Raw genomic sequence first — 70,226 nt, 5'->3', positions numbered from 1 at the left:
GAGGGAAATTTATAACATTGAATACGTGCGTTAGAAAAGAAATACCTAAAATCAAGAATTTTAGCTTTCACATTAGAAAACTAGAAAAAGAAGAGCAAATTAACATAGGAGAAAACCCAGATGACCTTGTGTATGGCTATGACTTTTTAGATATAATACCAAAGGCACCATCCATGAAGTAATAATTGATAAACTTGACTTCAGTAAAATTAAAAACTTCTGCTCGATGGAAGGCAATGTCAAGAGAATGAGCAGAAAATATTTGAAAAAGACACATTTGATAAAGGACTGTTATCTGAAATATACAAAGAACTCTTAACACTCAACAATAAGGAAACAAACAGCCTAATTTAAAAATTGGCAAAAGATCTGAACAGACTTCACCAAAGCAGATATACAGATGACAAAAAATGTATGAAACTATGCTCCACATCATATGTCATCACAGAAATGCAAATTAAAACAATGAGATACCACTACATGCCTATTGAAATGGCCAAAATCCAAAGCACTGACAATGTACACAAAAGAACTTGCATACAGATGTTTATAGCAGCTTTATTCATGATTGCCAAAACTTGGAAACAACCAAGATATCCTTCAGCAGGTAAATGAATAAATAATATTCCAGACAATGGAATATTTTCGGTGTGAAAAAGAACTATTTGTCTCTGTGTTCACTGATGAATCCCAAGTGCCTAGAACTATGCCTGGCACACACTTCCTGCTTGATAAATATTTTTTGATTCAATGAAATACACTTCACTCTTTAGCCCTGCCAGCCAAGGAGATCATGTCATACTAGGATTGCCCAGCAGATGGCGGCCAATGAACGCTAGAGACAGCTGGGAGCCTACACTCTGAACTCAAGGTTCCTCCCAATTAAGTTCAAGATAATGACCCAGCAGACAAAATCAAGTCCAACTTACTCCTAACACAGACTTGTATTCGTGAGAAAGATGTTGTATGTAGGAGGTGAGCTGCTGAGCTCAGAAAGCCTTTATCTATTATCAGAGGTTGTTTACCCACAATTCAGGGATAAAAAAATGAAAACAGCTGTTGAGAAGAACTGAGGTCAGAGTCCTCCCACGGTGGGAAAATAGCAGGGAAGAAAGCCTGCGGTCATGGATCTGCATCAGTCCTCCAAAGGATGGAAAAGTGACACTTGACCACTATACCATCAAAGGACAGAAAAGTGACACTTGACCACTATACAACCAAAGGACAGAAATAACACTAAGAACTAACACTTCTTCCTCTGAACACGCCAGAAGATGCTCTGTTACAAGAACCTTGAGTCTCCCGCTGCAATATTGTCCTCTGGGCCCCTGCCAAGCTGCGCTCTTCCTGGGTGCTTCTGTTACCCATGCAATCAGGGAATTGAGTTGCAGTGGTAACAAACCCTTCAAAAGCTAAGTTCAAGGTGACCCTGCCTTGGATCAAATTCGGCTGTTAGAGTGTGTCAGGTTAGGAGGAGGCTCCAAGGCAGATACTGCTTGCGAATCTGAGTCTGCTGACCCAGAACTATCCAAGCCAGCTGGTCAACCTGCTCACCACTACACTGACAACAAGAGCTAGCATTTATTGGGTGCTTCCTGTGTGCCAGGCACGTGCTGAGTGCATCACCTGCGTTCTCTCAGCAATCCTCAGAGCAACTCTCCCAAGTCCACACTGCTCTCATCCCCATCTCACAGAGGACACAAGAGACGTGTTACTTTGCCCCAGGACCCAGCAAGTTTCTCTCAAGCTCACCCTCAACCCCTGGGAGGGAGGAATCTGCTGAGATGCACCATGGACCCTGATGGACCTCAGAGAACATTTAATCCAGCCCCTTCTCTTCAGTTGGAGAAAGTGAGGACCAGAGTGGGGAAGGAACTGGTCCAGGTTCACTCAAGGAACCCAGAAGCCTGTCCAAGCACCACTAAGAACTATCCTGTACCTTAACATTCTTGGCTAGTGTCAGGAGGTCATCCTCATCCCTGAGTCACAGGATTTTATTTAATGTCCCCCAGACTCCAAACGTGCTTCAGTCCTGCTGGCACTAAACACTTCTGTGTAAGATCATGTCACAACAACAATACTTCTCTTGTTTTAGGAGTTTCATCAAGTGGTAGACTCTCCAGCCAGCATCACTCTCAGAATGTAAATTCTGGATTCTGCAGCTGGTGTCCTTGGCCAAGCCACTCACCTGATCTGGTTTGTTCATCGGTAAAAGGGGGATAGCAGTATTCATGAAAGGGTATGTTATATTCTAGGCCAGTGTCGTCCAATGCAAATATAATGTGAGCCACAAGTGCAAGCCACGGTGTAATTTAAAATTTTCCAGTAGTCACATTAAACAAAGGTAAAGAAAACAGGAGAGCCAAAGCACTTGACACGCACACATCACTATTAATTTTCGTAATTTGTTTCATTTAACCCAATATATTCAAAATGTTATCATTTCAATATCTAATCAATATGCAATTTATTTTGCAATGTACATAACTGTACACAGTGGATTTACAAGGAGATACTTCATGTTTGATTTCATACCAAGCCTTCAAAAATCTGGTGTGTATTTTGTGCTTATGGCCCATCTCAACTTGGACTAGCCACATTTCAAATGCTCACCAACCACCTGTGGCAAGTGGCTGCTGCGTTGAACAGCGGTGCTCTCAGCCTTGATGGATGTTCTGAGCACACGGCTCCATGTTTTCAGAGTCTGTATTCATACCTTGTCTGCTGCAGAGCATCTTCACCCGAAGAGGATGTGCTGGGACCCTGACAGGTCTGGAGGGTCTGTCTTTAGGCTCAGCAGTGGGAGGTGATAAATCCCCAGCCCCTCCCTGCTCAGGTCACTGGGTACCTTTGAAAACCTTCCTTTCCCAGATCCATTTCCTTCAGTGTCACAAGCAGCGCTTTTGTGTTCTCCGCAAAAATCCTTGTCTACTTCGTCCTTGGTTTGGCAGGAGCGTTCATAACGACTGCACAACAGACTGCGCTCCAATGAAGAGGAGGGTGAAGTGACAGGACAGCTGGAGGAACTGTGTCCCCTCCGCCTGGTGGGACCCTGGGGCCCAGGACTCTGGTCACCTGGACGCTGCCCCTGCTCTCAGGCTCAGAACCTCACCTGGCCACACCCAGTTCAACTCCGTGGCCTGCCCTGAAACCCCCTCGATACCAGGACGCTCCACCTCTGTGTCCAGGACTTACATTTGCTGATTCCCCGGTGCCAGGGCAGTGATTGCGCAAGGGCTGTGCTCAGAGAAACACAGAGTGGCTCAAGCCGGGGGTTCACCCTCAGGGGGCTGGGAGGGGGGATGGGAGCCCTCATCTGCCTGGGTCTCCCTGACAGCGGTGGCCACAGGGGTTCAGGGAGAGGGCCGGGGCAGGATGGCCAATGAGGACAAGGAGGGACTCGTGAGCCAGGCTGAGACAGTGGGAAATGCTGGTGGGGTAGCTTAGACACAGGGGCCTGGGCTCTCCAGAGGCTCTGAGGGTAGTAGGGACCCACCTACTCTCCCTTCACCCCCAGCTCCCAGATAGTTCCTTACTTTCTTCTGGAAGGCAGTGGTTGAGGGCCAGGGCTCTGCCTTCACTTGGCCTGGGTTCAAACTCTGACTCTGCCACCTGCTGTGTGATTTCAGCGAGTTACCCAACCTCTCTTAGCATCAACGTCCTCATCTGTGACGGCGATAATAGCTCCTTCCTAAATTGGGCCGAGGAGTAAATGAGGGGTGTAAGAGAGGTGCTTTTCACTACCTGGCCCCTTGTAATATTCACATTATACCAGGAGTGTGTATTACGGCTTCTCTTGTTTTTGAGCATGCAGTACTTTTTTCATAAAAAATAAAACTAATTAAAATATCCTCCCCTCTCCCCACCAATTACAAAGGCATGCATGGTCATTGTAGAAAATTTCCAAATTTTGAAGGAAGGCATGAAAATACTGTGTCGTCTCATTGCTGGATGTTTGAAGACCTGGGGTCCCTATACCTGGAGAGATGATTTGCTCCTAAATTCATCTTCTGTGTGTCACCATTTTAGCATCAGTTAGGATTTAGTTGGGGCAAAAGGAAAACACCAAAGGGGCTACTAACGTATATGAATGAACTTACATACACCCAACAATCAAAGCATCACACACACACACACACACACACACACACCAGCAAACACAAACAACCGAAGGGTTACACTGCACCCCGACATACCAACAGCTGAAGCGATGTCTCCCAGACCCACCCCAGCCATATTCCACACCCACAAACACATATATCCCAACCACCAAAGCTCTTTACACACATGTAACCAACAAGCAACGTGCTTCACACATACACCAAGAGTTTTTACCCACCCCCATCCAACCAAAGGGCTTCACACGCACACACACACCCCTCAATAATCAAAGAGCTTCACACACCCTTTCAATGATCAAAGCACCTCATTTACACACACCAATAACCAAAGAGCTTCACACACATACAAACTCCAACAACCAAAAGGTTCACACACCCGCTCACACATTCCCCACGACCAAGCACTTTACACACACACACACCCGAAAGAGCTTTACTCTCCCACCCAAGGTGCTTCATGCACACCCACCAGCAGCAAAATGCTTTACTCCTACGCGCAATAGCCAAAGCTCTCCATAGAGACACCTGCGCAAAAGAAAACCCGAAGCACTTCGATTTGTCTGCCGCAGCAGCGGGTACTTGAACACCAAGACGTTCAACTGCGACTTTCTTTTCAGATTAATGAGCAGAGAAAGGTTGGAGGAGGGAGCGGGGGAGAATGGCGGGAGAGAGCAATTACACCCAAATCTTTTCTCTGTTGATTAGGTATTCCTTCCCCAGCCTGCTTTGGCTCCAGCTAAATCTTTTTCTAATGAGATGTGGCTTATCCAGATCAGGGCGCTGAGAAAAAAGTTGCAATTAACTTTAGGAAGAAAAGGAGTGAGTGGTAGAGAGAAGGAAGGGGGGAGGGGCGGGAGACAGTGAGTGGGGGCAGGGAAAGGGGCGGAGCTGGCAGGCCAGTTAGGGCCGGGGGACCGGCTCTCCCGCGGGGCAAAGTGGCGCAGGGCCCAACCTCGTTTGGACCATCAGTCCAGAGTCTAGGGACAGTCACCTGTGACCCCTATGCCTGCTGGGTCGGCCTCTCTGCCGCTCCAGGCTCAAGCCAAGCGTTGGGAGTGCTGGGTGTCCTCGGGTCAGGGGCCTTCCTGACTCAGCACACCTGACACCTGGCAGGGATGCTGGGGGAGAAGGGCCCTCTCCACTGCCTCTCTTTCACACCTGAGCTCTACCTTCTGCACACTGACTCCTGCAAAGACACGGGGCCTCGGCCACCTGCCAGGAACCTCCGTGACCCCCAGGTGTCCAGTCGGCACGAACTCTTTTCTCCAGACTGCTGGGTCCAGCTCTCCCCTGGCAGCCAGAAGAATCGGTCCTGGACTGGTCTGGGGTCAAGCTGGGGTCTCCCAAACTCGCCTCACTGTTCCCACCTGGGAGGGGGTCCCAAGCTGTTTTCGTGTGAGCCACTGAGAAGAGTGGAGAGGGTATGGGATTGAAAGAGACATTTCATGTGGAAATGGTGAAAATGCCTCAAGCTCCTAGAAACAACACAGATTTACCTTCATTTGCTTCTCTGTCGATAGCATCAAGCTTGACCAAGCTACAACCACGGAACAGGCACTTTCTCTCCCTAGCGCTCAGTTTCTTCTTCTGCTAAAAAACGTAAGGGGTTGGGCTTACCTGGTGGCGCAGTGGTTGAGAGTCCGCTTGCCGATTCAGGACACACGGGTTCGTGCCCCGGTCCGGGAAGATCCCGCATGCCGTGGAGCGGCTGGGCCCGTGAGCCATGGCCGCTGAGCCTGCGCGTCCGGAGCCTGGGCTCCGCAATGGGAGAGGCCACAACAGTGAGAGGCCTGTGTACCGCAAAAAAAACCACAAAAAACAAAAACGTAAGGGGGGGTGGTGCGCATCGGCTCTCCAGGGCATCTCCAATCCTGGTGCCCTGAGATCCCGCGCGAGGGGCAGACACACGCTCGAGATCCCGCGAGATGCAGAGACAGACTCCGGATATCTCGAGGGGTGGTCACAGACGGTTCGCGTCTCGCACACTCTGCCGTGTGAACCTACAGGACGCTTCCACATCCCTGCAGCTCTTATCCAAGCGGAGAATGGGTTTTGCCCTGTTTGGCAATAAATATCCAGCACTGCCTGACCACGGCACGGCCTTTCCCCATGCCATGCACCTCCCAGTACAAATTAGAAAGGATTTGTATTGCACTGCTGGAGACTCAGTGGGAAAAAGTGAATCTGGGGCCTCTGAATCTTGCCTCACCTGACGACCTTCCTTGGTTCCCAAAGAAGAAGGGCCCCTGTGTGTTAGTGGCCACCCAGACACACGGTTCCCTCAGTGGTATGTTTGGGTGACCTCTTACCAAATAAGCTTGTGGAGATGACACCCGGCCAGGGGACGGATGAGCTAAACCCATTTTTCCTGTGTCTGGCTTCCAGAGAGGTCAGCCTGTTCCTCAACTTCAAGGCTCAGGAATTCCCTTAGAGCCTGGTCCACCGGATTCCTGGTCAGGCCTCCTTTGTGCTTCTGCCCTCCACCGTGTTAGCTGCTAAAGACAACCCTGGCTTTCTCCTATCTCTCTCTGGCTGTCACCAATCTAATAAGCATATGTGCTAGAAATACTAGCTGGAGTGCTAAGTTAGAAATTCTTCTTAAACATATAGTAAGGTCAGATGAAGGAAAAAAAAAAAAAACACCCAGAAAACAAAACAGAGAACCCCGAATCAGAAATTGGACACAGGAGGGCAGATGCAGACTGAACAGGAAGTGCTGGCCCTAGGCTAAATGAAACAGCTGTCACCATTGTTCTGGACTGAAAACTGCCTTTGCAAACTCCATGAGGGCCAGGCTCAGAAAGCAGATGTTAATAATTACAGCACATGAAACGAAGGGCACAGGATTAGGCAAGTGACGAAAAAGCAATGGTACCAGTAGATTTATAACTTGCTCAGGCAAATCTTCTTGGGCTGGTGGAGGTGGGCAGGGTGACCTCACTGCAGACGCCCCCGCCCAATCCTCTTCCTAGTCTGGCAGTTTGGCTTCTGGGGTTGTCTCAGAATGGAGGGATTGTTGAAACTGTTTTGGGGGGTGGGCTGTGGAGACCTTTCCTGGCTAACTTTCTGGGGACCCCAGGCCTGCAGGACCACAGCCCGTTGCCTCTGACCTGAAGGAAAAACATAAAAGCCTCCATACCCAACCCAGGTACCCAAAGGAGATCTCTAGGCAGACAAATCCTGGAGTTGGATAGTTCGCTGGTTAACGAGGACTCATGGACACAAGGCCAGGCAGCCATCCTCAGAGCTCTTGCTTTACCAAAGGGTACATGTTTAAAATCCAGGAGCTCCAGTTCTTTGCAGCTGAGATTGATTCACACTTTAAAGTCAACCAGCCCCTAGCGCCTTGGAGGAGGCAAGGGAGAGCTGGGAGAATGTTGGGACAGTTGAAGAAAGTAAGCAAAGCAAGTTTCTTGGGCTAATTACATACATAGAAAAGGCAGAGAGTCTTCCCATGTTTTCTTGAACATTCCTCGGTGCTTTACCACGTGAGCCAGAGTTGTAAAAAGCAAAACAAAACAACATACACTCACTCACATCCACCCCAAATCCTCCCATCCCACCACCCCCTAGAAAGGACGTCTCTAGGAAAGGTTAGAAAGAAGGTAAAGCATGTGTTTGCCATCTTTACGCCTGATATGGAAACCATATGCTTAAAAACACTAGCAAACATACTTAATGTAACACTCTCTTTTATTAAATGTGGTTTTATAAACGCTCTCCCTAGCCAGGGCACCTTTGCGGTGCTGGAGGCTGGAACTTGGCAAAATAATCTTCCTGCTGTTACATCTATTGATACACATTTTTTGAAAATGAGTCTGGGACCCTTGGAAAATAGACTGGTTCTGATTATTATTGCAAGCGGGAAGGGGCACACAAGGGCATCTTTTTTCCTCTGATAAATTAAAAGGACTGTAACGGGTGCTTTCTGCAACCTGTAAAAGGGCAGAACCATCTGTGATTCATTTAGCAGCTCCTTACAGAAGATTTATTTGATTAATTCGGTCAGAAGAGAGAATATGGATTTTCCCCTGCTCTGAAAGGCACATACGCACTCACACATGCACACATGCACCCACCCATGGGTAGACATCTCAGGAATGAAAAATGACTAATCATGTTATTGGAACTGGCCAACGCGGGGCCCCAGTAGTGAGATCGCAGGCTCTCGCCCTGCCGATGGGAGGGCCAGTTTCAGAATAGATTTTGTATCCTTAGGCCCAATGCCACCAAAGGGTGATCATAGAGAATAATTATACTGTGGACCCTGGATCACTTTTACTGGGCATTGAGCACTGGTGCCAGGCTCTGTGCTGAGCCTTTGTATGCATTATCTCACTGCACAGTCACAACCACCCGTCTTGGAGGAGCACTATTATCATTTCTGCTTTACAGGCAGAGAGACTCCCCTATTCCCAGCAGCCCTCTGCTCAAAATTTGTTTCACATGCTATTTGGCTTTCTCGGTCCTTCATGCCCCAACCGTACAGATAGAGGCCACATCCAGCATCTGTCTTACAGTGGATAACCTTGCACAGGGTCATCCCCATTGGCCGTGCTTCATGTCCTGTGGGTTTCAGTTCAGTGTTGATAGAGAAAGACTTTCTTTGGGGCTTATTTCTAGTCTCCAGGAGGAGAGGTGGCCTCCTCTGGCCTTGGTGGTCTCTAACTGGCATGCCCCAAACCCTATAAGCAATTGTCTGCAGACCACTGTCAATTCCCAGTGGGTGGGAACAGCCCTTGAGGTAGGTCTTCAGAGAAGACAAAGAAAACAACACAGAAAAGAAGACCCATAAAATCGTACAGGAGCTGAGCCAAAGAGGACTTTGGATATCTACGTCAGGAGTGGCAAATACAAGGCAAGGAAACGTAGCTCTGCTCTCCTTCCCGTGCTCACAGCAGACATTGCTAATTGATCCCAGCTCTCTTTCTCCCTCTAACCTTCAAAATCTTTCTCAACACAGCGCTCCAGGAAGCCTCTACGGAAAGATCAGAGCTAGGGCATGACGTGAAAACCATTTGCAGTCCCTTCCAGTCGAATGTTCCATTTTGTGGCAGGAGAAATAGGGGCCCGGAGAGAAGTCAGCTACAAAGCCAGTTAGGAAGCCAGTTCTGAGCAGTGGTTGTCTGGCCTCCCTGCTGGGTATTCTCTGCATCCATCCCAGTGGAGCTGGTGGAAGCCAAGGTACAGTGGGGCTGCATCTTGCCAGGTCTCTGCTCTCTCCTGGGCCCCCAAACCCCATAGGATGTCACTGAAGCTGCTCTGCAGACAGGATGAAAGGCATCCCCTGGAAAAGTGTTGAAGATTGAAATCTCACTGTTACTTTCCACTAATTATCCCCTAAACTGGGACAGACTGGTGCAGCTTGAACCCACGACATTTTACAATCCGGGGCTTAAGATTCTGGAAAGAAGTGGAGGGCTTCACTTTGGAGATGCTAGGGTTGGCAGACTTTCCCCACTGCAGCCTTTCCCACCCCTCTCTCACTTGCTGGACCACAGGAAATGCCTAGATCAAAGGCAACCAGGATGCAGTAGGCTGAAGGTATTGAGTGCTTGTCTGGGCTGGCTGCAGGCTGTCACCCACGTCCTCAGACTTTTCAGCCAGGCAGAATTTGTCTCTGGGGAAAATCATGGTTTTGTGAATGGAAGGAGGGGTCTTCAAGCTCAGAAGTTCCCCGTTCCCACAGCCCCTTTCCTGCTGGTCCCCTCCTAGGACCTGAACTTAAACGTCTCTCAGCCTGGTGTGGCCCAAGGGGGAATCTGGGGTTCACGACCTAGTTCTGCTGAATGTCTGATTGGCAGAAGCAAGCTTTTCCATAGGAGAAGTGAAGCTGAGGACCAGGACAGGTTTGGAAAATCAGAGAATGAGTCTGAAATACCACATATTTTGAAGGGAGGCGCCATGGCGTGATGAATCTTGTCACTACCACATTTAGCAAGGTTACCTGTCAAGTCTTCAGGGGATCTACTTGCAGAATGGATAAAGTTGTGTGTAACTTGCATGTCAGCTATTGGGTTGCTTCGGTGGGTGGGCAGTTCTATGATTTTTGAGAAGACTTGAAAACACTTTGTTTAAACATGCTTTCGACAATCTTGTTTACACTATGAATTTGTAATTCATAGTGAAGAAAAGCTTGCTAACCAAATCATACGCTACTCCAGCACAGCATCATAAAAAGATCACAAATATTGAATTATTCGAGTCCCCGAATAATGAGGATTTTACAGAGCTCAGATGACACCTCTTGAAGGGGTTTGTTGACCAAAAATCAATTGTTAAATAAAGGTGCCTGTCTGTACTGTGGAAGTGGTTTTCCGGAATGTTCCTGGCTGAGAGGGTGATTGAACAGGCTGGAGAAGGAGCCAAGTTTGGGCAGTGGGGGAGGGGTGAAGAGTGGGGAGGTGGGCAATGAGGATGCGGAGGCTCTCGGTACGCCATTTTGGATTCCATGTAGGGATACATGAACAGGCTGAGGTATGTATGAGTTGTCCCTGAAGACCCCAATAAAGAGAGGGATCATGTGCCCCTCGGAATTACAAACAAATGTAGGGGCCAAGCAGCTATTCCTAGCTGTGTGATTTTGAGCAAGTTAGATAATCTCTCTAACACCTATCCCATAAGGTTGTTATGAGGGTTAAATGAGATAAAGCACTTAGAACAGGGACTGGCATATAGTGTTAAGAAAACATTATCTACCTAGGGGCAGGACAGAAATAAAGATGCAGACATACAGAATGGACTTGAGGATATGGGGAGGGGGAAGGGTGAGCTGGGACAAAGTGAGAGAGTGGCATGGACGTATATACACTACCAAACATAAAATAGATAGCTAGTGGGAAGCAGCCGCAAAGCACAGGGAGATCAGCTCGGTGCTTTGTGACCACCTAGAGGGGTGGGATAGGGAGGGTGGGAGGGAGATGCAAGAGAGAAGAGATATGGGGACATACGTATATGTATAACTGATTCACTTTGTTATAAAGCAGAAACTGACACACCATTGTAAAGCAATTATACTCTAATAAAGATGTTAAAAAAAAAGAAAACATCTTCCAAATGTCCATCAACTGATGAATGGATACACAAAAATGTGGTGTATCCATACAATGGAATATTATTCACCTATAAAAAGAAATGCAATATTGATACATGCTACAATGTGGATGAACCTGGAAAACATTATGCTAAGTCAGAGAAGCCAGACACAGAAAAGTCACATATGGTATGGTTCCATTTATACAAAATGTCTAGAACAGGTAAATCTATAGAGACTGAAAGTTAGATTAATGATTACTTAGGGCTGGTGGGGGGATAGAGGGATAGAGAGGTGATAGCTAAAGGGGACAGGTACATTTCCATCACCTCTTTAAAAAAGAAAATAAAATATTATCTTATTTTTTTAAGCGAGTGCAGTTACCGTAACAGGGGGTGATGGGATCTGTGACACTGGATAGTGTGTGTCTCCTCTAGAGACATTCAGATTTAAGAAAAAAATGCCTGTTTTGGCTCAGACTTGGCCTCAGTTTCCCCATCTGCTAGAAGAGATAGATGCTCCTTGCTCAAAGGGACTTAGCACAGAGTCTGGCATATGCTAGGCACTCAGGAGAAAGCAGTGGGCCTTGTCACTCTTCCATTAGACTCTAGAATTTCATGCTGGAGGGGCTTGTGGGGGACAGCCTGGTTGGAAAGGGAGGGGGCGACTGAAGCTGCAGGAGTTACAAATCAAGTCTACTGCATCAGCTTAAGTCATAAGTTTCAAAAAAATTTTTTGCAAAGTTTTCTAAAGATGTTTTTATTCACACTTTAAAGGGTTGAAAGCAATCTATATCAAATAATATATTTTTAAAAAATTTCAGGTGCCTTTGAGGGGAGGCTGAAGGTTGTAGAGGAATTGAATTCTCCCCCATTCCTGCAAGCCACCTATAAGTGCCACCATTATTATTAGAATTAAGTATTTAAGACAAAAGGCCATATATGAAGGGCCCAGGGCAGCATCCAGTGCTGGGCTCTTGACCTGACTTGGCCACTCACCAACTGTGTGACTTAAGGAAAACATTTAACTTTCCTGGACTTCAGTTTTTTCCACTATAAAATGAGAAGATGGTGGGTGTGATCTCTAATGTCCCCCAAGCAAAAAACTTCAGTCTATGGTCATGGCCCAAATCTTAGTGCCAATTAGTCTGGCTGTTTCAAAGGTGTAGACCCAGGTTCCACAGACTGGAACTTGTCCCTTCTATTCCAAGGGTCTTGAGTTCTAGGTGTCCACACTGATGCTCACAGCACACAGGCCAGAGAAGGACCTCACTATCACCTCCATCCTGATTCCCCTCCAGACTGAAGTATCAGTGTGGTTCCTTTCTCTCTCTGGGGCTGGAGATACTGCATTGACTAATGTCCCCCTCCAGCGCTAAAAAAATTTCATGTTCTCCAGAACCTGTGAATGTGACCTTACTTGGAAATAGGGCCTTTGGAGATATAATCAAGATTAAGTCATAATGGATTAGGGTGTCCCTAATCCAATGACTGGTGTCATTATAAGAAGAAGGAAATTGAGATCCAGAGATACATAGGGACATAGGGATGAGAATGCAAGGTGGAGATGAAGAAGGCAGAGATTGGAGTTATACTGCCACGGCCAAGGAATAGCCAAGGATTTCTGGCAACCACCAAGTAGCTAGGAGAGAGGCATAGAAAAGATTCTTCCTCAGAGGCTCCAGAAAAAGCCAACCCTGATGACATCTTGATCTTGGACTTCTAGCCTCCTAAATAGCGAGAGAATAAATGTATTTTGTTTTAAGTCACCCAGTTTGCGGTACTTTGTTACAGCAGCCCTAGGAAACCACTATACGGCTGGAGGTCTCTGCTCCCACAAGTATCAGCATCACCCTGATGAAGGGAAGACCCCAGCAGGCAAGGAGAGAGGATGCTGCCATGTGGACACCTGCCACCTTTGTCCACCCAACAGGTCCATGTGGCTGCTGCACAAGACTCTGCCTCTCCCTGGCGCATGACATTTAGCACGGAATTGGGCAGCAGTAGACTGGGAGCTGCACATTCAGACTATGAAGTAAGGCTGCCCTTGGAGCTGGGCTTCCCCATGTTATTTTTGCTGTGATTAACAGTAAGAAATACATCTTATATTGCAACCTAGTACACACATCCACAAAATGAAGTTCATGTAACAATACTTGTTCTTACTTACACTTTGATATTTTCTATTTATATATTTTTTTAATTTTTTTTTTTTTTTTTTTTAGCGGTACAGGGGCCTCTCACTGCTGTGGCCTCTCCCGCTGCGGAGCACAGGCTCCGGACGCGCAGGCTCAGCGGCCATGGCTCACGGGCCCAGCCGCTCTGTTGCATGTGGGATCCTCCCGGACAGGGGCACGAACCCGTGTCCCCTGCATTGGCAGGTGGACTCTCAACCACTGCGCCACCAGGGAAGCCCTCTTTATATTTTTAAATGCTGGTTGCTACCCAGTAAACTGACTTACAGCTCACTAATTGGTTATGACCTACCGTTTGAAAAACAGAGTTGGAGGAAATGTGAAAATAGTAAGATCTGGCCTCTCTAGGCCTATTCTCTTCATATTCTTTACACCCAGAAAGACAGTATTAGCAACCTTATTCATTCATCAAATATTTATTAGCATCTACTAAGGCTTTGAAAGGATTGGGGGCAAGAAGAGAGCAGAGACACCAAGATAATAAGTAACACTTATAGAGCCACGCCCATACACTAGGTATTGTGCTAAACATATTATATGGATTTTCTTAGTTAAGAAAATTAATGCTCAGGTCATGTCAGGCAGTTAAGAAAACAGCAAGACCAAGATTTGAACGCAAGTTCAAATCTTGAACTTAAGTTCTTAAGTTAAGAGTCAATGAACTTAACCCCTTGACTATCCAGGGACTTAAGGATAGGAAGAAGTTTCATTTATGAACGTTTGAATAAATGCAGCAAAATTCCACTTCTCTTCCTAGCCGCAACCACTGTCAATAGCTTGTAGACTGTCTATTCAGACATTTCTTTGTGTGTTTGATTACATGGGTACAATCAGAAATACAATCCTCTTTTTTTGTTTGTGCTCATAGGAGAGTAAACATAAAAGGAATCTGTCTTTTCAACTGTCAATTTTAGCTGTATCTCTGAATTATCTTTATGTCAGTGATTAGAGCACTATCCCAGTCTTTGTCACCCCTGCCTATTCCATAGACCAACTACTCCAGTTTATACACTCTTGGCCCTATTTCTAGATGTTACACTCATTTCTAAATTTTCATTATTACGAGAGTATTTTGTACATGTACCTTTGTGCACATGTGTGACAATTTCTCTGGGGTGGGTTACTAGAAGTGAAAGTACTGAGTGGAAGAATAGGTGCTTTTGAATAAATACTGCCAAATTCTCCCTTAAAGAGGCTGTACAGGGGCTTCCCTGGTGGCGCAGTGGTTGGAAGTCCGCCTGCCGATGCAGGGGACACGGGTTCGTGCCCCGGTCTGGGAAGATCCCACATGCCGCGGAGCGGCTGGGCCTGTGGGCCATGGCCGCTGGGCCTGCGCGTCCGGAGCCTGTGCTCCGCAACGGGAGAGGCCACAACAGTGAGAGGCCCGCGTACCGCAAAAAAAAAAAAAAAGAAAAAAAAAAGAGGCTGCGCAATCTATATTTTAACCATCGTGCATGAGAGGATGTGTTTCCCTGCAGCCTCATTAGAGTGGATATTATCCATTATCTTGACTTGTGTTAATTTGATGGGTACAAAAATATTCTCCTTGTTGATTTGTGTTCCTTTTGATTACATGAAGTTGAGCTTTGCATCTGTGTGACAAACATGGAATCTTTCATACACCCCAATATCCAAACCCTCATTCCTCCTCTTTGATAGAGCCTCTCATGGTTAGCAGAGGGAATGAGCTCCTGGAATAAAAACTACATTTCCCAGCTTCCTTTGCAGCTAGGTGTGGCTATCCAGCTAACTTCTGGCCAATGAGATGCAAGTAAAAGGGTTGTAGGCAACTTACTAGAAGTGTCCTTAAAGGGAGAGAGCATGACTTTTTTCCACTCCTAGTTTCCTTTCTGCTACCTGAAAGGTGTCAAGATCACTGGAGTGGGAGCAGCTATCTTGGACTGGCATGCTAAGGAGGGTGGAGGGGTGAGATGGCAGGAGTTCAGTGCTGTCATATTAGCACTGGACTGTGTTCTTCCACACTTCATTTACTTATGTCAATCTTGTTTAAGCCACTATTATTATTGTTATTTCTCCTATGCAGCTAATCTTAATCTAAACCAATACAATTAATTAAAGATCTTGTTTGCAAGCAATGGATCCTGGCTAGTTTACATAAAAGACAACTTTTGGGCCTCCCTGGTGGCGCAGTGGTTAAGAGTCCGCCTGCCGATGCAGGGGATACGGGTTCGTGCCCCGGTCTGGGAGGATCCCATATGCCGCGGAGCGGCTGGGCCCGTGAGCCATGGCCGCTGGGCCTGCGCATCCGGAGCCTGTGCTCCGCAACGGGAGAGGCCACAACAGTGAGAGGCCCGCATACCGCAAAAAGAAAAAAAAAAAAAAAGACAACTTTTGGAAGAATATTAGGGTTTAACAGAATCTGTAGGAGACTCTCAGACCAGGCTCAGGAATAGACAAGAACTAGAGGGACTTTGAACACCAGGGGCCAGGATGGAAGCAATACAGCAACAATTGCACCATCAGATGACCTTGGCCAGGATGAAGGCAAGCACCTCCCACCTTTCCTCCTCAACCTCTGGCACTTGATGTGGCCATCCAGTTGGCCAAGAATGTTCCTAGGCCTGGCCCCCGTGGCCCCAGGGATGTGGAGAGGGAGGAATTGGCCCCTTGGGCTTCCATAGTGGGAGAGGAGACCTACCTTCCTCCATGACAACTTGCAGTGGGGAAGTCCTGTCTTGCTGTGCCCTGAAAGGTCAGCTAGGGGCACGAGGAATGGGGTTGGGATGCTGTGCTGGACAAACAATGAGAAATGCCCACAAACAACCTTCGTATGTTCACTGCCTTTTTCTTCATCTGTGAGTCAGTGGATCATGCCCTTTTCCCATTGTCCTCTTAGGCTGTTTGTCTATTATCTTATTGACTTGTAGTTAGCTTTCTTTATCCTGCATGCTCCCTTTCCCAGATGCCTCAGCCATTAGGGCAGCTGAGTTTCTGGAGGCGTAGCAAGACCACCACTCTTCCTTTCTGTTTCTGCCCAGGCCTCCCAAATATGAGTGGCTTCTCTCAGTGTTGCTGCCAGTAATACAGCACCTCTGTGCAGATTAGAAGAAGGGACTTCTTCCCTAAGACACATTACTTTTATCTGTTGGAAAAGTGTTATAATAGATTGATTATTAGACATTTTATTGCAATCCAGATAAATGGAATAACTACATAAATCTACCATGTCTAAGATGTGATTGGCACCTCTTCGGTTAGGACAGGGTGCCCTGATGCAGGTGATCCTCCTCCTAACTTCTGGACAGCCTTCTTGAGGTACACAGTCCTTGTCTGCATCCTCTGGTGGGAGCCTGATGTGAGTAACAAGGCTCCAGTCCCGGCCTCTCCACACCTATTTTTCTGGGTGGCTTCAGATTTGTCACAGTATCTTTCTTGATCTTCATGATATCTGCTCTGTCTTCCTCCTGAATGAGGCTTAAAGGGTATTTTGCCTTTGGGAAGCCTTTGAAGAGTCAAAAGTTTCCTCACAGGTGTGTTATTAATACTATGGAAACACATTAAAGGTGACATGATCTAACAGCATTCACCATGTTTTCTTTACAGGCTGGTGGTTCTGTGCTCATTCAGACAGCCATCTGGAAATGTACCATGCCTGCGCTGTGTCTGCCCTTGGAGGAACACCCCGAGGGGCACACCCAAGATTTCTTGGCATCTCTTGCCATTTGGACTTGCTTTGCACAGTCACAGAGAAGCTCATGTGTCCAGCCAAGTTTCTATACTCCATGTGTTTGGGGGTCCAGAACCAAGTGGACACCCTGGAAGCTGTGCTCTCCTCCTGACCTAATTGGCTTCGGCACTGAGCCTGGTCTGCAGGTGGCCTGCAGTGGCCTACAGCAGTAAGAAGAGACAGAGATAAAGGCTTGCCATCCCTCGGGTGCCTGGTGGGAGTGAGGATGTACAGTACAGGGATCCCAGAGCTTTAGGGCTGGCTGAGATTTTTCTGTAGACTCCTGAGCACTTCTGCAATTTCTAAGAGTCTCATGAAATGGTGAAGGTACTTGTCAAAAGATCACTTGGGGGCCTCCCTGGTGGCGCAAGTGGTTGAGAGTCCGCCTGCCGATGCAGGGGATACGGGTTCGTGCCCCGGTCTGGGAGGATCCCATATGCCGCGGAGCGGCTGGGCCCGTGAGCCATGGCCGCTGAGCCTGCGCGTCCGGAGCCTGCGCGTCCGGAGCCTGTGCTCCGCAACGGGGGAGGCCACAACAGTGAGAGGCCCGCATACCGCAAAAAAAAAAAAAAAAAAAAAAAAGATCACTTGGGCTGACTGATACTTCACATTCCTCTGAAGTGATCTGGAATGACATCAGCTGCACATGGTGATGCCTCTTCTCTCGTGGTGGCCAGAAGCTGCTGGAAGGGCAGGACTGCAGCTAAAACTGACTTATTAAAATAGGAAAGCAATTAGTACATGATAAGCGCATTTGCTTGGTAAACAAACAACTTTCAAAACGTAGAACCATAGGGAAGAGTAAAATAATTGAAAGTGTTCTGGGGAGAAGGAAAGTCCTTACTTTATTTAATAAATACCTTTGAAGAGCACCTGTGTGCCAGGTCGTGCTTGGGGCTGTGGACAGTGACACATAAGAAGAGAAGGCACCTGTTCCCTTGGAGCTGATGTGCTTACAGTGGGAGACAGAAAATAGGGACACAAAAGTGACCTTCCTTAGGCACTTGGTAAGTGGTAGTTACTAAATTACATAGCCCACAATATGGGATTGGTTTAATATATTTTAATATACCCACACTTTAGACTATTTTGAAGCCATTATAAACATGGTTTTTGAATATCCTATGACACAGAAAAGTGCTCACAGTTCATTCATTCATTCAACAAACATTAGCTGAGCACCTACTCCATGCCGGGCTCTATCCTGAGCTCTGGAGACGGAGCAGGGAGCAGCAGAGGCAAGCTCAGACAGGTTCTCTGTTGTTCTGGAGCTTATAGCCTATTCAGGGGGACAGTTAATAAGCAAGTGGAAAAATGCCCAAACAGGAAAAGGTCAGATGGAGACAACAGACAAAGTGACATGGTAGAGGCTGCTGGAGGAGGGAAGGAGGTTGCTGCAGCCTGAGTGGTCAGAGAGGGCCTCTTGGAGGAGGTGACCCAGAACGAAGAACGACCAAGCGGTGGCCAATAGGAAAAAATAGGGAAGCTTTATGGAAACTCTAGGACAGCTAGCCTTTCTTTAGTGCCACAGATGGGGAAACTGAGGTGACATGGCTTGCTTTGAACGTCAGTGGCAAAGCCAGGATAGGACCCTGGGGCTGGGTTCCCTGGACAGTGCTCTTCCCGTGCTGTGTGCCACTTTGGCTTTCAGTAAATGCTCCTCTCCAGTGCCTTTACGGACCTAGGACCACACAAAGGATATATCTCTTCATCAGGCAGGTCTCAAAGATTTCTGGAAATTCTACAGTGTGCGTGGTGCTATGCGTGGTGCTATGCGTGGTGTTATGCCCGGAGCCCCAAAGAGTGTAATAGACCAAGCCAGGAGGGATCCACGTCCATTTGCCATGTAGGAAAGTGAAAGCAGCTTTGCCAGAGAGCATGGATGTGAGCACAGCATCCCGAGGTGCTGCCAGCCAGCAGTGAATTGAAGGAGGAGAGGTCGCCGAGGCCGGGCTGGGAGATTGAACTCTCATTTATCCACAGACAACTTTCTCAGCCCCCATTTCATTGACCCCTCAGCCCCTGGAATGAAACCAGCGGGGGGAGGTCTTCTGCCTTGTACCCAGGGTCCCAGACGTTCAAAGAAGCCCCAGCCCTGGGATGCAGCCGCAGGAATGATATGGGACTAGCCTCACCCCTGCTCATTTCTGTTCCGCATTGCTGTGCCACCCCCCGCTGGTTTTGATCTCAGTCCCACGGAGCTTGGCCAGGCTTTGAGGTCTCCTGCTGTGACGCCTCAGGCTGGGACTCCAGCTCACAGGGACTCTTTCCCTCTCGCTCTGTATCACAACCTGGATCTGGCCTCCTGCCTGCTGGGCTGTGGCAGCAGGATCCCTCAGGACCCAGGGGCAGGTAACAAAGGACAAAGGTAACTTTGGGCCAGACTGGGGAGAGGTTTGCCGGCCAAGGGCAGCTAGGCAGACGCACTTTGGTGGGCAACGGGGGCCACCCCATCCCTGGCCGGCTGAGTCGTATGTAAGACCTAAGAGGGGTGGTTGGAAGTAGCAGTCAGGAGTTCAGGCTCCAGGTGGGAAGACCTGTTCACGTTCCAGTCTAAGCCAGGTGATACCTGGGTAACCTTGGCCAAGTTCCTCAATCACTGTGGGCCTCAGTTTGCTCATCTGTAAAATGGAAGTAATAAGATTACTTACCTCATAGGGTTGTTATGAGAATTAAATGTGAACACATATGTCACAGTGCCTGGCTCATTGTAATCACTCTAAACCATAGCTGTCACGGATGCTGACGTCTCAGCTGACTTTGGGAGGAATCAGAGCCAACTCTTTGGAAGCACAGCTACAGTGGTTCTTGGAGCCTCTTCCCTGCCTTCGGCATGATTGGAGTCGAATTCCCTCTCTTGCGCCCTTGTTCTTGTTTCTCCTCTGGCTTGTGGCCCAGGTTGGATGTAACGACCTCTGAGGGACCTCCATGTGTTCATCCTTCATCCACCTGCACCCAGCCTCTTTCTGCTCTGGCTTCTTCTGCTCTCAGCTGCCCAGTGGATCTTCCAGCCCCGCTCAAAATCCTCGATGGCTCCCCGAGACTACAGAGGAAATAGTAACTTCCTGAGCTTTTAATTTAAGACCCTTGGCAATCTGACCTCACCTTACCTTTTCAGCCTTAGGTGGATCTAAGAAGTTTAAGCCTGGGGCTTCCCTGGTGGCGCAGTGGTTGAGAGTCCGCCTGCCGATGCAGGGGACACGGGTTCGTGCCCTGGTCTGGGAAGATCCCACATGTAGCGGAGCAGATAGGCTTGTGAGCCGTGGCCGCTAGGCCTGAGCATCTGGAGCCGGGCTTCGCAACAGGGAGAGGCCCGCGTACCACAAAAAAAAAAAAAAAAAAAAAAAAAAAAAAAAAAAAAAAAGTTAAGCCTGAATTGGAATTTAGGCTTTGCTGCATCTGAGCTGTGAAACCCTGGGAAATGTATATAACCTCTGTGCACTTTGGTTTTCTTATCTGTAAAATGGCAATAATCATCCTTGCCGTATCCACTTCACAAGGATGTTTGAGGATCAGATGAGTGGGGATGGGCATGCTGCTTCTATCTGGAAAGCGACTCCCAGTTTGGGGACCACAGTGGTCTCCTTTGTTCTTGTTGTTCCATCCACCTGGCGTGCCTTGTCTCCCTCAGTTACCATTGTCCAGATGGGCGCATCACTCAGAGCCCAGGGCACATGCCACGTCCTCGGTGAAGCTGCCCTCATCACCCTGCCCGAAATGACCTCTTCCTCTCATGTTTCTTATATCATGTTGCTTATGTGCTCTCAAACACCCGTGATGGCCTTACACTATTTGTCTTCCCGTATCTGCCTCATCTTAGACGGTGAGCCCCTGGAGGGCAGGACTATACTTCCAATCAGCTCTGGTTTTCCCATAGCACTTCGTATCCCCACGCAATCGGTGCCTGGGGAGTACTTGTTGAAAGGATAGGTGACTGGACGGATGAATGAATGAATTTGGGTAGAGTGAGGGGCACTGAAGCCGAAAAGATGAGTCGGAACCCCTCCTGTTTTATGGCCCAAATTTTCACCAACAGAATGGACCCAGTGTGCCCATACAGGAAGGGGTTAGGGGCAGAAATCCGATTGGAGATTGGGGAGGGGCAGCTGTGTTCTGCAAGACGTGGGTTAGGGGCGGGGCTCCGCACACAACTAGACTCAGGAGCGCAGGTGAGTCAGTGCAATACCTTGCTCCTCCTGGGGGCGGCTCTACAAGTGCCTTCCTGGCAGGGGCCGGGGAAGAGTGGGGCGGCCGGGGATCTGGGGAAGTGACTCCTGGCTACCTGAATTATGTCCCCAACACAGGAGCACCTGATTTATTATCGGGGGCTGAAACACACAAAGGAACAAAGGGCCCTGGGGACATTTGTGACTCAGCTGCGGTGACTCTCTGTATGGAGGCATGGCAGTTCTCAGAGCCACCCTCTCTGTCTTTGTATGAGCCCCTCCTCAGCTACCCCTGACCCCAAATGTTATATTCTGGGGCCACACATTCCTCAGGCAATGTTGAATCCTAAGTATTTTAATGCCTGATATCTATCTCCGTGTGGATTTTTGTTTTATCATGGGACCACTGGAAAGTTTTTTGATATCTCTTTGAAACAGATGTCAGCAAAAGCTTCCAGCACAGATCAAGGGCAGGTTAAGGCCTTTGAGATGGGTTTGAATGTCCCTATAACATCGTTCAATCTAATACCCAAATATACCTCGAGTCATTACCCTGTTTTTATAAGAAGCTCTGAACCATATGTTCGGGAACTAATTAAGCATACACATCAAACCCTGGGATCAGGTGGAGCTCTGTTTAAATATCTTAACCTTTTATGATTATCTTAATTTAGAGAAAATTCAAAACACATTCAGAAGTCTTAGAAAATGAACTGAATAGGAATTTACTGGCCGGTTTCTTTTCTTGATGTTGGGATCATTTCTTTACAAGCCCAGCCTGGATTCCTGGGGAAATCCTCTGTGCTCACAACTTCCCAAGAAATGTAGACATTTGCCAGCCTGGGAAGCTCAGAAGGGGCCACACCTGACTTCATTACCTTCCACCAGCAGCTTCTCCCAGCCTGAGACTCCGCTATTCCCCACCTTCCAGCCCAGATGTGTCCTGTTTGCCAGAGGAAGGGGGAGAAAAAAGCGGACTCTGAACATGGAAGTTTTATCTTCTTTATTAATAGAATATATGAAGTATGAAATGAGTTGGCATGAAATATTTTTGTAACCCATGTTGTTTTGGGGGGCCACTGAGGGGAGCTCAGGACAGGGGCTGTGGTGTAAACTGCACAGATCTGGCTCCACATTGGCTGCAGGTGGCTGAGAGGCAGTGAGGGCGTGATGGTCGCGCTCCATTTCGATTCCAGGTTGATTCTGGGGGTGGGGAGTGAGGGCTGGGGTGGTCAGCGGGTCTCTGTCTTCATATCGACCTCAGGTAAAGGAGGTGCATGACTTATAAGGCATGTTTAAGATATATATACCTCCCAATCTGATTGACTTATAACGAGGTCTTAGCTGCTCATTCAATACATTTTTTTTACTGAGCACCTACTGTATGCCAGGTTCTGTTCTAGGCACTGGGGATTCAGTGAGCCAGAAAGGCACAGTCTTTACAAGGATATCAAACCACCTCTGGCACAGGTGCCCAGGTGGACTACCGAGACCCAACTGGGTCTCAAAACTCCTCTTTCTTAGGATCATTAAACCTTTAGAATAGGGTTTCCAGATAAAATGCAGGATGCCTTGTTTAAGTATGTCCCAAATATTGCATGGGACATATTTATGCTAAGTAATTATTTGTTGTTTGTCTGAAATTCAAATTTAACTGGGTATGCTGTATTTTTGTTTGATAAATCTTGCAAGCCTGCTTTAGAGAAAGGATGAGGGGTAGTATCTCAATCTTGGATGTTAAATACTAATCTTGGAGGAAGACAAGCAGAAATCAACCTCGTGCCAAGTCTCTTTACCTATGTTATTTCATTTAGATCTCACCACAACTCCATGAAGTAGTTTCTATTATCATCCTCATTTTGCCTATGAGTAGACGGAAGCTCAGAGAGGTTAAGTGACTCACTCAAGGTCACCCAGCTGAACTTCTGGGCCAGCTCTGCTGAACTTCGAAACCTGGGCTTTTTTCATGGCACCCCAATGCCAAGCTGATGGTTATCTTTACAGAGTTCTTATTTTCCTAGCTTGCCCTGGCTTCTCTCAACTTCTTCCCCTTTTATCCACAAGTGTTCAAGAAGAGATTCACTCTCGTCAGATCAATGTCACTGCCGTAATGAAAACCACCACCCAAGCCCATGAAGGATGAGATCTGTCGAACCCTAATGAGAATGGTTCCGATTATGCAAAAAGCAGCCTCATGGTTATTCTAATGTTACAAGTAAATATAAAACATTTAGAAATACTTGGCTTCGCCTGTTTTTTCAAGTACAGATGTCTGATTCCCTGCCAGTTTGTTATTAAAAATGCTATGGTGGTTTGGGTACAAAGATTGCTGTAAAAATAAAAGCTGATGTACTCCCAGCACTCGTTTTGACTTTGTGGGGAAAGTCGGCAAGGGTGACGCCGGAGAAGATGGTGGCTAATGGCGGCTCTAAAGCGGACCCCAATGTTCATAGCTCAGTCGTTCCTCCCTTAAAACCCTGCAGGAGCTTCCCATTGTACCTCAGATCCCCAGTGGGCTCCTGCCTTGCTCAGCCCCATCTGCTCCCTCTCCGTCTCACTTACTAGCTTCTTCCAACTCACCACACACTTGTACTTGCTGTGTCCCCTGCTCTCCACGTTTCCCTCCTGGCCGCTGTTCATCTAGATGGCTCCTTCTCAGCCCGCATCCTTCAGGTCGCCTCTGACCATGTTCTCTGACGTGGTTGTCCTTCTCTTGCTTCCGTCACTCTTAATCACGTACCTTGTTTATTTCCTTTGTTTCCCTTCTTAACTTCCCTTCTGAAATGATCTTGATAACTTTTTGTCTGTCCCACCAAAAAGTAAATCCCATGAAGACAGGGACCCTGTCTGTCTTGTTTACACACTTTGTCCCCAGCACATAGAGCAATGTTAAGGCACATAGCAGCTGCTCAATAAATGTTTGTTGAACAAACTGATGGATTTCCCAAAGCACCTCAATTCTTGCATTGCACAGTCCCCTCTGGGTCTATGGACCAGAAGGAATGGAGCAGCTTCTACAATTGTTCATCAGCTCATAGAAAACACTGAAACTTGGGAGAATCCTGAACCTCTGTGAGCAATGGTTTTGAGACCAACAGGAATTTCCAGGATGGTGCTCCAAACCTCAGCAATGGGAAACACTTTAATTTGCCACAGCATTTACCTACGTATAGAAGGAGAAGTGTGAAAAAGATAGAAGATGGAGGGGGTTCAAGTGCACCCATGTAAATATGGTCACCCTAATAATCTTCCTATTCCAGGCAAATGTGGTGATGTGACCAGAACAATTTTGGGGATGTGGGAGGGGGAGCATTCCCTGGAGACTTTGCTCCTTGCGTTGGCACTCAAGGCTCTTCACACACTTGCATCAATTTCCCTTCCCCGATTTCTTCTCATGCTTCTCTTTATGCAGCCTGCGTTCAATGGGTCCTGAATTGTTTGTCATGGCCCCTCTCCCTACATGCTTTCCCACGCCTGTCCCTTGACTCTCTCTGTGCCTTCGACCTAGAATGCCCTTCCCCCATCTGTGTAGGTCCAAAGACTACTCACCATCAGGGCCTGATTCAAAGATCATCTTCTTCTCAATCTCTTATGACATCCACCCTTACCTGCCAGTGACCTCTCCCTCCTCTGAACTCCCTGGATGTTTTTTTTCTTTTCCTTATCATGTTCTACTTGATATCAAGACTGACTTCAATCTCCTTAAGGGCAGGAGCTATGTCTCGTTTTTGTGTCCTTCACTGCCCCCAGCACAGTCATTTTTGCAATGAGTTAATCATGTTTCCTGGACATACACACCCTCAAGTCATTAGCTCTGGGCAAGAATGGGGCAGTGTCGGGAAGCTATGGTTAATCAGGGTCCATAAAGCTACCTTCCTCTTTCCCAAGACTTGAGGAAGAAGTGGTGTGACTTATGGAACGGGCAATCAAGACTATTGTCTGCAGGACACCGCGTGTCCAAACGAAAGGTCCAGAACACAAACTGAACTCTCCCTTTTCCCTTCAGATGTTTTCCTGTTGGGTGGCCAAAAGCCCGAAACAGCCGAATTCCTGGGTGCTCCACAAACCACTCCCCTTCCCAACTTTCACAAATGTTTTATTCCAAAACTCTGTCCAAATAAAAAATTTCCAAAGAAAGTCAAGTGCTAACACTGAACACATGAGTCTGAGAACTAGAGATACGAGTGGAAACAAAGACTGTTTTTGCTAGGTAAATGTTGTCAAATATAGAACACGCAAATATATCTCAAGTGGGTTGTAAACAGAGCGTGCATCTAACATGGGATCCAAATTCACTTGCAAGAAGATGGTAACTGGTTTTGGAGAATCTCACACACATTAAGCCAAGGATCCTCCCTTTCTGCATGATTCAGGAGATTTGGAAATGTTCTGCGAGCAATGTGGTTTTAAAATGAAGCCCAGTACAAGCTTTTGATCTGTATGGGATAGAATGTGTGCATGTGCAACTCTACTGAGTCAATGGGCTAAATTTAAACACTCCTCACGTACAGAATCTGGATTTATTATTTTGCTTTGGGACACACACATCTTTTGAGTTTTCTACATCTATGACACATGGAGAGGTGAGGTAGGGGGGCCCATGATCTTTCTAAGGCCAACACCCAAGTGCGGCCTTGGCAGTTTTGAGGCCATTGTCATATTTTCAATAAGCGATTGCTGTTAGAGGGTGAATCAGTAAAAATCTTTCCCTGAACTCATCGTGGATTGAACAGGAGGAAACACTCCATCACTGAAAAGTGACACTAATGTATTCTATTAGATTTGCTTATCATGTTAAAGAGCATATTAAAAGGAAATGTTTGGAAAAGGGATGCCATAACATGGTATGATGGATTGAGAATTCCTAATTTGGAAAAAATGTGCTAAGACAACATGATTGATGTGAGTGACCTACTTTGTTTTATAAGAAAGTATGAGTTGCCTCAGGCTCATTGGTACACATATATGGAAAAAGTTGTTTTTTTCCACATTAAGTTTTTATTAACATTTTCAAAAGAGCAGAAACACCATAGAAGGATATAAGTTGTGACTTGTCAATGCAGATGTGTTTGTAGTCATTTGCTGCTTAGAAAAACATTATCCCCTTGCTGGAACTGTTTCTGAATTAGGAGTTTCTTGCCAAGTGAACACCTGATTGGGAGAAACATGACACCTTTTTTTACTGATAAAAAATGACAGGGAAGGGGAGTTTTTATTTAAAGCACAAATGGACCTTCTGCTCCTTGTAGGTGGCAAACTCTTAGAATGATGAACATTTCATGGAGTCTCCTGGCCACCTTCCTGCTGCACAGAGCAAACGAGATTGAAGTTGAGTTTATCGTTTTATTTCTACTTTAGAAGCTGGAACCCCAAGGTGAGGCACCCAGTCGTCAAACGAAGCTGCTTGGTCTGGAAGTCAGGAACTTCTGGGTTATCCCCGGAAACGGAAGGAACTGAGATCCAAGGAGGGCTGGTGGCTGGAAGAACACTCTGTTTCTATTAAAATAATGTTGCCAGTGAGTTTCAGTACTTAAGAAATGCCTATGGTATAATGTTCATTGAAGAAAGGGAGATATGATGAAGAAATATGTATTAAAAAGTGGAGGTAGGAGAATAAGCTTTCTGAAGGGCAATTTGTCCAGTTTATCACAAAAGCCTTAGGTTTCTGCCTTCGGATCCAGAAAGTTCACTCCTAGAAATTTCTTCTAAAGGAATAATCATGACCATTCATGAAGATTGAGGTAATAAGATGTTCACTATCAATTTATAATATTAAAAAATGGGGGCTTCCCTGGTGGTGCAGTGGTTGAGAGTCCGCCTGTGGATACAGGGGACACGGGTTCGTGCCCCGGTCCGGGAAGATCCCACATGCCGCGGAGTGGCTGGGCCCGTGAGCCATGGCCGCTGAGCCTGCGCATCCGGAGCCTGTGCTCCGCAACGGGAGAGGCCACAACAGCGAGAGGCCCGCGTACCGAAAAAAAAAAAAAAAAAAAAAAAATGGACTCAAACTAACTGTCCAAAGTTAGAGGATTGCTTAAATAAATTCATATATTTAATGCAGCCATTAAAATGATAATGTAGAATAGTAACATGGAAAAAAGATTTATCATACTTTATTAAGTAGGAAAAGTGATTTAGAAAACAAATTATGATGCTATTCGTAAAATTCCATATGCATATATCTACTTAATTCTTAGACATATACGTCTGTCTACTTCAGTAGATATATGTATAATGTTATATATTATGATACTATTTTTAAGTATATATGTGTATATATATATAACATATTTTTTTGAAGGACATTCATCAAAATGTTAAAAATGACTACTTCTGAAGAATAGATTTTACAGTTACTGTTGGTTTCTTTCCTTTTATGTTTTCATTTTCTACAATAGACATGCTTTATTTTGGTAATAAGTAAAAGAGTTATTAAATGGAAAATCCAAGCGGCTTAGCTGACTACTTTATAGAAAAAATAACCAGTTTTCTCATATAATAGTAATAAGTTAAAAATATAAAGTGAAAATTATTCCATTCACCACAGCAAAAACAAAACAAAGCATAAATCACCCACAAAACTGAAAATACAATGACTTATTCATGCAAGAAATCTCTATCACCTGTGTAGAAGCAAATACTGAAGTACATCAAAGAAAATCTAAATGGAGTAAATTACTGTATTTCTGCTTGAGATGGCTAAATATTGTGAAGGTTTCAATTCTCCCCCAAATTAGTTTATAATTTTTATGCAATTTCAGTAAAATTTCTGATTAAAAGAAATGGAAAATTGATTATAAATTTTCCCTAAGAGATTAGATACATGAAAATTTTTGTAAAAGAGGAAAATGAGAGGAGGCTTGCTCTACTGGATTTTAAAAAATATTAGAGTCAGAGCAATTAAGCACTATGATAATGTTGTAGGAATATTAAATAGATAAATGAATAAAATAGCATGTAGAATAGAATAAACTAGGTTAATGAAATAAAATGTATATATGGGAACCTGGTATATGACAAAGATTGTATTTCTTGTTAGTGGAGAAGGACTAGATTTTTCCATAAACGATGCTGGAATAGTTATCCATTTACAGTCACAGAAAAAAATCCAAATGTATTAAAGATGTATACATTTAAAAATTATTAAAGCTTGAAAAGAAACTTAAAAATAGGAACTGTATAATCTTGAGAATGAGAAAGGCCTTTCTTGAAAAGAGATATACCTCAGAATCCAGAAAGGAAAAAAACTAACAATTTTACCTGCATAAGTATTTAAATCTTTGGTGTGGGAAACACACACTATAAACAGATGACAAACTAGGGGAAAATGTAATGTATGACAAGCAATAGATTAGGGGCTTTACTATATAAAGTGCTGTTTTAAGGGAAGAAAAAGACCATCATTCCAATAGAAAAACTTGGGAGGACACACAAGCAAGCTTTTTATAGAAGAAGAAACACAAGTAGCCACTTACCATGCAAAAAATAAAAAAGATGCTCAGCCTCATGAATAATCAAACAACTTAAAATTAGAACAAAATTTTATTTTCACTCATCGCTACCAAAATTTTAAAAAGGAATGATAACATTCAACATATTGAGGGCAGAGAGAAATATTTTTGATCCTGTAATTTCACTTCAGGGTTTACCCTGTGGAAATAGTCACAAAATTGTCCAATGCTGGAATACTCTGCAGTTGGTTGAAGGAAGGGGTAGACCGAGAGAACCTTGACATTGACAGAGGGCAAGTCCAAGAGAACAACGTATCTGTGTGATCCCAAATTCTGTTGAAGAAGTGAGCGTAGCTATTTGTATATTGAGAAGAATTTTTTATAGCGACTGGCCATGGTCGTAGGATGGGGGCGGCACCGTCACTGACTTTGTCCTCTTCTTTCGCATGTGCATGTTTTCTGAGCATGCGTCACTTTTAAAATAAAAAGCAATGCACCTCTTAACAGCTGCACCCAGAGAAAGGAGGTGACCTGCCCAAGGTTGACAGCACATGAGGACCAGAGGTACTATGTCCCAAGAGCCCCTTCTTCCTGCAGAGGAGTCCACGGACCCAGGCAGAGCCTCTCCCCTAGAGGAGCCCGTAAGCACCCTGAAAACGTTTCTTGACCCCAGCTGTCAGGCATACAAGGCATTAGTTTAATGGGTTTCAGGGCGGGGTCTGAACCCCCAGTAGGGATGGGGCCACCCCAGCCCCGTGTCCAGGGGCTGCTCAGCCAGGGCCAGTGCCAGTTTGCCCACTTGCCTTGTGAGGGAATCTTCGGGCTCAGCAACGACCCCTCCAGCCCATGAGTGGTGAGCGGGCCAAGAATTCCTTCTGCCTCCCCTACGACAGCTCCCGCACTCGCTACACTGGGAAACCTCACACAGCTGTGTGGCAAAGGGTTCTTCCTGGTGGGGTGGGGGACGTAAAGGGGAGACGGCAGGAAGATTCACCGCTTCAAAGTGTACAACACCATCAATTTGTAGCTTAAAGTGCTTGATAATTTATTTTTCCACCCGTTACCTCATTTGAGCTCCATCTTCATCTCCTGAAGGAAGAAGAATCAGCGGGATTGTTATTATTCCCATTTTACAGAAGAAACAACTGAGGCTTGGGAGGTTGAGCTGTCGGCCTCTCACACAGCTAGGAGGTGTGGAAAGGGAATGAGAGAGTGGGTCAGCTTGGTGCTGATGCTCTGCTCTGGCCACACTGCTTCTTCTCTTCTGGGAAAACACCCTCCCACCCTTGGCCCATGGAAGCAAGTTACATTTGCTCAAGATTGGCTGGGACCCAGGGCACAGTCTAGGATGACTTTTGATCCCTATCCGCTGACTCCATGTCTAGTGTGCCTGGTCCTCCGCCAGCAGCTTTCTGCTTCTTGGTTGTTAAGACCGTATGTGCCGATTCTCTGGGGGGCCCTGGAGAAGGGCACAGATCTGAGGGTTTCTAACCGAGGGTATTGTCCTGCCCAGGAGAGGCCTCTAACCACTGAAGCCCTGCTCTGTAAGCCCTAGGTTTGATCGATTCACACCTGTGCTCCCACAATCTAGCAAACTGCCTGGCAAACAGTAGATGCTCACTAAGAGTTTGCTGAATCAGAGGATTGGCTGTAAGGACGCTGGTCCCATCTCCAGTCCTCCTAGAGATCACCCTGACCTCAGGCTATCCCTGTCCTCACCAAGACTCTTTTTTCCCCATGTAACATGGATGTGGTTAGTCTCTAGGACCTGAAGCTACCCAGCATGGCTAGGGACCCTACTGCCAGCTTAATTTCAGAATGAAGGGGCTGGAAGAACAGAGGCCAGCTTTATCCCAGAGATTTAGAGCCAGAGGCTGCAGAGAAGCGGAGGAGGATCTCCATGCTTCTGTTCTGAGTCCACCTTCCTGGCAGTTTCATCAGCTTCAACATCCCCAAGAATTTGACTCCAACATGCTCCTTAAGGCCAAGGGCTTTGCTTGCCTTTTCTGTCGCAGCACATGGCAGGTGCATGTGAACAAATGCGGTCTCCTCTTGTAACAACTTGCCACAATAGAAATCAGAAGTTTAGGAGTGGAAATGAGGTTATAGGATATACAGTTCAGCTCTCGCCATTGAACCCAGAAGCAGCAAAAGGCCTGCCTAAAGTCACAGAGAGAGAGAGAGAGAGAGACAATGGAACAGATTCAGCTGGAATGCATGAGCTGATTTTCAGAGATCAGCTGAAGCTAGGGCTAGCTCACTTTTCTTGGTTTGGGAACCAGGGGACCCTGTTGGGATCCACCCATCACATACTGGAACCCCGGCATTGGCTCCAGCTGAAGCTCAATTGCTGCTGGGAGATGCATGGTGCTCTCATGACGAAATCATATCTTTTGCAAAGATCCTTGAGGCTACTTAACTGTGAAATAATTACATGTGCCTCAGAACTGGGAGATCAAGGGTTTCTATCCAATATCCCATGATGCTCTTAAAAAAGGTTTCACTATAAACTGCAGGTGGGGTGGGGAGAGGCAAGATTTCTGAGCCAGGACACCATGTTTTAATTCCACCTTTTATGTTTTGGCATCATCTCATCTATATGTGTACATGTCTCTATAGACATATTAAAACAACATTATAGGGGATTAAAAGAGTAACAGTTGTCATCCATAATTATATTGCTATAACTCAATTGTACCCACATGCGTGTGTCTCCTTAATTACATAAGCAATTGGTGAATGCACTCTCATTGTCAGAAATTACCATCGTAAGTTGTAAAAGTCCCTGGTCCACACCATGCCCCATCAGGTCACCTCTCCTCCCCTGAAATAACACAATTGTCAGCTGTGTATCTTTCCAGAACTTTTCTCTGAGATTACACCTCAGTATTCACATGTAACTATATATTAGAATGTGAGTAAAACACAAATAGGTAGTGTTTATGTGAAACATTAATAGGATCATATTATGTATTATTCTGGAACTTGCTTTCCCCCCCTTTAACGGGCCTTGAAAATCTTTCTCTAATACTATATACAGATAGCTACTTCCATCTTTTTAAACAGCTATGCAGTTTTCAGCAGTATGGAAGCATCATAATTTTTTAAAACCTGTCCCACATTAAGGGATACTTAGATTGTTTCCAATTCTTCAATTTTCCAAGCCTTAAGCTTTATGCCTCTCTCACATGACTGATGAGTCTTATTCATGTCAGCAGAATACCCTGTTGGGGAATGTCAGCTCCAAGAGGGCAGAGATTTTATCTGTTTTCTTCACTGCTATGTTCCCAGTACCCAGAACAGTGCCTGCTCAGCATAAGCGCATAATAAACATTTGTTGAATGAATAATTGACCGCAAGGGGAGGACACAGCTGAAAACCATTTTCATGATTAATACCTAACACCTGCACTTTACAAAGACATTTTTACTCCCTAATCATATTCTGGTCTCAGAACAATTGTGTGAGGTCAGTAGATCCTGTGTTGTTATTACCCCCAACTTACTGATGGGTGAAAAAGCATTTCATGTTTGGGCACATTCAATAATAGTTCTCTAGTTCCCCAACTAGCCCTTGAAGGCAAGGACCATAATTCACTAAATTTCTTAACCCTGTTAACTGCAAGTCAATCGCAAATTTCCTTATCAATGGTAAATGCACAATACTGGTTGAATGAATAAATGATCCCCAAATACTATAAATTTTAAGTGGTCCCATACTTGTGAGGGCACAGGGCCTCCTGGCCCATTCTGCTTTCAAGATGGCAACCAAGCTGCCCTGAGCCAACTTCACCATCTGGTAGCTGGTGTGGGCAATGGCCTTTTCTTTCTTCCCCAGTGTTGGGGGTTATGCTTTTTCCTCCATCACTACCGGGGTCATATCTACCTCTGACAATCCTCCAAGGTTTACATACCTTCTAAATTTTCTTTACTTTTCTCTTTGGAATTGTAAGTCTTATCCTTCTCTACTCCTTCCAAGTAATTTGAAAGTCAAGCACAACCAACCAACCCCAATCATGACTGAGATGTCAAGCTAGAATGCTCTGATAGCAGTGAAAAGGGAAAACGTGTTTTGAAGTAGAATCAGATTTACGGCCATTGACCTTCAAAGTGCCCCATGACCCTTTAGAACCTCTCTATAGGTCTTCATCTAATTCTTTATCCCATCAACTCTGCCTGCTTCAAAATGTGTTTTCCCTTGCCAGCTAGCATTCACTTCTTTTTTTCTGTTTTTAAAAAATTATGACAACCTCTATCAAAACGCATATAAGATTTTATTGCACTTATTTATTTACAAGGTAGTCTTTCTCCACTAGACAATGAGCTGCTTGAGGGAAGACATCATGAGATTTAAAAAGTTTTGAATCCCAAGTGTCAACATAGTGCCTGGCAGATAGCACGTATGTTTTTGGAAAAAGAAAAGAATTTTGCTTTCTTCCCATTTTTTACATGGCACACAACCACTATAATTCACTGTACTTATGTTCCTACCAAGCCTAAAATTCTATATCTTATGAGTAGGCATTTAATAGATATTTAGGGAGGAGAAACTTGGAACTTTGACCATCATTTATAACACTGTTTCTATGAGACACAAACATTCTGAGTCCTAGATAGTGATTAGGAAAGAAACTTTTGGAATATAATCTATTTGAAAGTTAAGGCCTTCAACCTTCCTTCCTGAGTCAAGCACAGATTCTTGTTAGGTTCCAAGGAACCCATTCCCTCCCCTGCCCCTATCAGGAAATACAGTGCCTCACTACAAACATGGAAGTAATGGCATCAGAGAAGAGAGAGTTTGGTAGATGGTGGGCCCTAGCAGGCCTTTTTATTACCTTTTTAAAGATCCAGCCCTCTTGGATTTAACTGCAGCCCTGAAAAGGGGAGCAGTGCTGAGAGAGGCTGGTGTACCGGGGGGCCAAGGCCTGGTATCTTCCTCTGTAAAGTTCCAGGTGTTGTGTGTGGCTTGTCTTAGCTCAGCATCTCAGGCTTTTTTTCTTTCCTCCTCCTTCCCCACCTCCCCAGTTTGGTCTTTTGCTACAGTATTGGGTTGGCCCAAAAGTTCGTTTGGTTAGTGAATACACTGTTCAATAAAATTCTTGGTGAAAATGAAAAATGTGCCTTTTTACTTAAAACCGAATGAACTTTTGGGCCAACCCACTATTTGTCCAGGATTCTTTCCTTTCTTTCTTCTTCTTTACTGAGGTATAAAATTTGACAGTAAAATACACAGGTCTTAAGTTCGATGAGTTTTGGCAGTTGTGTGTATCTGTGTTACCACGGCCCAAATCAAGATATAGAACGTTTCTAGGACCCTAGAAAGTTCCCTTGTGCTCCTTTCCAGTGAACCCTTTCCCAGAGGGTTCTGTATTCTAGATCCAGTTGTGAACTTCATGTAAACAGAATCATATAGCGTATTTCTTTCCTTTCCTTTATTTACTAGAACGCCAATAACGAAAAGGTGTAAACATAAACTTCCTTTGTGTCAAAGGTTAACATCCCAAATGTTTGACAGTGGTGACCTCTGGCCAGGGGGAATTTAAATGCCTGTTACTATCTTCTTTATACATTCTAGTCTGCTAGTGTAGCATACAGATATACATATAATTTTATGATAATGAGAACAAATAAAGTTTTTTCATGGGATGTGTGGCCATGGCTGTCGTGGAGAGTAAGTGAGGTCCTGAATGAGTGTGGAGATGGAGCCCTGGCCACCTGAAGGCTGAGAAGACCCTTCCCTAGCAACGTTCTTGCTGGTGGCAGGGGACTTGGTACATCATCTCAAGGTGAGAGACACCTCGAGCCATTTCCTATCTGGAGTCTCAGTTATCCCTTTGGATGTGGAATTATTTGATCAAAGGATTCCTCTGACCACAAACTCTTTCCCTTAAATCTTAGCAAAGAAAAGCATTGGCCAAGCAAGGGTTAAAAATACTATTAAAGTCATGAAAAGATACACACATATACAATTTTAAACTCTTTTTTTTTTTTTCTTTTTTTTTTGCGGTATGCGGGCCTCTCACTGTTGTGGCCTCTCCCGTTGCGGAGCACAGGCTCCGGAGGCGCAGGCCCAGCGGCCATGGCTCACGGGCCCAGCCGCTCCGCGGCATATGGGATCCTCCCAGACCGGGGCACGAACCCGTATCCCCTGCATCGGCAGGCGGACTCTTAACCACTGCGCCACCAGGGAGGCCCCAATTTTAAACTCTTGATCACACATTTGAGTGATGCATGTAAGGCAAATGGCAATAGAGCACAATATACCAATAATAATAGAGCAAAAATTGTAGATAAAATCTTTACACGGTGGTCTCCAAGTAACATTTGAACTCAGATAAGGGGCAACTCCTTGTTCTGTTTCCTTGATGGTTCTGCAATACAGACTGGTGCATACATGGAGAAAGAATGAGTATAAGAGAGGCATAAATGAAGAGAAAGTTTTGAATCGCGAAATAACATTTGCAGAAACATTTAAAACAGAGAAAATAACCTAGCAATTTCACAACAGAATGCAAGGCCTAACTCCGTTGGTTAAATGGTCCCATATGTGGTATCTGCAGAGCTGGGAGGCTTGGAATGGGCCAGCCCAGGCCAGTGCCAGGGCTCTGCGAGAACTGACTGGGCAGTGATCAAGTAGTTCAACCTCCCTGAGTCTGTTTCTGCCTCTCTAAACTGGAGTGATAATGGCCGTATCCTTCTGACGGGGCTGGTGAGAGAGGTGATTGAAGTGAGGTGTGTGAACGAGCTCTCTGTAAACCATATATGCTATCCATGTGCCAACTGCTTATTCTCTCTTCCCGACCTGGAATAAATGCTCTGGAGACAGAATGGCTCTGTATCCTCTGGTCATTGATTTTTGGGAGGACTCGGGAACAAAGTGTTATCTCTTTTCTTACTCTGTGGGACTCCCTCACTGGGAAAAAAGGGGCATTTTGATAGGAAATAAGAGTTGGTGGGGGGAGGAAATGTTGGAATCAGATAGATCTGCATTGGAATCCAGACCCCTTCATTTACTAGCTGTGTGTGTGACCTTGGGTGAACCCCTTAACATTTCCGAGCCACAGTTTTCTCATCTGAAAAGAGCCACAGTTTTCTCATCTGAAAAGTGAGAAGAGATATTTTGATAGATGGCTCGGAGGACGGGGTGAGATAGATCGTGATAAGTGCTTAGCACAGTATTCGAGGCAGGTGCCATGGGTGACAGAAATGGACTGTCTCTCATGTAAGATGCTCTGGTGGAAAATGAACAATGAAAAAGACCCCCTCTTGTTCCCAGAACACCTGAGCAGCTGATCCTTTAATCAGGATCATGGGGGCTCCGAGCAAGGGGCAGAAATATGGAACTCTGATGCTTACACAATTAGAATGAAGTTTTCTACCACACTGGGCAGGGGTAAGATGGATCACCTGGATGGAGGAACTACTATACAGATGGGCCAGGTGTGCTGAAGTCTATCTGGGGGAGATCCATATCCACATGGTTGGCACTGTGAGCCACCCTTCATCTGGAAGCATTGGCACCCTGTGGGTGTTCAGATGCCTCCCTAGGCAGTCAGGCTCGGAGACTGCAGCCATGGGGAGGGAGAGGGGTCAGTTGTTTTATTTTTAGCCACAGGAAGCCGGTTTCCCACTTCCTGGTCCCCAGCTCATCTTGGCATATACCCCAGAGCCCAGCCAGGGACGGAGCAGCGTGGGCATAGCCTGCACTCTTCCACGTCTGCAAGAACCTTTCCCCAAGGCTGGGGACGGACCAGAACAGAGCAGGGCTCTGGGTCTCACTGAACTTGGGGTTTTGCCTGAAGTGGGACCCCATCTCTTGGTCAGATTTTAGCCAAGTTTCATTGCTTTGTTCTAGCCATTTGGCCAAGTAGCCATTTGGGGGGTTTGCTTTCAAGAAATAAACAGCCCACTGCCCGCTGCATCCTGGTGGTCTCTGACCTCTCTTGCCCTTTCTCTAAGTCTTCCTCACGCACCCCAGTTCCCCCTCCTCCTCCCCTTCCCCCTCCCCTCCACTAAGTCTTCCTCACACACCCCATTTCCCCCTCCCCCTCCCCTCCCCTCCCCTCCACTCCTTTCCCCCTCCCCTCCCCCTCCTCCCCATCCACCCCTCCCCTTCCCTCCCCACCCCCTCCCTCCCCTCCACCTCCCCTCCACCCCTCCCCTCTCCACCCCTCCCCTCCCTCCCCTCCCCCACCCCTCCCCTTCCCTCCCCACCCCCTCCCTCCCCTCCACCTCCCCTCCACCCCTCCCCTCTCCACCCCTCCCCTCCCTCCCCTCCCCCACCCCTCCCCTCCCCCCTCCCCTCTCCTCCCCCTCCCCTCCCCTTCCCCCCCTCCCCTCCCCTTCCCCCACCCCTCCCCCACCCCTCCCCTCCCTCCCCTCCCCTCCCTTCCACTCCAATTTCTCTTCCTATCTCCCAGGCCTCAGAAGTAGACTCCTCCTGTTCATCAGGCTGTAAAGTTTGGGCGTTTCTCATTTCTGATGCTTTAGTCGGCCGTACCTGACTTCGATTATCTTTTTTCCCCCTCCATAAACTGGATATCCGGCGCGGGGGGCGATAACCTGCGGACTTCTGAAATCCCGATTTTGTTCCACCTGGCCCCCGCCCTCCTGCGGGAGCTCCTAAATGCCTGCTTTCTTCGGCTCTTAATCGGTGTTAGAAGCAGGCTGTAGTTGGGACCACCTGATACGCAAGCGGTCCAAGCTTAGGACAGCTTTTCCTGACGCGGGGTTGGAGGGCGGGTGCAGGCTGGAGCCGGGACCCGTGTGAGCCGGAGCGCTGTGAGCGCCCGCATCGGGCGCCGAGGCCGGAGCCGTACTGGCGTCTGCAGCCCAGAACCCGGGGTGAAAGGCCCTCGCTGCTCTCCCAGACGCCTCGGCTGAGCACTCCCCAAATTCATTTTTAATTCATGACATCAGTGTAGGGACCATCGGAGCCTCTAAACAGCCTCTCTCAAAACCAAAACCACCACCACAATGCGAGCGGGGAGAGGAGGCGGCCGCCAGGTCCAGAACGTTGTCTCCTCTGTCCCCAGAGAATGGGCATTTGGAAAACCACTTTCCAGAGCGGACCCGCTGTCCCTTATGGCAGAGTTCCCCCTGCCCCGCCTGTCCCTGGAGCTGAAATTGGACCTCAGGGTATTTGTTATAAAGACATAGCTGGTGTCAAAGTGATTTCGATTAGGATTTTTTTCTGAAACGTTGCATGAAAACGATCAAATATGTACTTGCAGGGAGATTAAAGGCTCCCTCAAATACTTTTACACATATATATTAAATAAATATATTTATACGTACATATATATTCAGAACTATCTACACATACAGTATAATATATAACGTATAAAAATATGTTAAGTAACTAATGTAATCATGTAATATTAGAATTAGAGGTTAAATCTATACTAAACAGTGCACAATATGATGAAACCATATAATACAGATTCTATTTTAAATAATGTATAAAACACACGGGCCATATATAAAATATAGACCACATATATTAACCAGAACCTCCTCCTCTGAAATATCCAAGGTGCTGGAGCTCGGTCGGTATCGCTGATCCTCAGCTCAGCACAGGGCACCTAAGAGGAAGGAGGGAGGCACACAACGGTTCCCCGGATGCTGGTGCCGCCACCCCGGCCCTTGCCGCATCCCAGCTCCCCACACATCCAAGTGAGTTGGGGTAGATGTAAAGATTCCAAACGACCAACTAACTCCTTATTGGAGTAACGGAGTTAACAGACCATCTCTTACGGAGGTCAGACTCCAATGAGGGGGAGACACAAATTTCCTAAAGGAGACCCGAAGGCATCCATTCCCAGGATCACTGCAAGCCCTCAGCGTTTGGTGTTTGGTCCCGCGAGCGTAAACTTGGGCGCTCTTTCTCAGACGCCTAAGACAACTTAAAGTGCCATTTTCCAACGCAGGCAATTTGGAAATTGAAACGGATCTTTATAAGCAAGACTTGAACGTTCCGGAGGCCCTTTAAAGTTGCGGTTAGAAAGGCGATTAAGAAACCCGAGGATGGGCTGCAGGGAAACGATTCAAAGCAAAGTTAGAAATTTGCAGTTAGAAATTTGATATTAACCGCGCACTCGCAAGTAATGCAGCCTAACGATCATCGAACATCGCTCCGCGTGTTTACTCTTCTGGTGCTGGGGAAAATAGAAGAAACTGACAGCGAAGTTACCCTAAAGAAATCACATCGTTTAAGTGGGGAAAATATCTCAAAACAATGTGCATGGGAATTTGTTTTCTCCAGAGTTTCCCAGGAGCGGAACCTGAAAATCAATTGTCTGGAAGATGGGGCTGTGCGGTAAATGAGGGCGGTTTTCGATGGGAACGCGCGGTGCCCCTCCCCAGAACGGCCTCCGGACCCCAAGACCCTCTCCCGACCCCCAGTTCCCGGGTCGGAGGCCCCGGCGCACGCCGTGGGGAGCGCCTGGCTGCCGCGCCGTGCGCGGCCCCGGGGCGCGTCGCCGCGCCAGAGCTTTTATTTGCAGACTCTTTAACTTTTCATTTCTGGTTCTCTTCCCTTCGAGCGCCAGGCCGCGGAGTGTTAGAGAAGCTCTGTCGTCTGTGGGCTCTCACCTCAGAGTCAATATTATCTCAGATGGGCACAATAGACTGGAATGAAAAGCTAATATTGAACCAATGAGGTCCCTGCCCGCGCCGCCGCGATGCCACCCTTTGTTGCGCAGACCCCGGCGAGCCGCCGGCGGCCGGGCTAAGCGGAGGGCGGCTGCGGCCGGGCCTCTCCGGGACCCCGCCGTGGGGGTGGCGGGGTGGGGGACACGCGGGACCCAGCCGAGCTTCGGACGCCTGCAGGCCCCTGGAGGGACCCTCTCTGGGCCTCGCCTCCAGCCGCCAGGGGCTTCGCGGGGTCTTGGCGGAAGCGGGGGCGCACCTTGGGTCCCTACGCCCAGACACGGAAGGGACGCAAATAGGGGAGCGGAGTGTGTCCAACCTCCGAGCGCTAGGGTCCCCTGAATGTGATTGTGGCGAGGGGCCATGCAGCTTCGGGGCCCTAACCAGAAGGCTCCTTCCCGACTGTCCCGGGGGTGGGGTGGGGTGGGGTGGGGGAGGGGGGGAAGGCCTGGCCGCCGCAGCGGCCGCCCGTACGTAAAGATCGCCAGGGCAGAGGCTGCGGGAGGCGGTCTCCTCAGAAAGGGGGAGGTCAGACCCTCTCTGTGTGCCTCTTCGGAAGCTCCCAGCCCCGCCACTCTTCTGTCCCCTGCAGCTCCTCGTAGGCTGGGCAGAGCTAAGGAGGCAGAGATCGCTGGGCCAGGGACTTTCGGGGCGCCTTGCTGGCTGCGAGGGGGCCTCAGGCCGCGCTCCAGGATCCCTGACGCCGGCGCAGGGCCGCTCTGTGGGCATCCCCGGGGGTCTCAGGGCCGCTTTGAAGAGCAACGCGAGGGTGCGGAGCGCACGGAGTCCCGGCCAAGACCTCCGAGTACTGCCCTGTCAGCTCCTCGGTTACTGGCCGCAGTGAGGCCGTCGACCCTCTGGTCCTAAACCCGGGGCTTGGGTCCGCAGGAGTCTACCCGGGAAGAAGTAAAAGGGCATGAGGCGAGGCCTAAGGTGGAAACAGTGGCCTGGAGGACAATGGTGGGCAAGTGGGTTCGAGGCAAGTGATGGAGTTACACGGTATGGGGCGCCTGGAGGAGACTCGCTGCGTGCGGTGGTTTGGACCCCGTCAGCCAGCAGCGTCTTCGCCACCGTTCCTCATTGGCTTGAATGCAGGGGTCTGGCGATGTTGGACTGGGGGGAGCTGAGGGTGGAGGCGGGGCTGTCACAAGGCTCCTCGCAGAGTGACCTCTCTGAGCCTCGATTTTCTCATCTGGAAAATGGGTATCACGACTCCTTCCACACCAGATGATGAGGTTCACTGAGAACTGGGTGTGAGGAAACATGCCTTTAAAAGCGAAAATTCGTTACAGGGAGAGGAACTGTTCTTGTCTTCGTGACATCCTCCCCACGTTTCTTGGAGAGCTGCACCGTCCAAGAGAAAAAGCCTCCAGTTTCTTTCCTCAAATGACCACGATCTTCTTTCTAAGCCCTAGTCCAGCCTCCGGAGTCCAGAAAATGGGGAAGTACAAAAATAAAAGACAATTAAGCTCCTGAGAGAGGGACTGGTGAGACGCCAGGGTTTCAGAAACTGCCCCTAGGTTCGAAGGTGGCTTGCCGCTGACAACCCCAAGGAGCTCCTTAAAGGACTGGACCCCCAGTTACAAGGCCCGCGACCGTTGGCAAGAGCAGAGTCTGAAACGAAAAGCTGCCGGAGAAGGCGGAAGAAAAGCCGGCAGGTGCGTCCCCGCCACCTCTCATGCTAGTACCTGAGGCCCGCTGCAGGTCATCTTATGCGGCGGCAGGGAGCTCCGGTGCAACAGTCGGTGACCTTGTGGCCCAATGAAGCCAAAGCTTTCGGGACTGTTGGAGGGGAGAGCGGTAACGCCACCCACCCACCAGCGGGAAGGGTGCAGGGGAGACCGAGCTGTCTCCACCCCTGCCTGGGGAAGTCACCCGAGCAAGAGCGTCCTTCTCCCCTAATTCCTGCGCCCCTGTGTCAGTCAAGTCTGCCCCACGCCTGTCCTTGCTTGGCTTTTAGACTTTCATTCGAAGGCAGCCCAGGGAGAAAGAAACCGGGACTTCCTTTGATCTGTTTTCTTGCTTTCATTAATGAATCGGGACAGCCTGTGTGTTGAGAGATTGACGAGTTTCACGTGGTGAAGGAAGTAAATTCGATGGTCAAGTCCTGCGTGGCTTTACGCCTCAGTGCGGAGTTCCTGGCTCTGAAACGTCGGCTCTCAAAACGGTTGGATCTCGGAGAACCACACGCTGGCAGCCTCCTGATAAGATCCGGAGAAGGATAGCGCCTGGTTCCTGCAGTCGTCTGGGGCAGCTGAGGCCTGGACCAGGGTCCAACCCTCCCGAGAGGGCTCAGTCTCCCCAGTGGACGCTTGAACAGTTATGCACGGGTTTCCAACGAACCCCGCTTGGATTCCACAGGCCTCACTTCACTGGAGGAACCAACTTACGCCGGGACAGATACGGGTCCGCGCTCCAGGAGGAAGGGGCCGGTCACCCTGACCAGGTCGCGGCCGCTCAATCCAGCTGATCATTAATCGCTATCTCAGCAATAACCACCAGGGAGTCTTCGGCCGGCCACGAGGGGGCATGAAGTTAGGAGAGCTGCACCCCGAGACCCCAGCTCTTCGGACTCTACCCAAGCTGGAGCCAGCGCAGGCCAGAATGGGCCCGTAGTCAGGCCGCGGCATCTCGGACCTGACGCATGATGTTGTGGCCTCATTTGCGCGGTATCCCCCTGGCACAGGTGATCACGGCCTCATCGTCCTTTTTAGAACAGAACTCGTCGCCCCTTCCTCGCACCCTTCCGAAGGAAGCCCGACTCGGGGTGGAGCTGGAATTCTAGCGTGGGTCGTGAACTCTGAAGCGGACAGCTGCTGGAGGGAGGAGGGACGCATTTCCAAGTCGTCTTCTCTTCCTCTGTGGTCAGTGAGCCTACTCTGACTTCCTCGCCCGGCTCAGACTGCGGTCGCGGGCAGGTCTTGGCAGTGGGGCGCAACCCCGGCACTCCCGGGCGTACCGGGCTCAGCCGCTCGCGGGGATGCGGCCAGGGCCCGGCCCCCGCCACTAGGCGCCGCTGCGCGCACGCGGATACACGTCCCGGGTCGCCGCGCCTGCCCAGCGAGCGGCCTCTAGGGAGGACACCAGAAAGGGATTTGCCGTCATGACGATTAAAAAAAAAAATGTTTTTAGGACATTAATTTTTCTCTTAGTTTTACCGCCGCCCCATGCATTCGGAGAGGCCGGGTGACTGGGAATCACCGTGGGTTGGAGGAATTCTTAACCGGGTCCCGAGGATCTCCCCATCCCGGGACACCTTTCGCATGTCTTGGGCCCGGGAGAGGGCTTACCCTCCACGGACGTCCGCGCTTCTCGCGTTGCCTGGCTGGCGCACAGTGCAGCCTCACGGTACCGGCTCACCAGGAGGGTCCTAACCGCCGCGACCTAGATTTAGCAGAGTGTGGTGGGTATGCGGGATGTACAAAGCCATGGCCTGCCATTACTATTTGATGAACGATAACTGTGCCAAGCATTAGCTCACTTACTCCCCTCAAACAACTGTTAAGAGATTGGTATTTCCTCTTCAGTGAGGAGAAAACCAAGGCTCAAGAAGGTAAAGGTCACACAGGTAGTGACCCAGGCAGCACCTGGGCATCTCTCCGGGGTTGCATGAAGGTATGCACCCACCCCCAGTTATCAAACAGGCCTAACACGAGCTGGGGGAGGGAGAAGCACTGCTGTTTGCCCCTGCAAAGGTAGAGGGCCTGGTGGGAAACTCAGAGCAGATGGTGTGGGAGATGACCAGAAAGCTCTGCCCCTTGATGTCTCCCGCTAGCCAGGAATCCAAGCCTCTCTCACTCCCAGGGTCCCTCTAGAGAAGTCCCTGGCCTTTGGAGGAGCATGGAGGGGAGCATGGCAGGAGTGTGAGAAGAACAGCAGCTTATATTTGTACAACTTTATTGTTCAGTCTGGAAGCCCAGCAAGAAGCCCTGGAGGTGGATAGGTAATAACAATAACAGCAATGTCAAGGACAGGAACTTACTTTTATTATAGCTCATTCATTATATACTGGACACTAAGCATGTTGCTTGGCTTATCTTGTTGAACAACCTCAAGGGCCAAGATATTATTATTTATCTCGAGTTCACAGAAGAGATAACAGGCTTAGAGAGGTTAGGTAACTTGCCTAAGGTCATCCAGGCCTGACTTTGGGGGCGGGGGTCAGTTTTACTAAGGTATAACTTACATACAGTAAAACTCACCCTTTGTTGTGTACAACTCTATGAGTTTTTAAAACACACATGTGTAACTGCCGCCACAATCAGGAAGTAGAAGGGTTCTATCACTCCCTAAAACAGGCCGGCCTCCTGCCCTCCACGGCCTCGCAGGCAGCATTGGCCGTGATCTTACAGATGACAAAATGGAGGTTGGGAGAGGTGGTGGTGTTGTCCAAGATCGCTCAGTCAGTAAGTGACAGACCCGAGACTCGAACCTTCATCATGTGTCTGCTAGTTCAGCTGCCTGCAGAGTGTAGATTCCGAAATCTACAGAGCACAACCCTCATCGGGTGGGGGTGTGGAGATTGGGAGCCCCTTGCTCTAAGATGGAGCCTCAGAAATCCCCCCACTTCCCACTGCTCACACCGGTACTTAACCCAACACCCACCCTTCCAGAGCAGCTACGGAACAAAGAGGGGCCGCATTCTGAAAGGCTAAAGAAGCCACAAGTAAAGAGAATGGCAGCCGCTGGGTCCAAGGAGCAGAGTCTAGAGGCAGCTCAGGGTCCGAGTCCAGACTAGGTTGCCCAGCGCCTCGGTGCGCCTCTGCCCTCCAGCCTGGTTAATGAGTTACTCTCCTAGTTAATTCCCCTGCACGTCGGAGCCTGGCAGAGCGAACCTTTCCAAGCTCCTGGGTCCCGGCGCATGAATTAGCATAGATTACTCCGCTTCCAGGGCTTCCGCGTGCGGCCCCTGACTCGCTAGAATCCCGCTTCTTCCTTGTGGGGGCCCGGGAGAGGCTTGGGGCCAGCGGCGAACAGGCGTGTCGTACTGCTGCCAAGAAGGCAGCCACCAGACTCTCTCAGCCTCGCCCACCTGCCAATAACTAGAGCCCTTTGGGGGTAAAGCTGGCCCCCTTATGGCAGTTTGCAAGAGGCGGGTGGCCTGCTTCTTGTACACTGGGAGCAACCTGGGCCCTCTGCCCCGGCCGACTGTCCCTGCCTTGGGAGGGAGGCTGAGGGTCTGGGCTCTAGACTGCTCACTTCATTAGGACACTCTCCGGACACATCTTGGTCAGAACAGGAGAAAGTGCTTAAGGTGGTACCAATAACACTTCAGTGCTCAGCCCGAGAGTTTAGAAGGGGAAACTATCACACACCATGGCGGGCCTCATCCCACCTCCCAGACACTGAATGGAGCCCCTTTGCCTTCGAAGTCATCAACTCTCAAACCCCCCAGCCAAGATCACTAATACTGACTGTGCAATAAAAGGCCATTCCCTGCCCTGCAGCCAGGGTGGGGCTTTTAGTGCCCTCAGTTTCCCACTTGTAGTCTAAGGCTGAGTTTGGAAGGCCTGGCCTGCGGGCGAGCCTGAACCTCCAGCCCTCCTGGAGATCCTTCCATGGAGAAAGGGGTCCTCCTCCACTGGCTCCAGGATCGGGGATCTACAACCCACCTAAATTGGGTATTTCTTTCTGGGAACCAAGGGCTGACCTCTACCTCCACCCCAGACTGGCTGGCTAGCGCAGCCCAAAGACTTCCACTTTTCCTGGTGGCTTCAGGTTCCCTGTTGGCCTGGGCACAGTGGGGCTTGTGTCCCTACAGCCTAACTGAGGGAAGGATTTCTGAATCGGGGACAATATTTTTGGAGGTCCATGGTTCAGGACCCAGGGAGATACTATGCAAAATGCAACCCACCCCAAGAGGCTGGATCGAGCACCCTGTATCCTTGGGCCTGGGGAAAAGGATGGGGGGATGCCACAAAGCAAGGTCGAGAGAACCCGCTATGGGTGAAAACCCAGCCAAGACCCCTGCCCAGAGCTGGCGTCAGAGAGCAGAAGCCTGATGTAGGGGCAGGCTTCTTGGGGCGTGAGTACAGAGCTGAGGGCCATGCCTGTCTCGTGTGTGGAAGTGTGTATGCGTGTGTGCTCTGGGAAGCTTGGGGGAGGCAGCACGCATGATCTCTGCTGGGTCCTCGCTAAGATCAGGTGCCCAGACAATGCCAGAAAACACACTCCTAACTCCTCTCTTGCCTGGAGTGTTTTCCGAAAGGGGCTTTGGATCCTCCTCCCATCCAACCCCCCCTCACACCCCCAACACAGACTATGCCTGGAATAAAGAAGAAATTGATGCAAACATAAATACACAGCAGATGAAACCACAGAGGACGGGGGAGACCCTAGGGCAGGGAGAGGGTAGCTGGAAAGCAGGGCAACATGTCCCCAGACCTGGGGACCTTTGACTGATGAATCTGGTGGCATTGAAGCCTGACTTACAGGACTTCCCTCTTCTCCCCCTCCCAATCGACATTTTTTTGGGTCTCACGGCAACCTCATCACCAAACACAGGCATTTCTTCATCCTTAAGCGAAGTGACATGGGCCTCCAAGTAAGAGATTTAAAGGATGCCAGATTTTTTTTAAATCATTAATTGTAAACGTGCAAAATACCTGCTGGTACTTCACTTTAGAAGAATGTAATTGGCAAAAAGAAAAAAAAAGAGGAAAAAAGAGGCGGCTGATGAATAGATAATAGATCTTTAACCACCAATAAACAGAGAGCAGCGCCAGCAGCCTGGGGGATGTGATCATAATTATGCCGCAGCATGAGCCAATGGGGACGAGGGAACTCGGCCCTAAAATCATCCTAAAACCGAAGGCAAGCTCGAAAATGCGGACACGGCCTGGGACTGGAGAAGCGATCCTCACTCCCTAATCGCAAGCCCTGGGTTTGCACAGCAACCCGCCCCTAGGACGACAGATGGCAGAATAATAATAGAAATAGTGATGATGATGATGATGATGATGATAATAATAATAGCAATAATAACAATGATAACAATACTAACAAAAATAATAATGACAACGTAACGGTAATAGTAGTATCACATCAGCCTCTCCCTTGATCCTGGACCCCCATTCCCAGATATTGGGACCCCCAATTCCCAAAAGAGCTGTTTGGGGGAAAGAGATGAGCACCGTCCCAGAGAGGAAAATCGACAGCCTGTGGGCAAGTTGGAAGCCCACCGCCAGGGCAGGGTCGTCCACCCCGGTCTCAGCTTGGAAACGAACGGGCCGAGTCAAGGATCGTGAACTCAGGGACCCTGGGACCTAGAGGCTACGCGTGGTCGGAGGACCCCCATCCCCGGCCAGACTCCCTCCTCACCTGGGAAACCTCCGGGAGCTTCGCTGGGGGTGGGAATTGGTCTAACCCAACGGCTCCGTTAGCCCTCGCCGGGAACCAACCCCTGCTCGCTTACCCTCGAGTGCTCCCGGGGCGATTCCAGCTCCCCTGACCCGCGCCCGCGGGGGGCAGCAGCAGCATAGCGCCAGGCGCGAGGAATCTGTGCATCAGTGTGTCCGTCTGTCCCCCCAGCTCGGGCTCAGCAGGCTCGGGATCCAGGGGGCCGCAGCGAAGGCGGCGCCGCTCGGGGACTCTGCAGGGACCGGGGTGCCCCGGAGGGAATGGTGGTGGTGGAGAAGTAGGCGGTGGCTGAGGGGGAGGAGGTGGGGAAAGAGGAGGAGGAAGAAGAGGAGGAGGAGAAGGAGGAAGAGGAGGAGGAGGAGGAGGAGAAGCCAAAGGAAGAGGAGGAGGCGAAAGAGGAGAAGAAGCCGCCGCGGGCGCCGCGGGAGCAAGTGAGCTAGGAGCGCGCGGCGACGGCGCCGAAAGGCCGGGCGGCCTGGCGGGCGCAGGAGGCACGGCCGAGGCAGCGGCGCCGACTCCGTTCCACTCTCGGCCTGGATCCAGGCCTCCGGGTTCCCAGGCGCTCGCCTCCTTCTGACGCACTTTAAAGAGTCTCCCCCCTTCCACCTCAGGGCGAGTAATAGCGACCAATCATCAAGCCATTTACCAGGCTTCGGAGGAAGCTGTTTATGTGATCCCCGCACTAATTAGGCTCATGAACTAACAAATCGTTTGCACAACTTGTGAAGAAGCGAACACTTCCATGGATTGTCCTTGGACTTAGGGCGCCCTGCCCGCCTTTTGCAGAGGAGAGAAAACTTTTTTTTGCCTCCCCCGAGAAACTTCCCCCCCTCCCGCCTCTAACTTCGATCCCCCCCACGCCATCTCGCAAAAAAAAAAAAAAAAAGGAAAAAAAAGAAAAAAAATTACCCCAATCCACGCCTGCAAATTCTTCTGGAAGGATTTTTCCCCCTCTCTCCAGGTTGGGCGCGTTTGGTGCAAGATTCTCGGGATCCTCGGTGTTGCCTCTCCCTCCCCCTCCCCCCTTCTTTCCTTCTTCCTTTCCTTTCCTTTCCTTTCTTTCTCCCTTTCCTCCCCCACCCCCATCCCCATCCCCACCCCCACCCCCACCCCCAACAAACAAGTCCCCAATTCTCGTCCGTTCTCGCCGCGGGCAGCGGGCAGCGGGCGGCGGAGGAAGCGCGCCGCGGTCGCCGGGAGCTGGGAGCCCCGGGCGCCCGCTCCTCGGCGCAGCATGTTCCAGCCGGCGCCCAAGCGCTGCTTCACCATCGAGTCGCTGGTGGCCAAGGACAGTCCCCTGCCCGCCTCGCGCTCTGAGGACCCCATCCGTCCCGCGGCGCTCAGCTACGCCAACTCCAGCCCCATAAACCCGTTCCTCAACGGCTTCCACTCGGCCGCCGCCGCTGCCGCCGGCAGGGGCGTCTACTCCAACCCGGACTTGGTGTTCGCCGAGGCGGTCTCGCACCCGCCCAACCCGGCCGTGCCCGTGCACCCGGTGCCGCCGCCGCACGCCCTGGCCGCCCACCCCCTGCCCTCCTCGCACTCGCCACACCCCCTCTTCGCCTCGCAGCAGCGGGACCCGTCCACCTTCTACCCCTGGCTCATCCATCGCTACCGATATCTGGGCCACCGCTTCCAAGGTACGTGCCACGTCGCGGGGCTGCAGCGCTCTGCAGCCCGCACTGCCCTCGGCCTGCTCTGGGTGGGCGCCCGGCAAGGCCTGGATGGAGGTTCCTCTGGTTCGCCCGCCCGCGCGCCGCGTTTGGAAACTGGGCGGCGAGGAGCCGGGCACGGTCCCTAGTCTCCGAGCTGCGGCCGGTTTGGGGGCTGGCCGGCGGCCGCTTGACCCTTTAGAGAAGGGCGCAGACAGAGGAGTTGTCCCCGAATGCTCTCGGGTCGAGGCAGGCTTTCCTAGCGTGCTACGAGTGCCGGCCGCCAAGGAATCCGTGGCCCGCGGGGGTCCCCGGATTCTCTGTCTTCCCGGCGATGCCCTCGCCGCTCTGGCTCCGAGGGGCGCGGACAGGGCCCGGCCACCAGGTTCGCCTTCGACTGCGTTCGACTCTGTTTGCCATCCACTCCGCGCCCCTGCATCCTAGACCTGCAGCTTCTCGGTCTCTGACCCTCTTCCGGCGGCGAAGAGACCCTCGCGTCCCCAGAGCAAAGTCTGGGAGTTTGTTTTATCCTGCTTATTTTGGAGGCTCAGGCGGGGCGGGAACCCGCGCGGGTAGGAAGCTCTGAGGCTCAGCACTCTCGCCGTGACCAGCTCAATTCGGGCGCCGAGCGGCCACGGCGAAGGCAGGTTCGGTCTTGTTTTTGTTTTTGTTTTTGTTTTAAAAGAAATGAACCGGGTCGGAAGACGGGCTGGAGGAGATCTCTTTGGGTGTTTTCCTTTCTTGCTATTTTTTGGATTTTTGCGTGTGTGTGTGTGGGGGGGGGGGGGTGGGAGTGGAAGGAGAGTTAAAACTCCAGAAAAAGGGGCAAGTAATTAGTTTAGCGATCTGAGCGGGGCAAAGACCTACCTCCCGCGGCCGCTGATCAATACCCAGCGGCTTGCCCATTCATTAACCCTTGGCGTTCCTGCCAGAGCCTAGAATGGGGTAGATTCCACTCCTCCATAATTAAAAAAACCAAACCAAACAAAAACAACATTTTACTCTTATTCCCAGACCGGATTTGCCTCCATCCCTGCCTGGATTGTAGGTTTGTCTTTCTTTGGGTTTTGGTGAATCGATTTCCCACCCTAATGAGTGAATCCGAAACTCTCTGGCTTTGCTCGAAAAGTTTAGGGTTCCCTTTCCTCATTCTCTGGCAGCCACGCTCTTGGTCCCCACGCCAGGCCTGGAGTAGCCAGGATCTTCTGGGGCCGCGGACAGTCCCATCGGGTGACCGCAGCTCCGTACTCCCCGGGTTTCGATGCCTTCGCTCGTGTCTCCTAGTTCTCTGGAGCAGGGCAGCGGGAGAACGGGGCCTCGGGAGGCAGCGGCGGCAGAAACCCTGCGCACCCGCCGGCGAGATTTCGGTCTAGGCCGGGCTGCAGCGACACGCCCGGCCTCTGCGCTTTTCCGGAGGAGAAAGACTTAAGTACTTTAAAAATAAGTCCCCGAGAAAACTCTAGGATAGCGGTTCGTCGCCTCTTAGCCCCTCACCCCCGGGGCAAAGTTCTCCCAGAGGTTAGAAAGAAGAGACAGACGTTTCTATGGGTCCAGGGCGCCAATCCCCGGGCCCTGCCTTGCCGCCCCTTCCTCTGTCCCGGGCGCCGGTTGCGGAAGTGGCGAGGCTCGTGGGGCCCGGGCGGCTGCAAAGCCCGCAGAGGTCAGGAGCCTTGGGACTCGACCCGCCGGGACAGCTGCTGCTGGGTGCTGCACAGGTACGGTCCCGGCGGAGCGGGCCAGGCAGCTGGAGCGGTGTTCCCTTAGCGCGTGTGGAGGGCCCTGGGCCCCCGTGGGCCGGGCCGCACGGGCTACGTACGCGGAGGCCCTGAGCGCTGTGCCGGGTCAGCCCGGCTCGGGAGAAGCGCGCGGACCTGGCCAGGACGGCCCCCTTTAACGGGACTTCTGTTGTGTCCCCCGCAGGGAACGACACAAGTCCGGAGAGCTTCCTTTTGCACAACGCGCTGGCCCGAAAGCCGAAGCGGATCCGAACCGCCTTTTCCCCGTCCCAGCTTCTGAGGCTGGAACACGCCTTCGAGAAGAACCACTACGTGGTGGGCGCAGAGAGGAAACAGCTGGCGCACAGCCTCAGCCTCACGGAAACTCAGGTGAGCGGGCCCAGGCGCGGCAACCGCATCCCAAATCTCTGGACACACGCAGCCCGCAAAGTATGGAGGGCTTTCGGCAAACAGGCCGGGAGCTGGTTCCACGCCCGGGCTCAGGACGTGTAAGTTTTGAGGTGCTCTTGGCTTCCTTGGGCTCCAGCAGGGTACTGTAGGAGATGACCCGCCCGAGGCTCTGGGGGGGCGGGGGTGGACGGGCTGAGTTGCTCCTTCTGTGCGGCTGGGCTGGCCTTGCAGCTCCTGGCTGTGACCGCTCTGCACTTTTGGTGAGACTTTCGGTGAGAGTCTGGGGTACGCGGCTGGGATCCAGGAAGGAGTGCCGCGGGGTTCTGGGGTGTTTGGGGCTCTAGGCTGGAGACAGAGCTGAGAGTGGGTTAGGGCGAGCTCTGTGCACCGGGGGCTCAAGGCTCACACCGACGGAGCCAGTTACTCCCCTTGAGGGGATCGGAGAGTCAGACCACCGAGCCGGGCATCCTGGGTGCGTCCCTAAATCCGGGAAGCTAGAAGCCTGCGGGAGAGGAGCTGCCTCAGGGGGCAGACCCTTCCTGCGCAACAGGGTCCCGAGGCGGCCAGGTTCTGGCCTGCCCCGGGGCGAGGAGGGGGCTTAGGGCTACAGTAGGCGCTACTGTACGCGGAGCCTCAGGGCGGGGTCAAAGTTCCCGGCAAACAGTAACATTTTCGGGCAGATTAAGTTGTAACACTTTTCCTGGGAGGCGCAAAGAGGTCGAGGCTTTTGTTTTAAAACGTCCCCCCGGACAAAACCGAGGAGGGCCTCGCGGGTTGGTGCGGGGCCCGGCACAAGCCGCGGCCCGGCTGATTTCTCCCGGATAGCCGAGTCGGCGGTGGTCTTTGTCCGCCTCGCTGCCCACGCTGCCTGGAGTCTTTGTGTGCGTGTCAAGCCCCGAGCGCACCGACGCGCGCCTTGGGCGAGCGCCGGGGAGAAATGAACCGTCCTCCCACTCAATTAGCAAACTCAAAGCAAATTAAACTCAGCCGTGTTCCAGCTCGGCTTTTTCATGGGGGCACTTTGGGGGATTGGGGGCATCCGGGGAGAGCAAGCCGGGACCTGGGCCTGCCGACTCAAAGGAGAAAGCGGAGCGGACTTCAGGGGCCTGGGGTGCTGCTAGCAGAATGGGACAGCCCTGGTGGCATGGGAGGTGCAGTCATCACCATGTTCCTCACCTGTACCTCACCGCTGAGAAGCTTGGGCGGTGTTACTGTCTGGTCTGGTCACTGTATGGGGCCCCATCGCCAGCTTCCCCAGGGACTGGTCGGGATAGCATCTGAGCCCCACCTCACTGCTCCCCAGACTTCTAGCAGCGCTCCGAGGAGGCCAGGCTGCCGGCCCCGCCCTGGTGGGAAGTGATGTGATGGGGTGAGAGCTTGGCCCTGGACTGTCCTGGGGCTGGTCAAGAGGAGGACTGAGGGGCTCTTCCCTTCTCTTTCACAGTTTTTCTTTTACTTCCCCTTTATCTCACAGTCTTTCAGAAGCTTTCACTTTTGAGCCTCTTTTCCTAGCTGAAAAGAGACAGCTGGGTTGGACCCCAGGGCTCTGCACCCCATCATCCCCCCGGTTTCCCCCAGCACCCCCCCCCCCACACACACAACTGCTCCTGCTCTCACCTGCAAGAGTAGCGGGCAGAGAGGAGGAAGCTCAGGCAAATCTTGACTGCCTACCCAGGGCCCAGGCCTTGCCGAGGAGGCGCTATATTTAGGCAGCGGCTGCGGGAAACTGGCAGAGAACAGAAAGCACATTCGGCCCAGCAGGAGCTGCAGCAGTGGGAATGAGATCTCCCCTGCACTAGTTAGGTAGAGGGAGTGAGGGATGTGTCTCTTTTAATTTTCCCTTACTTATAATTTTATAGGGGTTTCCCAATGTTTGCCAGGCTTTTGCACTTAGCGGGATGTGGGTGTCCCGAGCAGGACAAAGTGAGAAGGGGGCACTCTGCACTCTGGGCCTCGGGACCAGGGGAAATGTGCCCCAGGAGGGCCCAGAAGGGGAGGGAGCCAGCCTTCTCACCGGCCCCGGGATAGGAGCTCTGTTCCCCAAGGGGAGGCCGTGGGGAGGTCAGCTAATAAGACACGCAGCTGGGGTGCTGGACTTCCGTAGTCTCAGTCCCAGGTCCGGGCCAGGCAAAAGAGGAAGCGGTAGGAGGGCGCTGTGCAGGAACTAACACGCCCCATCTGCCTCTCCTGCAGGTAAAAGTATGGTTTCAGAACCGAAGGACGAAGTTCAAAAGGCAGAAGCTGGAGGAAGAAGGCTCAGATTCTCAACAAAAGAAAAAAGGGACGCACCATATTAACCGGTGGAGAATCGCCACAAAGCAGGCGAGTCCCGAGGAAATAGATGTGACCTCAGACGATTAAAAACACAAACAGAACCCCACAGAAACGGACAACACGGAGCAAAACAGAGACAGGGAGAGGAGGGGAAGAAGAAAAAACCCTACAAAACAAAAACAAACCACACACACGTTCACGGAGAAGGGGAGAGGGAGTCAGAGAGAGGGGCGGCGCGACGCAGACGCTGGGCAGCAAGAGCGCAGGGTCCTGATCCGAGGCCGTGCCGAGATGGCAGAGGACGGAGGCTCCTGGATGAACACGCAACCCTTGTCTAAAGAGGCAGCTTGAGAGAGACAGAGAGAGACAGAGAGAGACAGAGAGAGAGAGAGATCCAAAGGTGGCAAAGCCGAAGGCGCTCTGACAAGGGGAGCTGTCAGTCAAACGCCAAACCAGCGAGACAAGATGATTGGCAGGTATTCCGGTTATCTCGCAGTCCGATTTTTTAAAAAATGATAATGATAATGATAAAAGAAAAACCCCAACCAGGCACAGGACTTTTTATTTTGCACTTCGAAGTGTTTTTTTCCCCAATCTTTAAAAATAATCAGTAACAATGGGGACTCCACCTCCAGCCCCATCCCACACCTGTTCAAAAACTTGAATTGCATGTAGCAGTTGTTGGGCGAATGGTGTCTTAAGACAGAAAGTGAATTGTAATTTTCTTTTCCTTTTAAAGACAGGTTCTGCGTGCTTTTTATTTTGATTTTTTTGCAAGAAATGTGCAGTCTGTAAACACTTTTTGATACCTTCTGACGTCAAAGTGATTGTGAAAGCTAAATGAAGTAGGCTCAGCGATAGTGATCCTCTTTCAGAGAAACGGGGAGCAGGATGGGGGGCTGGGGGTGGAGGGGGAGGGTGCCCACAAGAGGAGTCAGGACTTGTACTGGGAAAAAAAACCCTAAATTAATTCTATTTCTTGGACATTCCTTTCCTAACATCCCAAGGCTTAAAACCACGAACTAAACTCCTTTTAGTGGTTGAAGGTATTGGCCGAGTTCAACCATTTGCCGTAAATAAAGGCCATTCCAAACTTTCAATCTATCTATTGCAAAAACTGAAGGACTGTAGTTAGCAGGGATGATAAGTGTGGCCAAGAACACGGCAGCAAGTTTTCAAGCACTGAGTTTCTATTCCAAGATCATAGACTTACTAAAGAGAGTGACAAATGCTTCCTTAATGTCTTCTATACCAGAATGTAAATATTTTTGTGTTCTGTGTTAATTTGTTAGAATTCTAACACACTATATACTTCCAAGAAGTATGTCAATGTCAATATTTTGTCAATAAAGATTTATCAATATGCCCTCAGAGTAGTTGTCTTGGGAAATTGAAGTGAATTATTGAAAAAAGTATCTCTTTGAGTGTGGTCCTTCCCCATCTAGGCTCAAGAAGCCCAGGTTCCCCACCCACAAAAGGGCCAGGCTGATGGATTCTTGGGCATGTTAAAGAGAGAAGAGGGTGGAAAAGGGAGAGGATTAGGAAAACTTAAGTCCTTCAGAAAAGGGATGGGAGAAAAGTTTTCCATCCAGACCTCTGCCCACTACACGGCCTAAAGAGGGAGTTTAATTTGAATTTCAGGTTAAAAAATGCTTACTACTCTTAACCTCTAGTTATTTAAAAAAAACTGGACATATAGTTATGCATTGAAGAGTATTCCCCCAGGATTGGGGAAAACACTTAGCAGAATCAGGATCCTGGGACTTTTTAAACTGTGTTTCTGACTTCAAACCCCAAAACACAATTGTCCTTCTCCCTCTCTCTATCCTTCTTTCCCTCTTTTCCTCCCTCCCTCCCTTCCTTCCTTCCTTCCTTCCTTCCTCCCTCCCTCCCTCCTTTCCTCCCTCCCTCCCTCCCTTCCTTCCTTCCTTCCTCCCTCCTTCCCTCCCTCCCTTCCTTCCTCCTTCCCTCCCTCCCTCCCTCCCTCCCTTCCTTCCTTCCTTCCTCTCTCTGGCCCCAATCTGCCAAAGGTGAGGGGATGAGCCCAAGGGCCTCAGCAGCCTTATAAGGCAAGCGTTCTGAGAAACCTTCAACTCTCAATTTTAACATTAAAGAAAAAGTTGTACCCAGTCTTGGAGGAAACTTAGCTTTTCTCCCCCCCTTCCCCCTTCTGGGGGTACGAGGTTGTTTTTGCATGCTTCATTTGCTTCTTATCCTGATAGGCTGCATTAATCAGTTTTATTTCCATTGATAGAGAAACCTCGTCTGTTCTGTTCGAGCTACAAAGCGTCCTGCGAGCTTTTGTGAAAGTGCAAATCAGTTTAAGCAATTATCATACCAGGAATATGAAGGGGAAAGAAGAGGCCTTGCCCAGTGGTCTCCTTTAATCTCTTAATCCACGGATCCAGGGGGGCTGCCTGGACATAATTTAGGACAATCTCCCCACCCTTTACACTGTGATAAGGCCAAGTTACAATGCAGGGCGAAAATACAAGCTTTGTTAACATCCTGCCTTGAAAAGTTAAGATTAGACATTCCATGCACGTGTGGGGACTATAGGGCACTATGGAAATTTTTCTTTCTTTTTTTCCCCTCCCCTCCTCTACTTCGAAAGTAGAATTCATTCTTGGCTTCTCTCCCTCTTTTTCCCCTTTATCTCTGCCTTTCTCTCCTTTTTTCTCCCTCTCTGTTTCTCTGGAGAACCCTGGCTGTTTATGGTGCATTTCCACGCAGACTCCTTGGGAAGGTATGGGTATAGTCGGGGAGACTCCACTGCCCGAGGATGCTGAGGCGAGAGGGGGCCACCTCAGGAGACACAGGCTTGCCTCTCAAAGGGACAGGTGCTGTCCTGTGTATCCTGGAAACTCAAGTGGGGTTTCCAGTCACTTGGACAGCGGGACCTCTGTGACCAATAGCTGTCCCGAGTGCTTTGCAGTCCCTGCTACAGCATTGCTGCACTTCTTTCTTTTAAGCAAGTTACCTTTTCCTTCTACCCACTTTGCCAAACCCAGAATGCCTCAAACACAGAGCACAGACCTGTTAAAATTCAGACTAGCCTTTCCTGAAGAAAATTTCCTATCTTGATAAAAGGCTTATTTCTGCAAGAACCATATACTTTTTTTTTTTAAGTACAAGAAAAGGGGGAGGGTGATGGGGTTTTTTTTGTAAATGTCCTATGTAGTGTAACAGCAATAAAATCATCAGAGAATACTATTAGCTTTGGAAAAAAAAAACCTAAAAGCTTTATTACAAACCAAGCTTTGAAAATAGGGGGGATTAGGCGGCTGAAAGGGTCCCACAATGGTAAGAAGAAAAGGTTTCATGCTAATGAGGTTAATGCCCTTTGTATCTCGGGCCTCCACATCTTCATTACGCGCTATCTCGGGCTGCACGGAGCGGCTCAGAGAGCCGCAATCCACTCCAACGCCCCCCTTCCCGGCCCAAAGAAGGATTTGATAGCAGCTCTGTTCAAACTAGATAATTATATCTTTTCAAGTCGGAATTAAGATAAAGAAAGTGAAGCAGAGGCGGCTCGCCTTGATCCACTGCAAACAAATTTGGCGCACTTTCGAGTCCTTCCCCCGCCTCAAAAAGGCTGGACAGTCAGCTTATTAGCCGCTCGTTTGCTTTATTAATTCATCTATTTAAAGTGGCAGGATTAGAGCGTCTAATGTGGACGCGGGCTGCCGTGGCGCTGAGGAATATAAATATTTGCGAGATGCCACCCCACGATGACTATCTGGGCGCGGGGCGCGGGGCAGGGTGCGGGGCGCGTGTGCCTTGTGGCTGCGTCCCCGTCACAGTGCGCGCGTGCTGGGCTGGAGCCCCTTGGGCAGGGAAGCGTGGTAGCTGTGTGCTGCAGGTCTGTGTTCTCCCTCGTGGTACATGGGTGCCAGGCCTAGATGACCCTGGCAGGGTGCAATGGGCATCGAGGGTCAGGTTCTGTGTTCCTCCCTACACGTGGAACTGCACGCACGTTGTCTTGTGTCTTGCCTGTTTCCCCGAATGGGGATGTAGGTTACACGTTTGATCCATGACCTGCTCCCTTCTTGATTACTTGTGGGCCTTCCCTGTGCGTTCGCCTGACCGAGAGGCTTGGGTTCTCAGTTTGCATTTCCCTGACAGAGTCAAACGGAACATATAACGCAAGTGTGCCCGGGCTACATTCTCCTTCCTGAGAGGTACACGTGGGTTCCGCGTGCGTGTCTCATTTGGGGTCCAGTTCCTCAGCGCAGCAAAGGGCCAGGTAGGCGTGGGCGGAGGGGTAGGGGGTGGGGGGCTCTGTTCAAGGCACCAGAAACTCCTGAGGTGGGAAAAGCTTCGGACCTCTGGGCACTTACTCCTTTCTGCCTCTTGTGTGAGTGTCCGGTGCTCCCAGCTCGCTCCAACTCTGTTCCCGGCAGCTTAGCGCAGTCCGAGCGGGAGCTTTAGCGGCGGCCCGGAACCTGCCGGGCCACTTTTGTGCTAGGGGCGGATTGTGGAGGGCGGAGAGCCGCACCAAGCGGGCCCGGCAGAAAGGGGGCTCGGGCCTGCGCGCGGCCTTGGAGATCTCGGTTCCTCCCCGTCCCCGCCTCGAGTCGCAGGGAACAAAGTCTCGGACGCGCAGGCCGATTGGGGAGGGACTCTGGCGGGTCGGAGGCCTCGCCCGGGGCCCCGCGCCGCGGCTGGGGGCATCTGGGCTAGGCTCCCCGCATGCGGGCAATTGCAAGTCGGACTAAGGGTGTGGATGTGAGTTAGGGCGAGAGGCTGTGCTTGTGGTTTTGTAGAGGCTGAGTGTACCAGTGAGGTCTGTGAAACAGTTGTTCGTGTGTCTGAGCCAGGATTTAAGTCAGGATGTGTAGGTGCTAATTGTGCTAACTGCGTGAGTTAGAGGCTGGAGAGGCCGGTGCTACTTGTGTAGATTGTGAGTGTGTCAAGGTGTCCAGCTTTCCTTGTGCATCTAGATTGTATTGAGTTAGGTAGGGCAAGAACGGGCAGCTGCGCGGCTGTAATTAGAGAGCTTATAAAGGTGTAGAAATGCAATCGTGTAAAGAAGTTGTGTGCCAGCGTCTGGTCGCTGTGAGCCGGCTGCAGTTGTGGATCTCAAAGGATGGGAATGGCCTCAGAGTGTGCGACTCGCGGGAACATTTCTCCGTGTTTGGGTGGGGGTCCCCTGTGATGGCGTCCATGCCGGCACCAGGGCAGCATATGTGTATGTCTCCGGATCTAGACGTGTGAGTTTAGTGAGAAGGCTCGGGTTCGGTTATTGTTTCGCAGCGCACCACTCGCTCCGGAGTTTGGCAAACAGCAGCCGTTTTTTTTTTTTTTTTTTGGTAACCGCATTTTCCCAGGCCGGCCCTTCTTATTCCAGCAATCAGCGTTTGGTTTACTCGGGTGCCGCCTCAGAGCAGAGGCAGGCAGGGCGGGAGAGGAAGCGGGCCTGCAGCGTTCGGCCGCGATGCCTCGAGGCCGAGTTGCGGGGCCGCGGGCGCGCCTAGCCCGCCGCTCCGCTCCTGCGTCCGCCGCTCGGCCGCCGCGTTTACTTCCCCCTACCAGCCCCTCAGCGAGGGGGAAGTGGGAGTTTTGAGAACTCGCTGACCCCAGCCGTGACCCCGCTCGGGCAGGTGGCTTCTCCCGGCGCGACCCAGTACTCCGGGAAACCCGAGGCGGTGCCACGCTTGAAAGCGAAAGGTCCATTCATCAGCCGCGCCCCAGCGTCTAATTGGCCTTTTGTTCATCAGTGCCTGTGGCCCGGCGAGGGGGTTGGGGGAACATGGGAGGGCCCCGGGGCTGTAAGTAGGGGTGCCCGGCGTTCCGGGCTGGGGTCTGGGTAGGGCAAAGGAGCGTCGCACTCCTCCGAGGGGGCGCCAGAGCGCGCCAAAGATCACGCCCACGTGCGAGGATGCTCGGCTGGCGGCTGGTCTCCGAGCGCCCCGGCCGGATCCTCCGAGCTGCTGGAGAGCCACGGCCTCGCCCCTGCCCTCACCTCCCCCTGCAGACTGAGTTCACGTCTTTCCTCCGCGCCTCGGGGATTTCAGACCTGCCTTCCTGCCTGTCCCAAGTTCCCAGCTCAGGAGCTGGCCTGGGGCTGGTTTGGGCTCACGCCCTGCCTTTCTTCGTGCTTCTTTCGCCCTGCTCTACCCGCCTACCATAGAGAGACTCTGGGTCCCCCTCCCTAGGCACCAACCTGGTACCCTCGTCCGGCCTGCACCCTGCTTCTCTGGGCGAAGGAATTGAGAGAATTTTTTGGCCCGCCAAGGAGGTGGGAGTTGATCAACTGTTAGGCGATCAGATCGGAGAGGAAGACCGGATCTCCACCACTCCAAATTCCATCTGGCTCTCCAAATCAAGCCTCACCTTCCCTCTCCCTGTCTCCCACCCAGTGTACAAATCAAGCCTCGCCGGTCCCCCTCTCTACCCCACACCTACTGCACACCGCCAGAGAGTCCTAGAGAAAGCGCAGGGGCAAGGTCTCCTCTCCCAGCATAAGCGCAGAGGCCCAGACGCACCTGATGCGCCAGGGAGGTGCCTGGAATGGGGATGGGGTCGCGTTTGGAAAATGGTCCAGGGCCCCCAGCCCCACGCCTCTCCTCCCTTTCCCCGGGAGGACCGGCTTTGCCCGGCAGTGGTCTGGCTGCCCGGCTCAGCGCCTCAGCCCGGCCCCAGGCCGCGCCTGCCCCCAGCCGGCTCCAGGTCCTATATATAGCGCGGGTCTCCACAGCCCTCTGCTGGACCCTGACGTCAGGAAGAACTTGATCTTGCCTGCTTCGCTCCTGCTTCTGAAACTGATCCTTGAAATGAGAGAACAGACTCTACACAATTCCCATGGCCTTGACATAAGGTACAGCGATAAATATACACCACTAATGAGCAATTACCATATAATCACCTTCCAATTAGCTCGCATAATGATGAATTAAACATTCTAGCAGGCAGGATTAGGTTTCTTACTTTGTATATTATTTACGAAGGCTATAGCTTCTGCAAAGAACCAAATATCAAATTAGATGGGGAATTTTCACTTGGGGGTAATTATGCATTCAGGCCAGCGGCTGTATTCTGGTCACTTGTCAAATGAGGCCTCCTGCAAGGTACTGACCAGTTCGTTTGGGCGTTTATTTCCTCCTTTTCCTCTTTTTTCTTTAGGCAGCAATTGCCTTTCCTTTTCCTTTTACCGCCCTGGCCCGCGGGAGGGAGGCTGGGGGCTTGGGGCGGGTAGGCGGGGTTTGGGGAGGACGTCCGTCTTGCGCTGAGGATACGGCTCAGGCATCCAGGCCCTCGCAGCGCCTGTCTCCTAGGCCCTGCCTGCTCTGGCCCCAGGTCCATTCCTCTCCAGCCGGCCGGGCAGGATGACCCGGGCGCGCCCCAGGGGCCATCCGAGCGTTCGGAGGGCAAACGCGGGGGCTGGGCGCTACGGCGGGCGCTGGGCCAGGGCGGCCGCCGCCCTCCCACCCGCCCCGCCTGCGTTCTGCGGCATCCCCTAGCCCCCCAGGGGCCTCAGTGCGCTCTATTCTGACTTTTACCCCCACCCGCACCCCAGTGACAGGGAGAGAAACGGTGCGTGGGGAGGAATACTGAAACAAACAACAAACCTCCACCTGCCCGCAGACACCTCTCTTGTTCGGAAATGAATTTTGGCAAGAGATTAACTCCTCATCTGATCTAACGCTGCTGACATTTGGGGAGAAGATGAAAATGGCAGCTCAATTTCATTCAGAAAAGGGGTCACTTCGTGGGGCTCCGCTCTGCTTCCCAGAGAACGTGGACGCCCCTCCTTCTCCCCGAAACCAGAGGAGGCGGCCTGGAGCAGGGTGGGGGCCGGGAGGCGCCCGGGACTGCTCACCTGCGCCCCGCATCAGCGGGCCCCTTGGGCTGGACCCTGCCCTGTCGGGTTGAAAGGTGAGAATGGAAGGAGGCTGTAGGCTGGGGCATCGTCCTCTGGGCAGAGGTGGGCGCTCCTGGGCCCCCATCCAGGACTCTTCAGTCTGGTGAGCCTGTTCCTTGCAGGGAGGCCAGTGGGAGATAACGTTTCAGGCCTCATCAGAGGTGAGGTTGTTAAAGCCAGATGTCCCAACGCCTGCCTGGCATCCTTTTCCTTGTGCTTCCTGGGCAGGTAAAAGGGCACCTAAGAGATGGAAGTTTGGACCCTGCAGTCTTGTCTAAGGGTCTGGCTTATTTGGAAATCATGGATCTGACTTGGCCTCTCCCCATTTAGCTCCAGGAGGCGGCAAGGTCCTGGGAGGTGGGAGTTAGGGCTTCCTGGAGACTGAGCTCCACCCCTGCCCCCAAACACCTACTGCTGATGCTAGAGGTGGACCATGTTCCTGGCCACCCAGAGGGCTCCATAGTGCCTGGCCTCTCCCGCCCAGGCTGCGACTGTGTGACCAGTGGCCTCATCCTGGTGCCAGGCAAGGGAGACAGGTGGAGTCACTTTTCAGGCACCTGCCCGATCGATCCCTGGACCTTGAGGCAGGATTCCTGCCCCACCCACTTCTGAGGCCCTGTCTTTGGGGAGCAGGACCTGGGACTGGGCTTGAGGGCATCATCATCAGCTCAGACCAAGGGCAAGGAGAAGGACCTGTGCCTGGGCCCCTGGGAGCGAGCCTGGTGAGGAAGCCTGAGGATGGCCATGTACCTTGCATGCTGGTGGCTGCAGATGTGTGAGAGGCTGTATGTGAATGTGGCTTGCACAGCATGTAACCTGAGCATGTGGACACGTACACAGATACGTAAGTGTGCGTGTGGCCTTGGGGGTGAAGGGACTGCTGGAACCCATGCTGTGTGTGCAAAACTTAGGAAAAGCCATTCCTTCTTCTGGGTGGATGGGTGCCCTGTGGCTTGAAGAGTGAAAAGTGAGCTGGATTTCAGCGCCTGCCTCCCCGCCACTGCCCCCTCACCTCTTAGGCAATGCACAGTCTCTGTTCCAAACGCTTGGGCTCCGGTGGGGATTCTGTGTTGGGTGTGATATTATTATTTTTTTTTTATTATTATTTTTTTTTTGCGGTACGAGGGTCTCTCACTGTTGTGGCCTCTCCCATTATGGAGCACAGGCTCCGGACGCGCAGGCTCAGCGGCCATGGCTCACGGGCCCAGCCGCTCTGCAGCATGTGGGATCCTCCCGGACCGGGGCACGAACCCGTGTCCCCTGCATCGGCAGGCGGACTCTCAACCACTGCGCCACCAGGGAAGCCCAGGTGTGATATCATTGAAGGTGCCTTTAGGGTTGAGAGTCAGCTTTGTGCTGAGCAGTCCCTCCTTCACTGGCTGGGGACTGCCCCCTGCCCCCTTCCCAGTGTGGAGGTTTTGGGTACAGCAGCCAGAAACAACGTTCCTAAGCATCGTGCCAAAGGCTGGCAAGCACAGGTGCCTTTGCACTTGTGCGTGAGGCCGAGGGGCAGAGTGCATGTGTGGGCATGAATGTTTGTGAACACTTGTTTGTGTTTGTGGGAGAAGGCTGCAAGTGTGTGTGTGTGTGTGTGTGTGTGTGTGTGTGTATGGGTGAGCATAAGTGTGCCCGTGGCTGGGGGCATGGCTGAGCATGTTGGTGGGAGCCATGTGAGGGGCTGTGGGTGCAGCTGCCTTCCCTGCCCTGGCTCCCCCAGCCTTGCAGGGCCCTCTTTCAGCTGCCTCGTGAAGGGCTCATCCTGCCCCTCCCTCGCTGCTTTCCTGTCCCACACTCTAAATGACTGCAGTTATGTCTTCCATGAAAAACAGAAGTGGTGTCTGATACGGCAGATGACTTCAAATGGAAGGTTGCTGCTTCGTTAAGTAAATGATGCTGTGTTGATTCCGATGTCGCTTTCCCTTTTAGTCATCTACAGGCAGCAAGGGGACTTAATCAGCTCTAGGGACCCTGGTGGGAGCAAGAGAGTCAGTGCCGAAGTTTATGGAAAGCCTGAGCATTTTTATGGCCCCTCTTCTCTGCTCACACCCCCTGCTCCCCCCACCCCAGAAATCTTGAGTTTTCGCAGGTGAAAGGAGATGTTATTTAGAATGTGCTACAGGCCAGACCCTCCTATCATCTTCAGGAGGGCCGAGGAAGAGCGGTGGTTTGGGCAGTGTGCACACATGTAATGTGCATGTGTGGTCCAATGACCCAAGGTCCCAGTTGCTCATCACCCATCAGCTGTCTGAGCACGTGGCTGCTCCCTTCCAGATGTAAGCCTGTCGTTCTGAAATGCTTCCTGTTCCTTCTGTGATGGGGTTCCAGACTGGAGTACCAGCATCCAGGAGGTCCCTTCAGTTCTGAGTAGAACAGGACTCTCCCAGCCCTGTTCTAGCCACTGTGCTTCTGTTAATGCAGCCTAAGACAGCCTTGGCTCTTTCGGAAACCAAGAGTGGGGCAAAGTCATAGATGTTGGCCAAGCCAGCTTCCCCTCGGAGAAGGAATCCTACAGAAGGCTTCACTGGTGGTCATACAGCCCGGGCTTGGATGTTTTCAGAGCTGGGTTGCTCACTACCTCCTAAAGTTGCCTTGTCTCTTCTGAAACAGCTCTGAGTTTTAGGATTTTCTTTGAGCACTGGAGAATGTCTTATCTCCTTGGAGTTTACCTGGTGACATGACAATTGTTTGAAGCATTGCCTCCCTGCATGCCCCTTCCCTCCAATTATTATGAAAAAATACAAACTTATACAATAGTAGGGTGAATAGCTTAATGTATACATCCCCCATCTTCCACAACAATTATGTGATGAGCTGAATTGTGTCCCCCAAATTCATATGTTGAAGTCCTAAGCCCTAGTACCTCAGAATGTGACCTTATTTGGAGACAGGGTCTTTATAGAGGCAATCAAGTTAAAATGAGGTCACTAAGGTGGGTCCTAATCCATTATGACTGGTGTTCTTATAAAAAGAGGAAATTTGGACACTGACACACAGAGAGAAGATGATGTGAGTTCAGAGGGCGTAGGCAGCCATCTCCAAACCAAGGTGAGAGCCTGGAACAGATCCTTCCTTCAAACCCTTGGAAGGAACCATCCCTGCAGATACCTTGATCTTGGACTTCCAGCCTCCAGAACTGTGAGAAAATACATTTCTGTTGTTTAAACCACCCAGGGTGTGATACAGCCTAGCAAACACATACAAATGATGAAATCAAGGTCCCTCTGGCTCCATCTGTCTTTCCCAGGCACTCTCCTCCCATGGCTATTTGGAAGCAAATTCCAGACATGGTGTCTTTCACTAGTAACAGTTTTAGGATGTATCTCAAACAGGATTTTTCCCCCCACTATAATTGGTTTTATTTATTTACTTACTTTACTATTTTTACCATTTAATCAATTAATCAATTTTTTTAAGTTTTTTTACTGGAGTATAGTCACTTCACAGTGTTGTGTTAGTTTCTGCTGTACAACGAACAGGATCCTTTTAGAAGTTTGATCACAGCACCATGACTCCTTAATCATTCTCCTGACCATGAGGTGATGGGCTGGGCTGTGAGTAGACAGGGGCCTGAATGTAGCCCCGGCCTGAGGTGTGAACTGCCTGAGGGTACAGTGAGGACAGCCTATTTGGGACACAGGGGAGGCCCATCTGTAAATGCTGGTGCCCTCCTCCTATTTGGAGTATTTCCCTTCCAAGAAAGTCTGTGTGTGTGTGTGTGTGTGTGTGTGTGTGTGTGTGTGTGTGTGTGTTTTGGAGGGTAATGTAAGTGCCTCCCCTTTCCTTTGTGGGGAACTTGACGTTGCCTGTCTGACCAGACTGCAGACCTTAGCAGGACTCAGGGAAGTATCAGGAGGGGGGCTTTGCTTCCTTACCTGGGGCACAGGTGCCTGCGGTCATGCACCTGTCCCCCTTGGGTGCCAGCCCCTTTGGCCACTACTTCCCCTGCCGTGCCTTTGCATGGAGTACTCAGGGGAACCAGGCTGCAGCAGGGGTTCCCAGGATAAAGGGGCAGGACCTGGGCAGAGCTACTGTCACCCTCTAGAGTCACCTCCTCAGCTGGGGAGGGACCCCCCGAGGAGGGGCAGCCCAGGAGGGTCCTCCTCGTTGCTCTCTGAACACCTCCAGATGGACCTTTCTGAGCTTCCTGACACCCAGGTTGCTTCTAGGGAGCAGCTGGGCTGGGGCTGCCTTTGTCCAGCCTGCTGGGGTCCGGGGCCCTGGAAGCCACAGCCGTGGAACCACAGCCTCTCAGAGCAGAGCTGAGCGTGGCTCCCCAGGTGCCCCGGCTGCGGCTGCATTGCTAAGTTGTGTCCCTGGCAAGTAATTACACCCACGTCAGCTCAGTTGCACCCTAAGCAAATTAGTTGCTGATCTGAAGATGTAATTAAGCAATGGTGAGTGCAGTTTAGCAATTGCAAATGCCTTTCCTCTCTGGGGCAGCAATCACAGGCTGAAAAGCCCGTTCCAAGACCTGTTGGAGGCCCATTTCATTCCATGACCCTCCTTGTTCTGAGTCTAGGTAAAGAGGTACCTTGCAGCCAACTTCTGTTTGATTTCTAAATATTGGGGGAAAACCTTTGGATGTGTCAGGGAGCTAAACATAATTAGCATTCTTTAGGAACAAAATACACAACAAACCTGCTACTGTTTTCTTAATTATATGTCTTCTGATATAAAACAATCCCTTGGTGTTGGTGATGTGTAGATTAATTATCCCAAACAATTTCTGTTGAAAGTTGGGAAATGTGTCTCTTGACCTCCTTCTCCACTTCAAGGGAGCCAACCTCTCGAGTTTCCTCCAGAGCCTCGTCACTACCTGTGCTGAAGAGGTGGAGGAAGAAATGGACACCTCTGGGCTGTGGTGGGGTCAGGCTGGACTGTGGGCTTTCGGGGTCTTGGAGGCCTTGGGGCGAGCAGGGCCAGATGACTTTCCAGGCTGGCCCATCAGAGACAGACCCACAGCCCCAGACAGGGGCCCAGTCGGGGGAGGGACGCATGCAGGTGACGACGGAGCAGTTGTGATGTTTGTCTGAAGTCTCTGGACCCTCCAGTCAGGAGTTCCTGTGACTCTTCCAGAAGAGGAAAAACAGCCTTGTCTTGGGGCACACCTGGCTGCCCCACTGGGCCGGGCATTGGGTTTCAGGAACACTCGATAACATGCTTGGGGCAGTCCCCTGGGGAGGGGTCTGTGTACCCCTCTCTGCCCATATCCAGTCCCCTTTACTGGCTGCTCACCAAAAAACTACTTACTTTCCTGAAAGCAAGTGAGTACACAGTACACCTGTGTGAGGTCGGGGGCGCTGGGACAAACGGCTGCTGAATTAAGTGGCTGGACTGAGCTGAGGATGCAGGGAAAACAGGGTTGGGGGCACGGGGGGTACATAGGGAAGGGGAAAGTTCCAGCACAGGGCTTAGGGCTCTGCTGGGTGCAGGGGCCTGGTTGCACTGCCTCCTGAGAGCTGATCCCCCCTCCTCCCTTACTGACCAGCACCCTGCTCACCTTTCCATCAGCCGGTTGTTTTGGGGGTGGCTGCCATTCCAGGGTGAAACTGACTTAGGGAAACACTACCTTGGCGGGAAGAAGGGAGAGCCGGAAGGGCCCAGCTCAGACCGTAATGCGCCCCCAACAGGTGCCTAAGCTAAGAACAGCCCGCTTTCTAATTCTTTGTTCATCAGCCCGCTGAGTGGGCAGGGACTCTCCCCACTTTGCAGATGAGCAGATTGAGGCCCAGGGAGATTCTGCCTGGACCTCTAGGATGTTTGCTGTAGAACTAGTAAGAGGCCACTACCCCACAGCTGACCCTGAGCTGGACGGGGCTCTCCTGGCTTGTGGGCTTCCACCTGGGTGCAAGCTGCAGTTAGTGGGCACCACTGTGTGCAGGGGACCAATCAAGCTGGGTGGCAAAGCTGAGGCTTGGGGAGGGAGCATTGGTCAGCCCACCTCTTTACCCTCCATTTCACCCGCCTGGATCAGAACAGAGAGAGGCAGTCCTCACGGCAGGCATCTCAGGGATATGACCTGCCTCCTGTCTCAACACAGGGAGTGGAGAAGGACATGGCTTTGGGACCTGCGGACTTCAGTGCAAATTCCTTGAGCAAGTCGTAGCTCTCTGCTCCTTATCTGTAAAGGGAGAACAGCAGTACCTGATAGCGTTGTGTGGGATTGAGTTAATGCAGGTAAAATACTTTGCCCAGTGTGTGGCATGCAGTAGGGGGTCGGGAGATGACTGTTATTGCTTTATTAATACTTATTAAAGTGATACTGTAACTACGTTCTTTCCACGAACATTTATAGAGCAGCTTTGGTGAACCAGGTACTGTGCTAGGGACCAAGGAGGTCCTCAGGGCAAGTATTGAGGGCTTCTTGTCCCCTAGAGGCTGCTGACAGTCTAGAGGAGGATTTTAGCAAGACACACGACACATTTAGTGAGCAAGGCAAGTTGATGGTAGGTAGAAGTCATGTGACTTGATCTTAAAGTGTAGGATGACTTTGAAGAAGGCCATGGTGGTCAGGGAAGGCTTCCTGGAGGAGGTGAGGTTCAGGCTCTGGTCCTACTCTCCTCCTGGTTCAGCACATTCTGTTTAGCTCCCTGTGCTTGCTTGCAGCCCTCCTAAGAATGTGCTTTTGATGAGGGCCCCTGACTGTGTATCCAGGGCTGGACAAAGGCACCCAGGAGGAAGAAAAGGGGACTAAGCATCCATGGCCAGGGTGGAGTTTGGAAGGGCCGGGGAAACCTCAGCTCTTTACCTGCTCCATGACCTGTTTTATGACCCCAGGCCCACAGGGGAAGAGACAGGTAAGACCCAGCAGAGCAGGGGGCCTTTTCCTGCTCTGCCATCTTGTGGCCCTGGCTGGAAGGCTGCTCTGCAGAGAAGCTGGCAGCCAGGGACCCTAAGTGCCCACTGTGGGCTTTGTCCTACTGCACAGGGATGGGGAAGACCCTCTCCTCATCTTGGGGATTCCATCTGGGTTTTATTTTCATGTGTAGCAGTGACGAATGTTACTACAGAAACAGAAAAAGGCAAGAGAACTATACCTCCTCCTGGAATGGGACATTTCATCGCTTCGTGTCTGCGCTGCCAGACTGATGGAATTTCACATTCCGAGCTCATTAGTGCGGGAGCCCCTTACAGCGAGCAGCTTGCTGCGGGGAGGTCACGGAGGACCTTTCACTTTGGCGTCGGTGAGAAATTTGGCTTTCAGGGAGAAGCTGTCCGGTAGGGCTTAACCCTGTCCCGAGGCATCCCCTTCCGCTGAGCTGAGGCCCAGCCAGGCTCCGTGTCCACTTCTCCAGGGAGGAGGCCCTTTGTGGGTCCTGGAGGCCAGCCGTGGGCCACCCTTCCCCCTCCATCTCCCAGGTCAAGACCCTTGATTGTTGAGGTGGGAAGAGATCTCGGCAGGTCCTACCTGACCATTTGCATGTGGGGAAACTGAGGCCCAGGGAGTGGAGGGATTTTGCTCAAAGTCACGAGGGTGTCAGGGAAGAAGCAGCTGCAGAGACGGGCCTGGGCTCGGGAGGCGGAAGGATGAGGCTTGAGGCTTGCGCTGTTCCTCACCGGCTGTGTGACCTCGGACAGCACATGCGCTCATCCCACAGGACCGAGGAGACTGAGGGAACGCATGTAAGGTAGCCATTACTGAGCCTGGTGCAGACAGCGGGCACCACTCCTGCTGGTATTGCTCTTCTTGTGCCTGTCATTAAGCCCAGACCTCCTGACTTGCCGTGTGGCCCATCCGCTCATGGAGCAGGCTTTTCTCTGCCTTGATGAGCTGCCCAGCAAAAGTCACGCAGCGGCCCTGCTCCAGCTTTGTCCCGTGGCTGGGAGCTAAATGGTAGAGGCCTCCAGAGACCAGGCCACCGGGAGGTGGGGCTTCAACAGGAGGGAAAATGCTTCCTGTGGGCAGCAGCACTGTCGTTATTGTGCTTAGCTGGGTTCCAGAAAACCCCAACTGAATGAACGAATGATGGAACATCTGCCTGTGGATTTCTCGGGACCTGGGCCCCCTCCAGAGCTTGTGTCTAAAGCCGAAAGAGCATGAGTTTTGGAGCCCGCTGGCCTGTTTCTTCATCTCCAAAAGGGGTACTATTTATCCTGCAGTCTCGATGGGTAGATGCGTGCAGTGCATCTGGTGCCTGGCAGGCGATTCTCACATGGAAGCTATGCTGAGCCCACCCCACCTCCATCTGCACAGACACGCCACTCCTCCCATTGTGTCCCTCACAAACCTTTGGACAGGCAGAAGATGCACTCTCATTGTGCAGGTGAGGAAACTGAGGCCCCCCACCAGAGGTGAAGGAACTGGTCCAAGTCATCATCAGCAAAGCCAGGGCCTCAGGCCAAACCTCTGGGCTCCCAGGCCAGTCATCGTGCTGCTATGGTGCTTCTGGATGAAATTAAACCAGTCAGCAGTTTCTCAGCCCTTCTCTTCACCTGCACAGGGGGATCAGTTGCATTTTCCTCTTCCAAGGTGTAAGAAGCCCTTTGGGTTGAGAGCGCATTGGGTTTCCATCCCAGGGATCTGGGTCAGGCTTTAAGTAGGGCTCCAGGAAAAAGGGAAGGGGTCCCTAACCACAGGATGGGCTACGTGGGCAGGGGGCTGCGACCCCAGGCCGGGGGTCCTGTTTAGGCTGGCTTCCAGGTAAGATGTTCGTCGTTTCCTCCTGGGCCTCTCACACAGCCCAGCTGGACAAACAGCACTCACCACCTGGCTCAGTGTCCTGGTGATGAGGATTTAATGAGCTGGCTGTGCAGAGCTCAGCCGGCTGGGGCCATCCTCCCAGGCCTGGGAGAAGCACCTCTGTCCTGGCTGGGCCTCTGAGTTTTGTGTTTTGGGCCAGCCTGCTCCTTGTATATCTATTTGGAACCAGCAAGCCCCCCAGAGCATTTTATTGGGTTATTTTGAATTAAGAGTTTTAACAGCCTGCAGTGCAAACATAGATGCCTTCAAGGAGAGAGAGTAAATGAAATCAGCAATGGGGAGAAAGGAGGAAATCCCAGCTGAGTTTTGGCACAGGGCTTGATTGTGTCGGTGACAGGAGGCTGCATCTTTCAGGGACAGGAATCCCCCCGTGGCTTACACAACACTCTGCCCCATATAATTCTATTTAAACCACACAACCACCCTGTAGAGGTAGCGATTGTTTTTTCCTCTTATTATCTTGATTTTACAGACGGTAAAACTGAAGCTCAGAGAAGTGCTGAGACTGGTTCACACAGCAAAGAACAGGCAGAGCTGGGATTCTGGCCCAAGCCTGGTGCTCTCTTCCTGACACCACAGTATTCCCCCACTCCAAGTCTTTGTTTTCCATTCTGCAGTTAAATATCAGTGGTGGAGCTGTAGTGGATGCTGACTAGGCTCCGCCCAGATCCAGGGTCCCCTTCCTACGACCACCCTCCAGCTTCTGTGTGCTTTGCTTTCAATGGCTTTCGCTTGCAACCTTCTTCAGGAGGCTGCCTTTGAGCTATTTAAGCCGTTTGCTCAGGCACAGGGCTGAAAGTGCCTGAGACCTGACTGGGGAGGTTCATAGCCCATGATTGACTGGAACCAGCTTCCTCGCCTGCAGGCAGGCATAATTTGCCCTGTAGAGCTCCCCGTGGGATCAGTCTGGTGCTGGGATCCCTTGGGATGACATCCTTGCTTCCTTCC

The 70,226-nt window shown here is 50.7% G+C and overlaps 2 protein-coding genes across 3 annotated transcripts; one reads left to right on the top strand and one right to left on the bottom strand.

Annotated features, from left to right (window-relative positions):
- Window positions 1-28,796: 28,796 nt before the first annotated feature.
- LOC132487779 (WAS/WASL-interacting protein family member 3-like) lies at window positions 28,797-47,897 on the bottom strand. The gene is made up of 3 exons (XM_060095523.1): window positions 47,772-47,897; window positions 46,717-47,267; window positions 28,797-30,813 (listed from the first exon to the last, which is right to left on the bottom strand). The coding sequence occupies exons 1-3, from the start codon at window positions 47,895-47,897 to the stop codon at window positions 30,597-30,599; spliced, it is 894 nt and encodes a 297-aa protein (XP_059951506.1). The 3' UTR covers window positions 28,797-30,596.
- Window positions 47,032-54,076, top strand: EMX2 (empty spiracles homeobox 2). Of its 2 annotated transcripts, XM_060099083.1 has the most exons (3): window positions 47,057-48,301; window positions 50,234-50,418; window positions 52,633-54,076. In XM_060099083.1, the coding sequence occupies exons 1-3, from the start codon at window positions 47,896-47,898 to the stop codon at window positions 52,798-52,800; spliced, it is 759 nt and encodes a 252-aa protein (XP_059955066.1). In that variant the 5' UTR covers window positions 47,057-47,895; the 3' UTR covers window positions 52,801-54,076. The 2 variants fall into 2 exon arrangements, with proteins under 2 accessions (XP_059955076.1, XP_059955066.1); XM_060099093.1 differs by lacking the exon at window positions 50,234-50,418 and having other exon boundaries at window positions 47,032-48,301; window positions 52,633-52,736.
- Window positions 54,077-70,226: the final 16,150 nt, after the last annotated feature.

The sequence above is a fragment of the Mesoplodon densirostris genome, chromosome 1 (genome assembly GCF_025265405.1).
Source record: "Mesoplodon densirostris isolate mMesDen1 chromosome 1, mMesDen1 primary haplotype, whole genome shotgun sequence".
Lineage (NCBI taxonomy): Eukaryota > Metazoa > Chordata > Mammalia > Artiodactyla > Ziphiidae > Mesoplodon > Mesoplodon densirostris.
Note: the sequence above shows the minus strand (reverse complement) of the source record. Positions and strands in the feature narration are given on the sequence as shown.

What these genes read in the sequence shown, in the direction of transcription:
- EMX2 (XM_060099083.1), top strand. Translation starts at nt 47,896, where the DNA reads ATGTTCCAGCCGGCGCCCAAGCGCTGCTTCACCATCGAGTCGCTGGTG. An exon ending in TCTGGGCCACCGCTTCCAAG is followed by an intron (nt 48,302 to 50,233) that starts GTACGTGCCACG and finishes TGTCCCCCGCAG; the next exon opens with GGAACGACACAAGTCCGGAG. An exon ending in TCAGCCTCACGGAAACTCAG is followed by an intron (nt 50,419 to 52,632) that starts GTGAGCGGGCCC and finishes CCTCTCCTGCAG; the next exon opens with GTAAAAGTATGGTTTCAGAA.
- LOC132487779 (XM_060095523.1), bottom strand. Translation starts at nt 47,897, where the DNA reads ATGCTGCGCCGAGGAGCGGGCGCCCGGGGCTCCCAGCTCCCGGCGACC. An exon ending in TGGGGACTTGTTTGTTGGGG is followed by an intron (nt 47,268 to 47,771) that starts GTGGGGGTGGGG and finishes ACTCGCCCTGAG; the next exon opens with GTGGAAGGGGGGAGACTCTT. An exon ending in CGCCCCGGGAGCACTCGAGG is followed by an intron (nt 30,814 to 46,716) that starts GTAAGCGAGCAG and finishes CTGTGACTTTAG; the next exon opens with GCAGGCCTTTTGCTGCTTCT.